This window comes from Dufourea novaeangliae, unplaced genomic scaffold, assembly GCF_001272555.1.
Source record: "Dufourea novaeangliae isolate 0120121106 unplaced genomic scaffold, ASM127255v1 scaffold48, whole genome shotgun sequence".
NCBI lineage: Eukaryota > Metazoa > Arthropoda > Insecta > Hymenoptera > Halictidae > Dufourea > Dufourea novaeangliae.
This window is the reverse complement of record NW_015373938.1, coordinates 2,100,706-2,172,794: the sequence shown is the minus strand read 5'-3', so window position 1 is coordinate 2,172,794 and position 72,089 is coordinate 2,100,706. Positions and strand designations below refer to the sequence as shown.

The window sequence follows — 72,089 nt, the reverse complement described above, 5'->3', positions numbered from 1 at the left end:
GACATTTGGCAAACAATTATTTAATCTCATTAACTGTTTAAAGCTGAGAATGATGCCCTTAGATTCTGTTGCTTTTCAACATGTATTATTCGAATAGAATTGTGCCCAACTTTGATTAACACTTCGACTGTATTGTAAAAGTTCATTTCTAATGATTCTTTTCTATTTTATTCTTTTATTTCTTATATATTTTTAAACAGATGTTTTAAGGTAAATTATAGAAGTTAAAACTATTTTCTGAATTAATACTATTTAATTAGCATTACTCAAGGAACTGAAAGCAGGATAAACATGAAAGAAAAAGTAATATATTAACTCTTTGCAGTCCAAGCTTTTTTCCCACGGGGAACCAGCAACTCTGCAATATTTTTAAAGAAACAATATGGAAAGATAATGTATACTCAAATTAAAAATAACTTTTTTATTTCAACCTTTCGTTAGTTTAACACTTTAGAAATATGATATTTAAACCTTAAGTTCCATAATAAAGAATAGCGTGATAAATGAGACTCACGTCATGTACCCAATAATGTAAAATCTATTTGCCAGAACTTGAACTTTTTCAAAGCAGAATAAATGTTCCGGTTTAACTGAAACTTCCTTTTATTTCGAAGAAAATAAAAGTTCATTATACAGGCAAAAATGTATGCGATAAAAGTTCTAGTAAGTATACCATATTTTATAAATATTTTTTGGAACAAAAAGGGTGCCTAATAGTACAAAAATTACGAATTGAAAATGTCAACAGTTTCATTTGAATTCTATTAGAAATGAACTTTTACAAGAGAGTCGAAGTATTAATGCGCAAAGCTTACTTAAAACAGAAACGAAATATTTAACAGATAAAAGGTCCGACAAAAACTTTCATATCAATGTTTACGGTTTCATTCGAGCCCTGCTTCCGTCATCAGACGATATTACAATGTACAACATTTTTATTTAAATAAAAATCGTGATTAAAAAAATTAAGGTCAAAAAATTTTTATCGTTACTCAAAGCTTGAAGAAAAAAGTAACTTTATCGACGAGCGTCGATTAAATAACTTTATTCAACGAGAATTATCCGATGAGTAAAAGTTACTTTTTGTAATCATGGCGTTTCACTCATAGCGCTGCCGTTACTTTCATCTTACACTTTTAACTTTATCCGAAAACTTAGTTACTTTTTGTAATCATGGCGTTTCACTCATAGCGCTGCCGTTACTTTCATCTTACACTTTTAACTTTATCCGAAAACTTCGAGTAAATCTATAAATAGCTTTGGGCCAAGGGTATTCTACACAAGCATATTCTGGCCTGTCCGTGTGATCTCTGCCCCCACTACGTCCTACTCGGCGACACCCCACCAAGCGTTTTCTACCTCTGTCCGTGTGCGCTGGCCGTCGAGAGACGGTGAGCTATATTTAGAAAAGAGTGGGGGTAAACCGTACCACGATTCTGACATTACTGCTGCTTGGAAATCCTGTTCGAATACCCCTGCGGCGAAAATTCACGTTCTCGACGCGATGCCCCGCAACCTAAGCGCGTGAGCAGTCAAGAGACCCTGTTCGAATCCCAATGCGACGGTTTTACTTTTTATTTTTAATTATTTTATAATTTCACGTTGTAACATCTAAGTAAAATAAAAAAAATAAAAAATATTGATTCAGGAAGCATTTAAAAAGAAGAAAATAAATGATTTCCACTTCAATGTCTAAATTTTTTATTATATACATACATATTATGTTGTATACACATAAATTATTTTTACAATTAGATGTTATCCTTACAACCCTACTCATTACTACTCTGAACATTCGTACAAAAATCTATTAGATTAAAATATTACGTCATAAGTGTATCTTCAGTCTTTTAAAATTTGTTGGCTTTACTTGCCACCTCTAAGTTAAGTTTGAATGAAAAGTTAAAAAATATTAATTCGGGAAGCATTTTTAAAATTCATTTTTTTTGTTAATGATACATTTCGCCGCTAACGAAGACCGCTGCAGCTGGTCCACGTATATACGATGCCGAATGGTCTTTTGCTTTTCTTCATATGAAAAGAAAAAACACAATTGAAATAGTAATTTTCATAACATAAGATAAAATATTAAGATTGCTATGAACTTATCTTTTTTTTGTTCAATTATTCTGTAATTTCGCTACCTCACTTTTGAGTAGAAGGGACTCCCTTTTTTTCAACAAAAAAAAGATAAGTTCATAGCAATCTTAATATTTTATCTTATGTTATGAAAATTACTATTACAATTGTGTTTTTTTCTTTTCAGAAAAGCAAAAGACCATTCGGCATCGTATATACGTGGACCAGCTGCAGCGGTTCTCGTTAGCGGCGAAATGTATCATTAACAAAAAAAAAATGAATTTTAAAAATGCTTCCCGAATTAATATTTTTTAACTTTTCATTCAAACTTAACTTAGAGGTGGCAAGTAAAGCCAACAAATTTTAAAAGACTGAAGATACACTTATGACGTAAGATTTCCAAAAAGATTCAATAATATAACATTTTTATTCGCAACATTACGTATGAGTAAAAATTGTTATTTCATCGCGAGAATCTCTTCAATTCATTTATGACACTTTCATTAATATATATTGAAAAGTGTAAAAGTTTAAATTTTCACTCGTGGGTGATTCCTTATCTCATCTACGTCTGTTTAATAAGTGTTTACAATGTATGCCGACTGTCGGTCGCTAGCTTTCGAATCGAAGGCTTCGACGTTCGACCCTTGACGCCGTCAGCACGTTTTTTCTACCTGGCTTTGGCTCAAAGCTATTTATAGATTTACTCGAAGTTTTCGGATAAAGTTAAAAGTGAAAGATGAAAGTAACGGCAACGCTATGAGTGAAACGCCATGATTACAAAAAGTAACTTTTACTCATCGGATAATTCTCGTTGAATAAAGTTATTTAATTGACGCTCGTCGATAAAGTTACTTTTTTCTTCAAGCTTTGAGTAACGATAAAAATTTTTTGACCTTAATTTTTTTAATCACGATTTTTATTTAAATAAAAATTTTGCCCATCACTGCTACATTGTAACCAATTGTAACGCACGTGCCAGTCTAAAGACTTCTCGGTCCTCGACGGCGCGGCTAGAACGCGCTCAAAAAATTATTTGGCGTCAAAAATAAAAATATAAATGAACCGATTTTTTAACGTGGTATAAGTCCATTATTGGAGGAAAAATGAGTTAATTATTGTACAGTGGGTAAGAAAAGTATTCGTACACCCTTTAAAACAGAATAACTTTTTCAAAATTGGCCCAAGTCACTTGAGTTTCCTTGTGAAGTTAGAAGGATTAGTTTACTAAATGACGTGTTAAAAAACTGTTGAAAAATTTGTGACTTTTCAGAATGTCGAAGAAAATAGTAAATGTCGTTTTTTACAATTTTTTTTTGTTTGAAACTGTAATGAAAATTTAACAAATACATTTCGAAGATTTACGTCATTTATATACATGCTGCAACTTCGATTAAAATCGGTTAATACAGAAACGAATAACAGGCATCGAAAGATGTAAGAATCTTTAGATATACTATACTACAGTTGTAAGTCAAACGTCGCAAAAAACTGCAATTTTCAACGTTTTTAACCGCTTCTATCTCATAACAACGTTAACCGATTTCGATGAACTTTTCAGCATGCATAATAACTAACATAAATCTAAGTAATGTATTTGTTAAATTTTCATTACAATCTCAGATAAAAAAAGTCGCAAAAAGCGACCTTTACTACTTTCGTCGCGATTCCGAACACTTGCAACTTTTTCAGCATTTTGTTAACACGTCATTTAGTACACTAATCCTTTTAAGTTCACAAAGAAACTCAAGTCACTTGGTCCAATTTTGAAGGAGTTGTTTTTAAAGGGTGTACAAATATTTTTTTTACCCATTGTATATTTTCTAAGTCGCCTCGAACAGTGTGTGCCAATCGATCCTAGAAACAAGAAAATAATCCTCCTCGATTCGAGAAATCCTTTCGTCGTTGTCAACGAGAAATTCTTTAAGGGTCCGTGGCTAATTTACGACGTCCGTGGCGTCGCGCTATCGGGCCCCGTTATTGCGCTCGCCTTACTATAAACATTGTAACAGCCATCTGGGCGTTCGGTCGTCTCTATTTGGTATACATTGTGGTCTAAAAATCAGTTCCCAGGACTTTTTAGACATTTCCGATAGTCGGACAAAGAAAGGTTTCGAACGAAAGTTAATCAGCTTCGTCTCAACTATAAATTGCAATATTACAAATTGAAAGAAAACATTAATTTTAATGAAATGTCATGGTCATTTTGACTTTTTCTAAATAGCACTATGTATTTTTTACTGCGTAGCATTAGAGACTCTCTAATCAGAGTTACGAAATTCCGTCCCTGATTTTATTTATTTAGTTATTAAACGGGTATAAACCCAGTATACATATGTAAGAATTTAATGAAAATAAATTTAGAAACAGTTACAGGAACATAGTATACAGTATGGAATTAATCGTAACGGAGAATTTTTAATTAATCGTTAACTTAAATTAAACAGTTCTTAGTGTCTTATGCAAGGATTTGTTAAAGTAATCGATAGAGCCACTGAAAAAATCAATCATATCCATAAATTTATAGGCTAATTTCAGCATTCGATAAATCGTTATTTTATTTTATTTTATTGTAATTTAATTTTATTAATATCGACAATGTAGACGGTAAGACAAAGGTAAGACACACGTGAAGTTTGCAATCAGAAAAAATTATTATCATCGATGAATATGATATTATTCATAAATTCGTGACGTCTGAACAGAAATAATCTTATGTGTTATATTTTTTCAGAGTTCAAACATATATAAAAAATAGAACATGTAACTACTTCATCTAATATTGCTTACTATACGAAAGAAAAAAATAACGGCGATCAATTACTGCGACTTATTAAAAAAAATCTAATTCAGAAATAAAATGAGATACACTAGCTGAATCATGCTGTATACTTGAACTATACAATTCAAACTTTTCAGCTAATTCAATTGCTAATTACTGTAATCATCAGTGTAATTGAATTAGAATGTAATTGTATAACGTAATTTTCAATTTTTCATAATATAGTCTTTCTGTGATGAATTGCTACAATTTCGTGCATTCATTTTTCTAAAATACTACTTGTATAATGCTTCAAAGCAACGTTGTCATGATGAAAACGTAATTTTTCTTAACTAAACAAGAAGTGATCAACTTCTCAGCAACAACTACAGTTCCATAAGGCTCGTGTTCATGGGCGTAGCCAGAGGGGCAGGGGGGGGGGGGCACTTGCCCCCCCTGGACGAAAAAAAGTGGCTTTTGTTCCACCCTACAAGAACAAAAATTGGATGTTGCTCCCCCTCCTTTCCCAGAGTTACAAAATTTTTGCATAATATTTAATATTGCAGTATAATTTGAAACTTGAAACATGACCAACAACCTCTTTTAACAAAACGGGTACATTTTCAACGATTTATGACTTTAACACTAGAACTACCGACGATAAATGCATATTTGCTTCAATCGGTGGATAAACGTGAAAAACTTTTGAAAATTTAGAAATTTAGAAATTGACTAATTTTTTCACTTTCATATTGTAATAAAAGGTGCAAAAGATCTGAGAGAATGTATTTAATCGTCGTTGTAAAAGTGTACGGACAAGTCATTTTGACTTGTTTGGTAGTTTTAGTGTTAAAAAACAAAATAAAATGTGTGTGGCTACACGTACAGCTTTTTTCACTGTAGCAGTCGATGTATTAATACTTTTGCCCACTCCTGACTGATAACACTGTTCAATACATAAAAAGTTTTGCACTTTTTAATCAGCGTTTCTAATAGATCTTTATGAGCTGAATACGAATCTGCAAACCGTTTCTTACCAGCACGTCCAGTTTTTAAAAATATCAATTTTTTAAAAAATTGCAAATTTTCAACTTTCGAACTGTGTTGTGCTTTTACAGTAATAGTTATGCAATTTCTTTTAACACGAAATAATTCTCTGGGCTCTTTCCGAACAAAATGATATAAATTATTATTATATTATAGACACCTAAATATATTCCCTATTTACAACAAAACAGATTTTGGAACTTTCCTTGACACTTTCCTGAGCAGAAAGGTCTGATCTATCGTGTGCTATGGTTAGATTCTCTCCTAGACTTTTAGTTTTTGAAATAAATTAAAGAATATCTGCGAAAAGTGGTATGTTTTCAGTGTCCTTTTTACTTTATACATTATTTAAACATATTTATACGTCTATAATATAATATAAACAATCGAAAGTCGAAGCTTTCAAGAATCTTCCGTTAAATTTCCAAGTAAATTTATAATTATTCCAAATTTTCGGTATCCACCGTTAAGCGTTCATTTAATCGGCGCGTTTACCCTGCCAGAAATCTCACCGGCCCTAGATAAAGTGCAAAGACTCTTGCTTATCCAGACACTTCCTTGTCTCTCGCGACCGGTTCTAGAGCAGTGGTGCAGTCACGATAAGCAGTGCAAATTTGCGATTGTCTTAGAATGTGCGGTGAAAAATTTGCACGTTCAAATATTAGTCCAGAGTGCGATGTCCCCCCGCTATCTTGGAGCAACGTTCTGCAAGCACCACCTTCCCGGATCTCCGGGGAGTTTTTTATTTTTTTTATTTTTTGTATTTACGGTAATTGTTTACCCAATGGATAGATAATACAGAGTATAAAGGGCGGCTCGTGTCGGGGACGGAACGATTGTTTCGCGAAAAATCTCACGATGGAACCTCGGGTATTCTACGTGATTTACGTTCTTGTCGGTTTCGGCGTGTTCGTGAACTTCGCCCCGGCGAATCCGATCGCGGAACCAAACCAACTGTCGTTCGACCCTGCGAAGATCTTCCGGGAGTGCCAGCACTCGGATTACAGGACTTACATACAGTGCCTGAAGAGGCAAAAGAGGCATCACATTGATGGCCACGAGATAGGTTCGACAATGTATATACTTACCCTAGTAATATTTATGGTTGGCCAACGGTATCGAACAGATGGGAGTTAGTTGGGATTAGGGATGAATCGATACAAGTAAATACGAGTACATTACTCGATACTTTTGTTTCAATACCGAGTACTTTTGGTATCGATACGTACGGTTGCGATACCAAGTAGGTATCGAAGAAAAGTAGTCGTATCGAATGGAGTGAGTATCGACCCATCAACATTTGATATTGTAATTACTTTCTACATAAAACAATGTTGTTTATATTAATAATTAAGGAATGTGTATTTAAATATTTTCAATATTAAAATAATATGGATATATGTGGCTATATATTTAAATAAATATATAGAGTATAGTATTGTATTTTATTTTCTCTCAAGGTATAAACAACTTTTGTGTTGCGTATCAAGGTTAGGGAAATATAGTTCGATACAAGTAGGTATCGATACTTTTGTTTCGATACCGAGTACAATTGTATGTACATAATAAATTATAAAGGTAACTTTGCTGGTAAAACACTTGTTTATCTGTTTAATATACATATATACAATTTATACATGTATATAATTATTATAACAAGTAATTATTATAAATATTATTTCCAGTGTTATACTCCTTCAATTATTTGTAAAGGATTTTACAGAAGTGTAGTACAGTATATCCTCGATGAGTGTTCGAAGGCTCATCGGCACTGCTAAGAAAAGGTCCCCAAGTATAACACTGACTTTTTAATGAGGTTTAGCACAGTGATAAAGCTTGGAATTCTGAAGCCAATGATATTTGTTGCAATCGCATACGACCATTAGTTTATGAAATATTTAACGTTTAGTGCTGAGGAGCCTTCGAACACTCATCGAGAATTTTCTGTATAGCCAACTGTCTTCCTATTGTTGGTACATTGTAGATACTCAACGATTGGCCCAACAGAAAGAAACCTCCAGTTGGCCCTTCGCAGTATAATGACGTGGGCCCTACGTTGAGTATGATTGTTGGCCCAATTGCAAAAAAGTGTGCCAATTCTAACTGTTGGCCAACCAATAGTGCATCAAAGGCCCATCAAAATGCCAATAGTTATTGCTACTAGGGTATCGTCGCTCTACTTCTTAAGTGTTCTGTCCTCCACTAGCTTCTAATTAAAGGGAACTGTGTTTAAAGATTACGAAGAACTGGGTTTAAATGGACATACCTATTTTTATTATTGCCGTGTGGTTATGAAACATTTCAAGGACCTCTTACTAATTGTAAATGATGGGCGATACAACTGAATTGTATCGATATTTCGTATCGATACGTATTGCTGGTCAAAATATCGATACACCTAAGATATCAGAAGCGAAGTATCGATATCGTCAGTATCGATTATCGATACTTTTGACTGATTATTTGTAATGTCTACTAAAATAAAAGGAAAGAAAGAGCTTAAATAAATGGCTGTCGATGGCATCAATGTGGCGTCAATTGTTATTTGCCATTATCACTACCTGATATTTTAGCCCAGTTTTCATGGAAACAGTATATACAAATTAATTTTTATTTAAGAAACTCACATCTCTCATTTGAGAAGGGAAGGTAAGAAGAAATAAATAATTTTAATCTGACTGTTTCGGATGTGGTGTAGAATATTCGGCAGGAATTAGTTGAAAACTAACGGTTCTTAATTGTCAATTCTACTTGTTAAATATGACGCTAAAGAAACTATTATTTCGCTCATATGACACAATGTTATGCTGTTTTTTTTTATATCGTGCTTAAAATTTATTAAACATTATACGCAGTCTGTAACAAAAAGGTATGTTCAAGTTTTCATATTATTTCATATCACGATTTAAGGAAGGACGAATTTTATTTTATGAAACGCAATGTAAACAAAAACAAAGTGAACCTATCTTTGTGTCGCGAACTGCGCACCAGATATGGAACGTTGCGAATTCTAAAATGTACGAATAATTTTATTAAGATGAACATTGCATGGAGGCGTGCTTACAACGTTGTGAAATGGAAGGAAGGACGCGCAATTGTCATCACACTTGCAGCCACTGTATAATAAAAACGAAGCAAAGACATCATGTGATTAATATCACAGAGACCGAATATGAAACGGAATGCAGTTCTGGGAACTGCACCAAAGTTAAGGGCGGTGAGGTACCGACGAACATCAATGTCACCACGCATATCGACATTCATAATTATATGCCAAACATCACGACAAATGGTAAATTATTTTCCCTTATGTGTAAAACTTTAAGAACCACTACTGTGCAGAACTGGAAAAATGGCATAGGAGACGGCACGGGTGTAGCGTAACTGCCATGGGATAAGAATAATTTCTTCTTTACCGACGACGAACTTTGAGAAGGGAGGCTCTTCTTAAGAATATGTATGTACATAATATATTACGCACAATCAAAATTTCTTGCATAACTATTTTCACAAACGTGATTCATGAAATTAACAAAAAACGTTTTTCATTATTATTCAAAAAAATTGTTCCCAATTTGCTCCCTTGGAATCTAAAATTGCTCCCATCGCAACTATTATATTTACGTAATGAGATATTCGCAAATGAAAAAGCAAAAATTTGTTGTTTGCAAGAGAGATAGTAAAAGGTCTTTTTACACAAATATTACGGTGCCCAAAAATTGTTCCTGATCTGGGCTGTACTTCCGAAAAACTCCATGCTTTACATAGGTTGATTTTTGAATCTGCCGTGTACAGCGTGTAGCATGGACTTTAGAGCCGCGAAGTTTGAACCCAACTGAATGTAACAGGGAACGCCACAGCACGTGCCTATCTATGGACTCACTATGTACCCGCCAGGAGTTCCATCTTTCATTAAAAATACTATAACCACCGTGTTATACAGGGTATCTCACTTAACGCGAGCATCTTTAGTATCTAGTTTGCTTTTAATTTGCAGAAAATGAATTTTAATAAATGTTCAATGTGATATCCATTAACTTCGATACATTTTTGCACTAATCCCTCTATCGTAGTTATTTTATTATTTAAATTTACATACACTTTATGAATTTTCGTACTCAAGGTCACATGAAGGTCGCACTATTAAAGGTCATTGAATTGGTCTTGATCTCAACTATTACGACACTCTGATAAAAATATGTACTCCCAGTTTAAAAAATATCGATGACCTTGACATTTCGAAAAATATGACCTTGAAAAAAATGTCTGTTTATCACATTATTTACGCCTCCTAACCAAACAATACTACCGCTTCACATTTCTTTGTATCTTCCAAAATAAATGAGATATTGAAGGTGATCACGTTAGGTGGGATACCCTGTAGATACATGCATGCTTACTTTCCAGTTCTCCAGAGTATGTTACGAGGCAAATATGTTCAATGTTATTAAAGCAGCCGTTTTTTCCTAATTAGGTACTGTTTGCTGTCCACCGCCTACGCCACCTACGCCACATCCGCCACCTCCGCCACATCCGCCACATCCGCCACATCCGCCACATCCGCCACATCCGCCACCTCCGCCACCTTCGCCACCTCTACCACCTCCGCCACCTACGCCATATCCGCCACCTCTACCACCTCCGCCACCTACGCCATATCCGCCATATCCGCCATATCCGCCACCTCCACCTCTGCCACCTCTGCCACCTCTGCCACCTCTGCCACCTGCGCCACCTCCGCCATATCCGCCATATCCGCCATATCCGCCACCTCCGCAATGTTGTCCATGTTGGCCCTGTTATCCACATCAACCTTGTTATTCACTTCAACCTTGTTATACACAGCAACCTTGTTATCCACTTCAATCTTGCTTTGCACCTCAGCAGCCATACCTTCAACCTCAGCCGGCATACCTTTCAGCTTCGACGTACACTGGAGTCCAGCCGTACATTCAACCTCAGCCAAATTACTCGTACAGATTCGGCGGTGGCCACCAGTGCAGCTATGGTTCACTTTTTACAATGTGCAATAATAATCAATACAGATGGCCTTGCGTAAGTCCGTTTCCATACGTCACTATAATTTCACCGTGCGCTGTCTGCCCAAGTCAGGGCTCAATTAATCATTAAGCAAAATAAGCACGTACTTAGGGCATCACAAAACTTTTCCATTGCTAGATTTAATTTTTTAGTTTGGAAGGGGGGAGATACAATTTATCTTAATGTAAATTTCATAATATTATTTTTCTCGTTTAGGAATATGAGGGAATATAGGGAATGATTCAATAGAATGAACGTTCGAACCGAATTTCAAACGGGTCTTTGTGATACGCGAACGGTCCGTCAATAATATACATACATACTGACCTATGTATACATATATGTATGCTTATAAAGACGCGTGAACTGCTGCGGGACAGACCAGTTATTGTTATTGGTAGCTAAAAGACACAGAGCACGCGACAACAACACGTTCCTAACGGTATTCACTTTCCCAAGAAACTTTTATCGCTTTTGTAAAGCAAAGAAATAAAGATTAACTATTTTACCTGTGAACAGTGCTTTTACAGATTGAAATTATATCCAGACACATCCTCTACACTAGGGGAGGGAAAATCCAATTTTTACTCCTTTAGGAAGAGAGGGTCTTGCCCAGAGGAAAAAAGTGTCTTTTGCTCTAAAAAATTGGATTTTACACCCCCCGCCCTACCGTCTCCTAGGGGAAAATATATTATATTAACTAATAATTTGTATGTAAAAATAAACCTAAATTCCAGTTAAAGTAATATTATGAAATTTACCTTAAGATAAATTTCGCCCCAATCCCCTCCCACCTGATAATCTGGCTGCAGCAGGTAGCATAAGAAAATCAGTCGAAAATATATTGGTTTAAGTTTTATTAACGATATATCACTAATGTGTTTTAGTATAACTTCTGCTGAGGTCAAGTGGACTGAACGAGATGTTAACCGTCGGCAACATCACAACATAGTGTATGGTAAGTTCAATACGTGTATCCTCTCTTTCCTGTTAAGGACAATTCCAGAAAAGTCACGAAATTGACCAATTGAATCTAGAGGTACAGACGTAACGAAACTCTTAGCCATTCTTATTTTAACGTACTCCAACCTTAATTGGAACAAACGTACATATAATTCAGTTTAAGGAACCAATTCATTCATCATCATACACAGAGTGTCCCGTTTAAATCGATCGACTCGAATATCTCCGAAACTGTTGACGATATTACAAAATGTTTCGGACAAAAGTTAAATGGTATTAGGGGCCACACTTTCTTATGTTACCGACTTTTTTCTATGTGGACGCGTAGAGGTGACATGAAGGTCAGTTTTGTTCTTTAAATGAATTCATATATTTTTTAATGCACTAATTCGCAATACGTCACTTATACTTTATGTAAAGAATAACAAGCAGCATTAAGTAGTGCATTAAAAAATACGTAACCCCATTTAAAAAAAATAAAGTTAACCTTCATATGACCTCTACGCGTCCACATAGAAAGGTTACTTACATTAGAAAATGTGTCTCCTGAGACCATTCAACTTTTAACTGAAACATTTTTTAATTCGAGTGGGTCGATTTAAATGGGACACCCTGTATGTACAACAAGTGGTGGGCACGCAGAACGTTCACACATGTTTGGACCTCACACGGGGAGTTTGAACAGTCCAAACAGAGTTTGAACGCCTCAAGCACGACCAAATCCTGTTTGGGTTGTCCAAATTTCTCAAGCGCATAGAAACCCAAACTTGTTTGGACCTGTTTTTTCATGTACCCATCACTACATACAAGCCACGTACGTTTCTTTACGAAGCAAAAGCACATTTTCTTGTTTTGTGTTTACTAATGCTATCAATTTAATTGCAGGACAATAAAATATTCGCCCATTGATGTGTAATTTTACTGTGGAATGTACATCTAAAAGGACGCATAATTTTGTGCTGTTGCAAAAGTATGACTATTATATGCAACTATATCGCTGCGTGCAACTTTGAGGATTAACACACTGGATATGTTTGGTTGGTGGCGGGAAATGCGGGGATGCGTTCAGAGAATTTACAAATGAAATATTACTGTTCACTGAAATCCAAAATGTATTTTCTATGAAATAAAATCTGAAATTCCTAAGAAGACTCTTTATAGAAAAATGAAATAATAATAAGACTCGATTGTAACGTCTAGTTACTTTGACGTTCGTAACGGGAATAAGAAAAAAAAAAAAGAAAAAAGGATAATGCTAAAAAATTTTCATCTCTGCAGTGATTAAACAAATTGAGTTAAAAAAATGTTTGCGACATACATAACGGCTTTTAATTATTACTTTTAGGCAATGGCAAACATGTAAAGTAATGAATAAATAATAATAACAATAGAAATACATGTTCACAAACATGGTGAACATGTATCCGAATACACGAGCGCTATCACTGATCTACTCTTTTGAATTGCCACCATTGCCACTACCCAATGTTACTTTGGCGGCGAATTAGTGAAAGTTATATGCCATATGAGTACCAGGAAGGTCGAGTCTGGGCTTCAAAAGTTTTGAATCAATATCATCAATATCATCAATAATTATAATAATATGTTTATTAATACGCCCAGTAGTATATATTGTTCAATTTATAACAAAAAATAGTCATTAGCTACAAAGGTACAAATGTATTAAAAAAACGAGTCATTAGGCTGCACTAGCACCACCGGAAGTTTTACTCTGGCGACAGACGAGATACTCAGTAAATTACAAACAACTTTTACCGCAGAATAGTTGGCGCCGAATGTTAACGTATCCTAACGATTTGTATCTCAAAAATTGCTCCCAATTTGCTCCTTCCGAATCTGAAATTGCTCTCATACATAATTAGACCTAATGCCAACTATTCTGCGGTAAAAATGCAAATATCTCATTAATGAAGTGCTCAAAATGAACGTCATTAGTCTCAAATTACTCCTGATAATCCCGTGCATCGAACCAATATCCCAGAAACCCATAATCAGGAGAATTATTTCTGTCAACGCTACAAATGTACATATCAACACTGGTAGAAATAATTTGTCTAATTATAGGGTTCCGCTGTATTCAATCGACGCATTAAATTATGTGGAATAATTAAAGACTAGCAACCATGACTTTGAGCGCTTAATTACTGAGATATTCGCATTTTTCCATCTCTAGGAATTTTCTCTCACCTGTTGGTATGATTTGGCTAGCAGTTTGAGCGAATTGCCACGGGTGGCGCCAGTGGTCGAACAAATAGTGGTATTCCGCGATTAAATGCGATTCTAACAGTGTTCTGGTCGTTTATTGTTATTGTCAATGGCAGGGCATTAATCTACGTTCTTTCAGCTACAAATCGTGTGCTTTATCTAGACGAAAGCTATCTGTATAACGGTGTAAGAGCTGACCAAAGTAAACTAAACGGGGTACGCATAACACAAAAAAAAAATGTGTTGCAAATAAATGTGATTTTAACAATGTTCTTGTAATTACTGGTTCCCAGCCGCTAGAAAGACCTAATCTATGTTCTTCAAACTTCGAATTTAATGCGTGACTAGGAAAAATGATGCCCGTCCTCACAAGTACTAGTTTCTAACTTCGTTCATGAAAATACAAATTCCAAAATCTTCTCGCGCCACACGTCTAGGGCAGTTCTGTCCTGAATTTACGCACAAGACGAAATTCAAGTCATTTAAATAAAATAATTAATATTTCATATTTCTCATAAATACTAAGATGAGGTTGTTGTTTAATAATTTATAATAAAATACAAATTAATCATTTATAAAGCTTCATTGCAAGATCCACATCTTAAATGTTACTCTGTATCTCGATTTCTGGTAATTATAGTTATTAACAATTTGCATTATAAAACAACTGGCGAAATATTTAACAACATATGTACCCTAGAGGTATGTAATTGTTATGAATATGACATTGTTGAAAATATTTAATTTTAATATTTAATGAGTAATGAACAAACTCGCAGCCAATTAGCTCATACTATTTGTTATATAACTCGTCAACTCATACGTGATTATGACTGTCAATTATATACCAAATAATAATGATTGCCCAGGTCTCACCACGTGGAGGTTGCTGCGAATGGAGACCCACCACCCATCGCGCCTACACCGCCCAACCCTTTGTGCTTTTTGCAACATTTTCCCCAACGAATCTAGTTGTTGATTTAATCGAAGCAGCCCCCAAGATCTTTATATGAAAAGAACTCGTCACGTGAACTACATATTAGATAAGAGAAATCTTCGTATGAAGTTCATGTGAAGCGTGAACTCATCATATGTGATCATCGGATGAAGGGATGTTTTCATATGATGCTTTCTGAAACAGACCCTGAAAGATTAGAACGAGACATTATTATTAGATGTGGGTACTTCAGTTTGAAGTTTGAATCCACGATGATTCCTGAAACAGAAAGTCAAAGAAATTTGATAATACGGCGATCCCTGAAACAGAAGTTCAAAGGATCACAACAAAACATGTTAATGGACATTTCATTATGCATAAATTTAAATAATAATTGCAATAACAATTTCAATAACAACATGTAATAAGCATAAAAGTATATCGATATATTTTTATACATATTTTGGTTCTACAATAGATATTCAAAGTATATATCACAATAAAACATGGTTACGGACATTTCATTCTGCATAAATTTCAATAAGAATTTCAATAGCAACATATATATAATAAGAATACATAATATAATAACATGGTTTTGTAGACATTTTATTTCGGTCGAGTAGAAATTTAATCCCACGACGATATCTAATTTGAAACAGAAAATTCAATGTATTATCTTCTCCTGTTGACAAACTTGTGTTCATTGTAGGAATTTATGTAGATAATCTGAAACAGACTAATTCATTGAGTGAGAAGCTGAAAAGGAAACGGGTTAGTACACACAAAATATTAAAAATATCAGTCTTTATTATCGAAAAAAATGAATTTACTAGAACGGTAGAATCTACTATTAATCAATTGAATTTAAGCAAGAAATGAATTTCAGCAAAGAATAAATTGTCTCTGTGCAAAGATGAAACAAGAATAGATTTTATCGCGACTCTATTAGTTCATTTCTGATTAGCAATAATCAATATTTAACATAATAAAAACATTTAAATCGAAATAATCGCATTTTACTGTATCGAAATTGAAATTATACTCGTATAGAGATCGCAATAACGAATTAACGGCGACTCTACTTGAGAAGTTGCTATCAATATGAAGTATCGAATTTGCATTTGCATATTTTTTCAACTGCAAGCTTTTCATTAATTGTCAAGCTTAGCAACAATCGCGAAGAAACTTTGATTTTTGCAGAGAGATTCCAAAAATTTACAAAAATGTACACTATTTTGATATCAATATTGTATACAAGCAACGTATTACGATTGAACAATTAATCTATTAACAGCTCTAACAACAAATAGTCATGCCTACTTCAAAAGACTCTAAACTTTAATCTCAAATTGACTTTAATTTTCATTATTCTTGTGTCAAATCTCAGTAATTAATCAAATCTTCCATCCAAATATATAATCATCAATGTGTATGTAGCTGATATTAATGGTTCAAGAAATTACAAAAGAATGATTATGTTATTATAAAAAAAAATTGAACACTTCTTTTTGAAAGATAAATATTTTTTTCAGCAATATTCCCAACGCAAACACTTGGCAAATAATACAGAAATAGAAAAATAGCAGCCACAACAGGGCGCTGAATCTGTCCACTCTTTAAATTTCATTTTATTAAAAGAAGAACCCGTTAGTGGACCATTATATTTCTTTACGCAACACTAAATAATTGAATATAATATGAAAAAACTCGCTTATCACTCGCAACACTAATCATATAATGTCAATTGATGTTCAGAAGATTCTCAAAAAACGCGAGTGGTACTTTCTTTGCTCGCCACGCTAATTTAATAAATATAAAAATGAAAAAACTCCCGTGCACCTTCGTCTCATAATACGCAACGCTAACTTTAGGTTGAAGAAATCGGTGCAACCATTTTGGGCTGCGGTGAACCACTCTTTACAGCAATATAAGCTGCTGCTTTGTGGTTCTGATAGTGGTTCCAGCATAGTTTTGGGCGTTTCATGGATCGCAACACTAAGCCAAATCCGATCAATTCATCTCGCAACACTAATTCAACAAAAGACAACGACTATATGAATCGATTAAAGTTGTGATCTTTAATCCAACAAGACTTTCATTCAAATAACAAGTATAAGCAATCGCGCTCAGTCATTATCGCAACACTACCCTGATAATATAAAAATGATTTTAATACAAACACGATTTCATCATTCGCAACACTACCCTGAAAATATAAAAATGATTTTAATACAAACACGATTTCATCATTCGCAACACTACCCTGAAAATATAAAAATGATTTTAATACAAACACGATTTCATCATTCGCAACACTACCCTGAAAATATAAAAATGATTTTAATACAAACACGATTTCATCATTCGCAACACTACCCTGAAAATATAAAAATGATTTTAATACAAACACGATTTCATCATTCGCAACACTACCCTGAAAATATAAAAATGATTTTAATACAAACACGATTTCATCATTCGCAACACTACCCTGAAAATATAAAAATGATTTTAATACAAACACGACTTCATCATTCGTAACACTATTCTCCAAGCAATTAGGAAGATCAATATTAACAGTTTACAAGGCTAATGCAACCCGTGATCTAGTCTCATCCGCAACACTAATTTAAACCGCGATTTTGCCCAAGATTGCTGGTCGTTGGGCCGGTACATTGGCCAGAAATACTAACTACTACAACTACAAGCGAGTACAGTGACAAAGTAGTAATGACTCCGCGTCCGAAGATGCAGAGCCATTCGTTGCTGCCCTCTTCGATACACAGTTTGTGTCGGGCCACTTCTTTTCTTCGGCGGTCCGCCCGAATCTGAAATCCTGAAACTGCTCGGTTGTGGACGATCAACCGAACTCGTAAGAGTCTTGTACGATCGTACCACGAGTGCAATCGAGCAGGTCGTTCGTTTCGTCGTTCCTATCCTTCCGACCGCGACCGCGACGCAACTATATGACCAATTTGAAGAATCGAAATCGAAACCAGAAGGAGACAGCATGCTCCGTCTGGACTAGTTTCGAATCGACGCTACAATTGATCCCGGTAGCAGGACTATCACGCGAAATGGGGGAGCCTACCCGATCAAAGAATGTGATATAGCCTGCCCCGGCCCCTACCTACTTACAATTTAATCATACATTCACACACAAGAAAGTATGCTACCTGCCTACCTAACCCTATATTTAAAAAGAAATTGCAAAAGACAGATTCTCACCAACACACAACGCTCCACGGTTCTCAAGCATACGCCCGGGTGCAAGTTAACCTAACACCTAGGGAGGACGTCCCGGGACGCCTCCGACACCCGAGCGCAATACACAACTTGCACACTCTACATAGGTACGTACCATTTTCCTGAAATCGACTGGCAAAGACTAGCATCCATTGCGAAAATAAAAAAATTCTCTAAGTATTATAAGTACGTATATTTGGTATACTTTAAATCGATTACGTGTTAAATTTCTCGCATGATAACGAGAGACTCGAAATCCGTACATATTCCATGGACATTTTATTATAGACATTGTATAAAGCAAAGGAATATTTACGACCGATACCGGAAATTGTAAAAAATTCTTCCAAGGTACAATTACAGATGAAATGTTAATTGATAGAAATAGAAACCGACGCAATTCCACTGCCTAACCACACACACAAAAGTGGAAAATACGTCGTGCACGGTAAGCTGACTTTGCCAGTCGCATACACATGTTATTTATATGAAATCAAGTCATCGTTCCCCGTTGCTCTCACCCAATCAAGTAGCACCTGGACACGTGAAAGGGTTTGAGCAACGAACACGGAATCAATATCCTGAAAATCCTAACTAAAAAACATATTATATAATTCATTCTCTTCTAACGGGCTAATATTCTCTTGGAATAAAAGTGACTCGACTTTGTATTAATAAAAATTGAAAAGCAAATATTAATTATTTGTTAATATTGTATAATTTAATTGTCAAGACTCTAAGCAAGATTCTGCAGTAAGATAAATGACTCTAGATATATTGAACAATCCTCGGGCGATCCCGTCGTCAAAGCCAATGCAAGGCATATATCATAATATAAGTGTCACAGACACGTCACTTTGACTCAGAGGTCTATCCGTCGCGAAATGCATTCTTGTACATGGTCTCTAATATCACATATGTCTAGAACGTTACGTTCTAGCTCAATCTATGTGTACCAAAATGCCCTACTTAATTTTTATATCTGTCTTCGAGTAACGTGGTAGTACGTATATGATATAATTCTTCACAGTTTCATTAGTAAAATATACAAACAAGCATTATATATTGGTCAGTGATGCTTCTTGAATATTCCTATTTATATTAAAGATATAAATGAAGACAAATATATCTTCGATACAAATAAGAATATTCATGAAGCATCACTGACCAATATGCAATGCTTGTTTATACCTTTTACTAATACTGCATTTAAATGATAAATAAATTTACCTCATATTAATTTTCTTATTTCATTACAAATGACGGTAAAACTTTTGAGAATAATAAAGAACACACTAACGGGTGAAATCAAAAGTGATTAACATGCTAACAATCATAAAAATTGACTCTATTACAAGAGGTGTCCAAATGCCACCCACGAGCTACAAGCAATTACAAGCCTCCCCTCGTGGGTTTCCCCGACTACCGACCTCAGATTGACTCGAGCGAGTCAACCAGAGTCCCGTAGTGGGGGTACCTCCGGAAGGGAAGAATGCTGCTCGTAAATGGTAGATGGACACTTCTGGCCCTGTCCTTTTTAAGGGACAGACTTTACAAATACTCATTTCTTCAGAGTACATACATGTACGTCTACCATACCGATATGTTTAAGGAACATTGTATACATACTGGCCAAACACAGTAGTGCCTTCCCTGCATTTAACGCTCACACTCCATTAAAGTGGTCGTGAGTACACGCCAGCACGTTTCAATATACATATTACTACCCGTGTGTACGTAAACTTGGATACAATTCTTTGCTATTAGCATCAAAACAACCGGTCACGACAATGATCGTGCAACAATTTAACACATGTGCACCTATGTTAAATTATTCACCAACGATTGAAACGATCACAAACGATGCAACTCAACACGTCTTTGTTTTATGGATCGATACTTTATTGGGATTCGTAAATACGAATGAAACTTGCAACAATGGTTCCAATTTGTGAAACGTACTGCCGCGTCTCGTGGTATTGCGCTAACTGCTGTATGTAACATGCACATCTAAGAAGGCACCACAATGTTTTCCTCTCTACTTTAAACACATCGGCGTGGTTTCCGTTCTTTCAATTCTATATTCGTCGACATATATTTCTTACATTAATGTGTTCAGTATTATTTTTCAATCAATTGACCGTACTTGTAAACAACACTAGAATAATTTTTATGTAATCTTCTTGATTGATGAAGACATTAATAGAATAATTTTAGTGCAATGGTTTCGATATGACAATATTAATGTATGACTAATTGCCATCAAGTTACTGCATTCTCTAGTTAACTGAATAATATAGTACCACGTTCTCGATTAATAGAAAAATATCAATTGTTGTAAACAATAGGACTTCTGGTCCCCAAATATCAAAGATCAATATTAATCAATAATTTCACGTTAAGTTAATATTCGTTTATAAATATACTTTCAATAAAAAATATTTCTGCATTATATTATTAATAATAAACGCGGCGTACAAGAAGACCCTAGCCTATCTCAGAAACACAACAGATCGATGTCACTACTCGCGGATATGATTGCATATCCGCGTTCACTGTACTCGCCAAATTAAGCACGTATACAACCAGTCACCCGTGCCGTTTCGGACCAATCGTCCTACGACATGATTGGGGACCGGAGGAACAAAAGCATGCAGACTCACCAGATGACAGAAGGGCTCCGTCTAAGACTCTAGGAATCTGGAAAAAAAAGGAACAAAATGCGTTACAATCTCTTCTCAACATTATACTTATTTCGATTGAATAACGTAAGTAAGAATATTTAAAGATGCTTACAGTCTTGGCTGGTGGAGCTTCGCCCGAGGACATCCTCTGCAATGGTCGTTGATACAGCGCCTGATGAATCTGATAAAAAAGGAACAGAAATCGTTACAACCTGCTCTCAAAATTCTAGCTGTTTCAATTGAATAGTGTAAGTAATAGAATATAAAGATACTTACATCCTCTGTAAACAGAGCTGCGCAAAAATATTTTCTTCGGTGATGCAGTGACTCTACTTTCACGACTCAAAAAGCAAAAAGTGTCCCGACACTCTGACAGTAATTGATAACACGCAATAAACACTGACTCTAATTTCGCGAAAACCTAACATCTCCGGTGAGATTCTACACGGAGCCAGTTCGCTCCGCATAAACCAAAAATCTTGTACGATATAAACACTGACTCTATTCGACCGCATTGCGCGCGGCCACAAAATTCTCTGAAAGAAAAGTACATGGGAAATACAAGGCACACTTGTGCCTGCCTACTGTTTTAGTTTCTGTATCCTACCAAGTGTTTGTCGAGAAAATATTGCCTTTCAATAATTCACATGAGTTTAAACATTATTAAATATTACAGAATAATTATTCAATTCAATATAAATATATTAAATCTGTTATACGTATATATTTAATATTTATCATATTAAAGACATTTCTTGTTAGAGCTGTAAACACGTTCATTTTCTGTATCTAAACCACGTCCCGATTTTTGTAAATATTCAGAAAATCATTACAAATATCAAAGTTTCGTTATTTACCCCTGTGCTTCGATGAGCACGATGAATTACGCAGTATCTATATAATCAAACTTACAACCGAAACCGTATGCAAATGCAAACACCATGGTTCCATAAAGATAGACAAGTGAAATAATTAATATTAAAACAATTTCGCGACCGTGACACAGGAAATTACGAATATTTCGAATTTAAATGTTTAAAAGTAATATTCAAATTTTCTAATGGCCACGGTAGCCATTTTGAATTCTTCAATTGCGCAGTTTAATTCACTGTACATACTTCCCGGAAAAATTCTCGTTCGATCTTTGCACAATAAATAAAAAAATCGCGATCATGCTTACAGCGTGATATAATAGAAACACGATAAAATCAAAATATATAGTAGATCATTACCTATTTGTTACAACATATTACCGTGTTTCACCACTTTTCCGGAGTGTTGCTGCTGCCATGGTGTCAGGGGGCACGTCCTTTCCACCCGGTGCTCTGAAACAGAAAATAAACGCGTTTAAACCAAGCAATTACATTATTAAATTACCAATGGTTTCGTTACAAATAAATAATTGTTGTACTCGAGGTGTGCCGTAAAAGATTGTAAGTGGAATCAGAAATGCGTAAATACTACAACGTAGACAAAGAAAGTCGTGAAAACCGATCACTTTGTTCCGTAATATCGAATTAATTTACGATAATTTACTCGAAATTGAATAAATATTAAACGAAAGTAATGATAAAGAAATAACGAAGGCACTAATAGTTGGTATAAATGATTAGATGTGAAAGTAAAAATCACGTACACTTCGATGGGAGCGAATTCACTTCCCGTCTTATCACTTCAACTTGTGCGAGACGAATGACCCTTAGGCCGTCTTTGACTGTTCGCGATGGGTTGATTCGGCTATCTTAGGGGCATCGTTATTGGAGGTTCGGTGGGTGGGGGTAGCTGTCCTCCCCGCCCCACTTCAATTTCTAGTTTAACGAAATAGAATATTCAGTACCATATTACACGCCGTACGACCTTTTTTTTTGCGTATACCTTCGGTTAGTTCAACGAGCACTGACCCACCTTAAACGGAATAACAGACGCACAAGGACGATTTCTCAGAAATTTCATTTCGCAGCACTCCAATGGTTATAAACAATGTCAGAGCCATATGTTTCGTGCCTTTGTTTAACCACTTTTCGAAAACTTACAATCCAATGTACGTTACGACTGATGAATGAATTCAACCGCGTACATATCCCAGGCTATCTTCGAAAATTTGGTATTTCAATTCGTTTTGGATGGAAAGCATTGATGTACAATGCCTAGTGGTATTTTTATTGCCTCTTTGTCAAAGTTTCGAATACGATGTTTTTCTGAGCACCATCTGTGATAAATACGTCCCGTCAATTATTTGACAATTACGCCAAAGTTTATGAAATACAATCCGACAGATACTACCAACGAAATAATAGATAAAGGCTTTCCTTTATGGGGAAAATGAAGAAAATGCAAACCTGGATATATTGTGGAAGTTTGGTTAACTGACCTCTAGTTGGGTTGAAGTTCATTATATAATTTCTCGCAATAAATAAAATTATTGTAAATAAATGATGTTTAAATAAAGTTATGTGTAAAAATTCACCAATCGCCAGTAGGTAATTTATTTTTTGTATTAAGATTCTTATATCACGTTATTAGATAAAAAATATATAAAAACGAAAAAAAGGAACGTATAAAATGTAACATTAGTAATGTTACATTACCAAAATGCCCATTTATCATGCATTTCGAACAATTTATCTTATAGATAAGTCGGAAAATCTATACTTTGACGCGTCATATATTATTAGTGTATTAAGAATATTCAAGAATTTCAGCCACCTCGAACAAATGAAACTTAGAAAATTGTCAAAGTTCCATTTATACCAGTATCCTGTCAAAATGTTCATTGCTCCAGCAACTATTCTTTTCTAATTCAAGGATATACAGAATAAGGAAAGGGATTTAAAGTAATTTTCAATAGTCTCATGTATCTTTATCTACAGTACTTTATTAAAAGATTGAAAATACTAGACATTCTTACAAAACTTTCAATCTCATATCGTTTCTCAGAATAATCCAAGTTCGATGTAACACTGAACGGGGTTTTATCAGATAGATTTAAAGTTCGCAGCCATTAGCTCGATATTATCTTCGGTTTACAATACTTTACCGATGATAATACCGATTGCCCAGGCCTCACCACGAGGAGGTTGCTGCGAGTGGAGGCCCAAGGCAGGTAGATGGAATCACAAGTTCTACATCTTCCTACCTTTCACAATAAACCTTATAAATAACTTAAATCTTAACTATCTAAAACTATCGGTACTAACATCCCTCGGCGGATGACTTCTTTCTTGAGCCTAAACCTATAAAAAACTAAGTTCCCTCGTCGGTTGTCTTCGTTCTTCAGCTTAGAACTAATATTATCTTAATATTGTAATTAATACGAATTAATGCTATTAATACAAAATAACTTAAACTAAACGCAATGTAGTCGCTAATACTCAAACGAAAGAGATAGACGGAATGAAAAAAGTTCCATCGATCATTTCGTTTACGCACCTAATATTCTATATACCAAGCAGTTATTAAGTCTACGATGAACTACGCGTTAAACTACAGTATGAACAAGTATCGCGATGAAAGTGTTGTCGCCAGAACCTGGTTTAAGAAAATAGGAAAGACGGGCGACACCTCGCTAACCCGGATCCATCTTTTACTGCCATGGAGCTTTGGGCTGGTCACCTGCGTACCAGACCCGAACCAAAGGAGTACACAAGCATGGTAGTGCAAGCGAGATTCTCTGTTTATGGAGCAGCCTCCCGACTACTCCGTACCCTTGCACGCACGAGTCTTTCTCCAAATCCTACTTACCAGGCAAAGACTAAACACGTCCGATATCTGGCTTCTCAATAGAAACCAGAGGGATCGGCAAACAGTCTTAGTGTACAGACCCACTGCCCGTACCATAGGTACAGACCCACTGCCCGTACCCCAAGTCTGTGTAGAGAATCAACGAGCAAAATGAATTAATAATAACTTGGTATGCACAATGGATGGTCATAATTTAAGTCTATTAATAGATAGACTAAAATTAATAATAAACGATGCGATGATGAATATGAATATGTGGCGAAAAAGAATGTTTGAATGCGGAAGGAATGCGCGCCGAATAAATAAGAACGAATGAGATCGAGTAATAGGTAAGGTGTGAGTGATTGGACGAATGATGTATGAAAGGGAAGTGGAAGGAGTGCGAACAGAACATAAATACGGGCAAAAGAGACAAAGCAGATAGAGTTGGAAAATAAAGCAAACTGAAAGCACGTGTCTCGTTCAAATTATTTCTAACAAATATAACAATGAATATCGAATTATGATTTAAGTTTAACTTACAGTAACTTAACGCAGTGGTAGACGCACGCTTTGAAGATGTAGACGTTGATCGATGTCTTCTTTCGATGAAATAACTGATTGGAAAAATATTTTTCATTATACAATACACATAAAATATATAATATGCACAGTAAATAAATCACAGTAAATGAATCACAGTACATAAGAAAATAAATATCAAAGTCAATGGTTCTCGAACATCTGTAACATACAAAGGATTAGTAACAAGAGAGGGGACACAACAATATGCACAATAAATAAATTAATAATATGCACAGTAAATAAATCACAGTAAATGAATCACAGTACATAAGAAGATAAATATCGAAGCCAATGGTTCTCGAACATCTGTAACATACAAGGGATTAGTAACAAGAGAGGGGACACAACAATATGCACAGTAAATAAATTGATGGTTGTCGAATGCCTGCAACAAACAATGGGTTAGTAACAAGAGAAAGGACGAGTATGAGACGCACGCCCACCCTCCGCGACGGCTCACGAGAAAGTGAGGAAGCTAACGCCGTTATGTATTGGGCGTACGCAGGTTTGTTCGTGTTGAATTGTTTTTGCCGACCTGAACGACCTTCCTCCTTGAACGACCCAATTACGGTACCCCATTACGGTAAGGCATTCAAAAGGTAGATTTAATAAATTATTTATGAAACTACATCTATTCTGAATTTATCTGTTACAAATATACAAATGTAAAGCAAGATATAAAAACGAATAAAACAAGAACATGTAAAAAGTAACATTAGTAAAATGTCCATTAACGATGCATTTAGAATAAATTGTCTTGTAGTTAAGTGAAAAAATATATACTTTTCCGTTTCATGTTTCATGACTGTCATATTTATCCCTTAACCTTAAACTGAAGCATCGGATATTTTTATTCTCGTGAAATCATATAGATACACGTAATATGAATGGAATATATAACATTTCATTTGTGCTAATAATACTCAAAATTCATGCTTTATCGGTAACGTCAGGTATTGACACTAAAATGGTAACAGGGCTACGTAGCCCTATGAACGTGGGACAGAAAAAAGCATTGGATGACGGGTCTATTCTATACCTAGTCGGTAATAATACCTAAGTTCTATGCAACAACAATATTTCGTTTGCTTCTCGTTAATAAGTTGTGAATGAGATATCTGACTATTGATTATTATAAAACAAATCAGGAGCAATTTTTTGGTGTCATAATATTTGTGTAAAAAGGCCATTTACTACGTATTTTGTAAACAACAAATTTTTGCGAATATCTCATTAACTATAAACGGTGCTGTGGGAACAATTTCAGATTCGAAAAAAAATTGGGAGCAATTTTTTGAGATATAAATTGTTAAGATACGTTAACATTCGGCGCCAACTATTTTCTGGTACAACTTTTCGATTTCCTATGTTTTCTATCTCCGTTAGATTTCAAGATATTGAAAAAAAATAATTTATCCAGCCCCCATTTTCTGGGCTTTTTTCACCTCTTAAACGTGAACAGGAGTAGCTACAATATTTATATGTTTAATATTTCTTGCTTTCCTACCTGTCTGCCAATTTTCATTAGAATCGCGCGTATCAATTGGGTGATGTCACTTGTAAGAGACATAAGGATATAAACATGAATGTATCTGTTTTTTTATAATTACTTAAAAAGGTATTTTATTTATGGTTTAGTATGCAAACGTACGTAATAAATATAATCACAATTAATTTATGGTAATTATTGTACAGTAACATAACTAATGACCAGATGTGTAAATTTTTACTTGTCGATCTGACAACTTATACAGGTATTTTGATATCTCTGACCAATTGTGTGTTCTTCGGATGCAATCTATTCTCCAATTAATTGTTATTTTTCCAGACATATCGCTAGAATATCCTGTTTCAAGGGAATCAATTATAACAAATAAATGAGCCATATGTTTTAAAGTATCTGCAGCTACATTCGCAATGCAACTCTGCAGTTCACGTTCATACGTATGTATTACAATACACAATTGGGATGTATTGTCGTGTTCAATGAGCGATCTTATGTATCTTAGGCAATACATAGAGTCTCTTAAAGTGAATCCTAAATTGTAAAGGTGACTCAAATCATCAATTACAATAACCACATGGTTATTTTTTGTCATTTCATAGTATCCATTTCTTATAGTCCTACACAAGCTATCATTTATGATGCTACTGATATTAGGTGTTACTTTAGTATCAGCTTCTTGTAGTTTGTGTGTTTCTTCATCGACTGTGCATTGAATATTCGATGCAATAATTTTCATTGGTTCTATAAGATTAACCTTACCTTCTGCTCTTAACATTGTAAGATTATAACCAAATTTCATACCCACGTTATGATAATGATTAAAGGTACTATGAAAAAGTACAAAACAAATTCCGTAATTTTTATTTAACGCATTGATAATAATTGAATTTAACACAAAATGTGCGTTGCTGTTAGGTCGTTCCTCGATTAAAATGAATTTTCCGCCCATATCTACTTTATCAATACCAAGCACATTAGTTACTGGGTCCATTTTATTACCAACAATTTGCACTAGAAAGGAGAAAATAAATATTCACATTTTATAACCCCAAAAAAATATCATAACATATATGTGATTTTATTACGAAAACAACTTATTTTCATAATACGATACACAAATTTCAATATCTTTATAAACTGGAATACCTTTGTTTACAGTTCAAATGGAATTCTTTACAATTAAATATTTTCAAATTCGATAAAATTTATACACTGAATTTGTACAATGTATAATTAATAGATGAGAAATATTGGAATACCTAATTCTCGTATACCTAACAATTTACCGCGTCATTTAAAAATGCCATATAATAATCGAAATGAACACTAAAAATTAATTCATCATACATAAAGTACGAGCTTATTGTTAAAGTTTTAATACATACACTGTTCATTCGAAGTAACAATATTGTCTCGTATCAATTCGTGTCAAAATAATAATGGCAGCTTGGTTTATCGTGTGATTTCATCCTATTGGTCCATTTTGCTTCCAGTAGGAGCGTCAGAGCTCATTTAAAATGGTTATCCCTGGAAAGGACACTATTATTCATTCCAGTTAAAAATGGAGCAAAACACAACAAAAACACGTGACTTTTGCAGAAACGTATCATGTCATTAAAATATTCATTGCAAAAGACAACCTACTCAGTCTTACTCAACATCAGCCTTTTACAAACTTCACTTGATAATTATGCTAGTAATTAATAGAAGAGAGTAATACAGTAAAATGTTTTGTCCTTTTAAGGTACAGGGCTTTAGTAAGTGCGGTGTTTTTCTTAGAATAATAGAGTAGGCAAGCTTCATACTTGGACTTATTGCAAGCAAATACGCTCCTATCTGACACACGTAACGGAACACGCCGCCATTGTGTTTGATTTCGTCACATCCTTAACTGGAGTGAATATGCATTTAAAAAAAAAAAAGTAGTAGATTATAAATGAAAAGTTGAAATGAATTGGCCACTCACCACTTTTTTGATACTTCATTATAATTAAATTATTACTTTTCAAAAGAATAACTATAATTATTTATGAAAGACCTGGATTTGTAGTAACGATAATCACGAAATACGTATGTTTTGAAAAAGGTACTTCACAAAACTATTTATTTGTATCTTATAGACATTTCTTTTATATTATTTTCACGTTTCCGTGACCATAATTGTATTCCCTCCATCTATTGTTATCATCAAAGACTTTTTGTTGTTTGAATTATAATGGAGCGATCAAATTATGTTGAATTATAAACGTACAAGGAATTTTTCTAGATTGAAATTTTTTAATTCAGGTGAGTTTATTACTGACAAATCACACATCTGACACTACGATCCGCTCCACAGATCACTGTAGCAGAGCTGGGAATGCTGTTTCACGAAATGTCTTCTGGGACGTAAAAGTGGAGTATATAGACGAATGTCTAAGTCTAAGGAGTTAGTTTCGTATGTCGGAACTAGTAACAATAAGACTGATTTCGGTGAATTTGTAAATAATATTGACAGATATTGCAAATGTAACTTCTGTATATGATAATTATTAAAATAGTGTATTTGTACTTAGTTAAAATTTTGTGCATAAATGTATAACTTCATTTATCATTCGTAATGAATCTGAATAAATATAATTTATTTATGATTTATACAGTTAGTATACTATCCTTCATTATTTATTTAAAAAGTTACACCAGAAATGGAAATAGATTTTACAAGGACAGATAATTAGAAGTTTACTTTGAATAAATATGTGTTTATCAGTATTACTGATTGTAAGGCATATCACATTTGTCCCAGTATCTGAGTTTCACATTTTACATGGTGTTCACTATAATTAATGACCATTTATGTCAGAATACTGACAATACACGGTTTCATATATTTTATCTCTCTGTATAAAGATGAATATTTAATGTAATATGAGATATACTCCAGCTCAATATTACAGATCTAGGAAAACCTTGTAAGTATAAACACAATTGATATATACTACCGCTCAAAAGTATTTAATTACTGTCTATATGTACGATTAATGAGAAACAATATATGTGGTTTCTTCAATAAAAAGACAAATACTATTGATTCATTTTTACTTTTATCATATACATTTCTTTCTTGTTGTATATAAAGTTTCCCAACTTGAGTCTATAAATTCATACATTCTTGTAATAAATAACTATATTCTTTTTACCGTTACAAACATACAATTTGATACTTTTGAGTAATAATGTGTGTACAAAAATATATTATATATATGTACATGTATGTACAAACATATAAATAACTAAATATTGTCATGTGTACACATGTAAATAGAAGGAAAGGAAGAACAAAGTAAACAGATCACAAATTCCTATTCTAATCTCACAAGGTGACCATGTAATATTTGGTTCACTAATATAAATCAAATTTCATATGCAAATGATGTGTACATTGTATAATAATGTTATATAAACATGAGGATGTTTACTAGGCTGAAACTGCAGTAGAAACTCATACATATTTGTCCCCGTTGTCTTTCCTGTGTCATGACATCATTATCATCAAATATCCATGTGTATTTAAAAGTGGAATGTTTCAATGTCTAATTTTATTGTTCGGTTATCATATACTTTTCTTATTACTTACAGTGTCTAAAAAAATTTTATGACATTATAACCTCACTAAGGTTATTCTCGTTTCTATATACATATGTATTCATACAGTGTTCAAACAAAAAAATTTAGGATTTTTGTGGTAGGTAGTGTTTACTAAGCTAAGCTATGTAAGTGGCTTACTTATTTCTGAATCTAATCATTGTTGTATGCTATGTGAAAGCAAAGGATTATCTACGAAGATAAGATTATCTTTGACTCTTGTAATAAGATAATCTATGAACATGAATACTGCAAATCTTTGTTTTACGTTGCCACTAGCATTTTTTAAACGTTCTGCTCATTACTGAATTATTTGAAAAATATTTTGGATTTGCTTATATGTATAAAATATTCATATAGTATAAAGCATGTATGCAAACAAAAAAAAGTACACCTTTATTCAAACCAGGAAAAGGAATTTAAAGATAATTCCTTGTTTTCATATTGTACACAACATTTAAAAACAAACTAGTTACTTACATTTTACAATCATTTCCACTTCAAGAGTGACAAAGTTCTTGGCTTGCTTCCCGAGGGCTTTATATTCAACATAGTGAATTGCTGTATATCATATGCGATATTCACCTTTTTTTGTACACCTTATATACAAGGGCTATAAATTTTATAATTTCTAAAAATCACTCTCAATCATCCTCTGAACTTTCATCGAACGATGCGCTGTCTTCTACTTGTGCAATAAGAATATCCATTCTACCTTCCATCAGTTCATTGTGATGTAAATATTCATCTTCTATTTTCTGTACATGCGTACAATAAGATTTCCACTTTTCAACAGCAATTTGATAAAAACTATTCAAAAGAAAGTCTTTGTTCTCTTTTAACTTGGTAGATAAACATTCTTTGTCAACCTTATTTTTAATATCCCACCAGACCAATTCTATTGGATTAAGGTCCACATGATATGGTGGAAGCCTTAATACTTCATGACCATGGCTTTGTAGAAGTTTATCAAAAGCAGATTCCTTTGATGCTGGGTACACTTTAATGTTCTGCATAACTGTTGATTTAATGTTTTCATTGAAACAATGATATGGTGTGTTATCTACAATGACCACAGAAGTCTGTGGCAAATTGGGTATTACAAGCTCTCTAACCCACTTCATAAAAGTAGTGCCGTTTATATTGCTGTGTTCATCCTGTTTTGGTGTTTTTGACTTAAACAATAATAAGCTATTAAGAATAAATCCCATTTCTCCTCCACCACGAACAATAATAACCTTCTTGCCTCTGGAGATCTCTTCAGGCGATTGCCAGCATTTAGTTGTAATACTCAATGTATGCCAGTCAGTTGTACCAAGATACACAATAATTTGATTGCTTTGTCTGAATTTCTTTATGGCTTGCAAATATTTTAGTCTCCAAGACACTATATCTGGCTTTTCAGTTAACAGTTTCCTATTGGACTGATCGTTTGCATTCCATTCAAATCCAAGATCTCTTATTTTTAAGCGAAGAGATTCTCTACTGCAAGTTAGTGTACCATCTTCACGTAGAGCGTTCAATAGATTTGTTAAAGATGGATACTCTTTTCTAACAAGATAAAATTCGTGTATTTTTCTCCGTATAGCTCCTTCAGCAAAGGGACTAAATTCAATTTTATTTTGACCACCTCGCTTTTTCGGAGCAAATGGAAAAGTGGAATCTTCGTCAGTAATAGATTTTTTCCTTTCTCGTACAATTCTATTTATAGTCGAGCGCGAAACACCAGTGGCGTCTGATGTGGATTCGAGAACATTGTACTCTAAAAGGAACTTTTTCTTGTTTTCTGCCAAATATGCGTATACATTGTATACAATTTCTCTCGCTTGACTTCCAAGAGGACGATGTCTGCCACATATCGACGAAGTGGAAAGCGACTGTTCACTGGTGGTTGCCATGTTTATTTTATCACTTTCTGATAGATTATAATAATCACAAATTATGTTTTCAATGAAACTTGTTGACTCAACCGTACGCATATTAAATGGTGCTAAACATTTGCACGTCTCTTCTTATTGAATGTTTAACGTTGAATCTATGAAAGACCTGATTAAAACCACAGAAGAGGTGTAATACATATTTAACACTTAACAACCCAATACTTTTGATTCCGTATGTAAATTAATGTGAAAATGTGTCCGTCGGACACTACTATGTCCATATACATGTATGTATGCAGAGTTGGGCAGAATTTTATTCGAATAATACACAGTGAAAAGCAGCAGGTGTCGTTCTGAGATTTAAACAGTAAATGAGATTAACCCTCTATGGGTCCGTGTAACTTTCAAATCACATACTAATGTATCGATATTTTATTAAATAATTTAACTCTTGTCATAAGGTGGCGTATACATCTTGTTATATAATATCTTCTTACTAACCAATAACATTATAAAACAAACAATTGCTGAAAAAGACATGTTGGGTTCATTATTAATCTGTATTTTAAATGTATAGTCCTGAAAAAAATTCGGCTCATATAGGGTTAAATAATTGTTCGACAAATGTCGATTCATTCATAAAGAAGTATTATTTTATTATAAAAATTCCAATTTCCATGTTTAAACAATTATAAAGGACGAAATACTTTTTTTATCTTTTATTCGTTATTCGAAACTTTTTGTGTAGAGTCTAGATAATTAGTTTGCCCATCTCTGTATGTATGTATGCCCATACCGTATCCAGTATGTACAGATCAGTGATCACGTGACAGCTCTCCGCCATAGTTGTTTTGACGGATTTTATTACATAGTATAGTAAAATGTGGTAAAGTGTATTGAAGTCAATTGAAGTGAATGAACTGTATACAGAAATGGCCCTTGTAAAACCATTTAACGTATTACTTTTGCACAATGTGAAAAGGTAATCTTGGTAATTTTATAAAATATACGTACCTTTTAACATTGTAAGCCTATACCAGTTTATCTCATAAATTCTTTTGTACACTCTTTAATATAAGTTTCTCCATATAACCTTAAATTGCGATATCTGATTATTATAGTACGAATGTTTATGCAAATTCACAAGTTGTGGTCTCAGTATGTAAAAACTAGAATTATGCAGAATTTAATTTGCCGTGTTAGGGGTCTGAATGTGGTAATGACAGTACGTAGATATTATTATATTTTGTTAAAACTTTACTGCACTACCTGTTGCAGGTTAGCAGATGTTATAAATGCATAAATCTTCGTAGCTAGTGATTTCTTTTAATGATTTATGTATTGCTAATGCTTGTAAGTGTTCCGTGAATAATTTTATTAAATAGTATTAAAGAATCAATGAGTGTAATAAATGTTGAACCTTAAAATTTAAAGAGAAACGCTACAACTATCAAATATTTTAATTCAATTGAATAAACGGGTTTCATAGCAATTAAAAATAGGGAATAAAGAAGGGAATTTAATAACTACAAGGACATTTTTGAACAAGAGTGGTATTCACTGATTCATTGAGTAAAAGCTAAATTATAAATATTTATAAATCTTTGGTAGAAAAACAATAGTTTACTGGCATAATAAAAATATCTGGAAGTATATAGTCATTTACACTAAAAAAATTCTTTGAGTATGAAAGATTAACTAATAATGAATAATATAATATTATACATTTTTTAGATGTATACCAATAAACATCATCCAGCAGTACAGTATGTTTCCAAGTTCTTATAGAAATCCAATTTTTAAAAAAGATGAACAAGAAAAAGTACTTCAAAGTGAAGAAGGAATTACATTAGCTCATATGCCTATTAAATCAGCCTTTACCTCTGATACATCGTCTGAATTTCATGATGTACTTGCTAGGTATACAATTTAACTTTTAATTAAACGAAAAACCTCAATAGTTCAGTATTTATTATTCGTATTTATCAGGAAATTCATGAACTATATAATGCGTGATGGTAGAAAAGTATTAGCTAGATCATTACTGGAAAAAACATTTGAAAATATTAAAGTAATGCAATTAGAACATTATAATAAGTCATCACCTGAACAAAAACAATATATTGAATTGAATCCAAAAGTAATTTTGGAACGCGCCATACAGAATTGTACTCCAATTTTGCAATTGAAAAAGATTAAAAAGGGTGGAATTACTTATCAGGTAAGAACATACTTTCATTTAAATTCATACAAATAAAAAAAAATTCTTAACGACATAAGGAATTTTTTTTATCGTTTATAGGTTCCAGTACCAGTGACTGATACAAGAGCTAGTTTTTTGTCAATGAATTGGTTAATTCGAAGTGCAAAAGGAGAAGCAACTAAAACACCATTACCTACAGTGTTAGCACGTGAACTTCTTGATGCTGCTAGTAATAAGGTATGTATATAAATATTCTATTTAAATACTACCCTGCTCATAACTAAATGGAAAGGCCTTAGTCCTACATTAGACCAGTGTGAAATTACAACTACCTAAGTGTTTTTCATATGTTTATGTACATACATACATACATAGGAAATTCATTGTTTTTGAAGAAAAGACACAATAAAGTCATATATTCTGCTAGGTACTAATGTTTATTAAGAGACATTTGAGAAGAAAAAGATCTGAGGAAATTTTCAAATCTGCGTCACTTCTTGTTAGTCTATTCCCGGGTTTCCCAAACTTTTTCTGCAATGGAACACTTCGCAAACCCGGAAATTTTAACGGAACACAGCTTATTTTTTAGGTTGGGTAATTCCTACTAGTAAATTAAAAAAAAATGTTATTAAAACACATTATTTATTTAGTAATTATTTTTAAATATAAAACTATAATATAATATAAACATAAAAATATGAATAAATAAAGCGCTTAATGACTTTGATGATAAAACCTTTCCAAATTGTCGCGGAACACCTATTCAGGTTCAGCGGAACACAGTTTGGGAAACCCTGGTCTATACTTAATGCTTAAATGTATCTCATTTTTAGATACACATTTTCAGAGTCCTTTTATTAACAGCTACTTTAATCAAAATCAACCAGAAGCCTATAAAATTTTTATTGAAATATTTATTTTATTTTGCTTTATATATTTACGTCTAATATAAATGCATGACATTCATTTTCTAGATAATATTATATTAGTAATTATTTAATAATTTACAATGGTTTATATTTCAGGGACGAGTCGTCAAAAAAAAGCAAGAATTACATAGACAGTGTGAAGCAAATCGGGCTTATGCGCATTTTAGATGGACATAAATATAAAAACTAGTCTTATAAATAATATATTCATATTAAGAACTAAGGCATTGTTCATACGAGCATTTATTTATATAAAGTGAGAACATAACTGTGTATTCAATACAAAATATGACCCTTAAATACCCAGTATATAAGCCATATATTCTTTTTGAACGGTTTGTCCGTATGGTATGGTTAGTTTCAAATTGTGTTTACAATTTTTAATCATCAATACTCTATATACCATATAAAACACGTTCTTACGACATTCTGAAATTGGTATAATATTCTCGATGTCAGTTTTTAGATCTATCCTTTTACCCCAATAACTTAAATATGATACTATTACTTGTTGGTTCTTTTCATTGAAATATATATATCCAACAGCATTGGTCAACAGTATAGTAGCAATATGAATTGAAATGGTAAACCAACAACCTAAAACACATGATAAAAAAAATTACATAAGTTTAAGATATTTTAATGAAAAACTGCCTTTCATGCAATCCTTAATGTACCTCTCTTAAATACAATGGATGGTAATACTATAGCGAGACAGTCAATCCAGTAGTGCTATAGATCAGTGTTTTCCAAATTATGTAAGGAAAGTGAATAAGTGTTCCGTAAAAGATTATTTTTACGTGTTTTGTTTTAAACAATTAACTTCCGAGAATAAATGTTTGTTTTTTCTTAACGCTTAGATTTACTCATTTATTTTATTTATTATTTATATCTAGCTACTCCGCAAAATAACCAAGGTGTTGCATTAAAATTTCAGGATTTGTGAAGTGTTCCATTGTTGAAAAAGTTTGGGAAACACTGCTATAAAGTACTTTTTGCAGGTCTGATCAAACAAAAATCTTAAAACTTCATCAGAAAACTTAAGGATATTCATGCCAAAAACTTTAGAAAGCAATATAAACAAAAATTAATTTGTAAGGAAAATATGTTAGACAGTACAAGACAAGGTGTCGATTCTTTACTATTGTAGATTACTGACTGATATCTCGAATGAAACTTTATTTACAATATTATTGGGTCAACCATTTCACTATATTGTTACCATTTACTGTAAATATTTACTGAATTGATTTAATATTGTATCGATATTAATTTTCAAAGGTTTATTCATGAACAGAATAAAATATATTTATTTACAATTGGAATAAAGGAGATTTTATAAATCTACTGTAGGTTTTGATCCACCTGGAAATCATATATCCCTTTTCATTATGGAAATGATTATGGAATTTATCTATATTCTACAGAGTATAGATTATAGAGTAATTTGTAAACTATAGAATACTTTGTTTTCTAGATAAAGCTTGAATGGTATAATGCAATATTAGAGGAAACTGCTTTATGTTGTTCTATTTCATTTCTTATTTAGTAGAGTTGCGTACAGTATTTTAACTTACTAAGGAGTAGGATTGTTTCACAACCAGATGGTGAAATAAAACCTATCCATTGTAAACCTACGCATGGTAATATACATGCCCCACACATAATAGTTTGATTACGCTTTGCTAGATTTAACATGGCCAAATATTTTATTTTTGGAAAACTATAGATTATTTCATAATCGGGAAATATTTGTGATTTCTTTTTCGGAATAATGTCTTGTTGATCTGTTATTTGACTGCAATGTCGAAATATATTACTATTAAAAGATAACCGATGTATTAACCGTTCATAAAGTTTAACTTTTTGTAAATGCATAGAAGTTCGTATCATTTTGTCTACACAAAACAAGTTTCTTTCTTCACGTTAAAGACTAACTGTTAAAGTACACCAACGAGTAAACTCGGCTTTCGCTAGGGGAAAAAGTGAGGTAGGCGAAGGGCCTCCTACCATTTAGTTTTGACAATTACTGAAATTTATGCCAAATTAACATTCGGTTTAACATTTATTTCAGTACCTGAAATAAATTTTGCTAAATGGTAGGAACCTTTTTTCTTACGCCACTTTTTTCCCTAACGGAAGCGAGTTTGTTCGCGGGTGTACAACAGCATCCTTGACCATGTGGTTTCTTCCCTAGGCTTCCCTATTGTGCCCTATAGTCGATTTTACTTTGGACAAGAGATTACCTAACCTAGAAATTTAACCTTATACAAGTCTGCAATGGCGGATTAAACAGAGTATAAGGGTGTCTCAAAAAGATGGGGCAATCCGCAACATGGACATTCCTTATGCAGATACAAATCGAAAAGTCTTCACCGTTTTGCAATCTGAAGCTCCATTTCCGAGATATTAGCAGTTAAACGAAATCGACTTGCCCGCATTGGGGCTTACCCGGTTCAACCCGCCTATTACAGAATTCTGTTAAAATTTAAAACCCAAAGAAAGTCTAAAACCTAAACTGATTCTGCAGCAGAATTTCTGCTGTGCATAAAATATTAAGAAATAAATGTCCATAAAATACAAACAGCGATAGAGCGTGCATTTTTGGAATAACAGTAAAGAAATTTCAAGATTTTTCTCGCTGCGATTTATATCATAGAACATCGTGACATAGATGAGAGTATAGTTTCGCATAGTGTCTTCTGGGGGGCAGAAGGCAAACTCTGCTTCTGCTAGGGCAGAAAGACTTCCTATTGTTGCGTATTCGCCTGTATCGTTCATTTGATTTAGAATGCCATCTATATTATATATGTATACTGTATGTTCTTTTAAAGGCGCTAATTCAACTCTTAAAATTAATTGATTAAGTATCAAAATATAATGTTTATTAGTTAGTTGTTAAGGAATTGTTCATAGAATAGGTGAAACGCTCGTGTGAAAGATAAAATTGTCCAATCACATTAGTTATTAAAGATTTTATTCATAAAAATTTGTTAAAGAAAACAGAAAAACCATCATGTATAAAAACTAATAGGAAATTAAAACGTTATTCAATTAAGAACCTGATTCTGGCATATAATTGTAAACCTGTATTTAAAAGCTTCAAATATTTGCATTGTTCATTTTGTGTTAAATGAAATTGTATTTCATTTAAATTGAGTTATTTGTTATCGTTTAAATTTATATTAATAAAAACAATAAGTTGAAGTTTATAAGAAAAAGTTATCCTTTACAAATTGGAAATAATAACGAGCAGAGCGGATTATCGCTTCACGGGCACCAACCCAGCTCTTTGATTTATATTTTCCCCAAATTTGGATGTAACACTACCACTTGGTAAATTTACTTTAAGTACTGAAACAAATGTTAAATCGAACGTTAATTTGGCATAAATTTCAGTAATTTCCGAATACCAAGTGGTAGGAGGCCCTTATTCTTACGCCGATTTTTCCCCTAGCTGAAGCAGAGTTTGTTCGTGGGTGAACACTATTTTGTTCGGCGATTACGCTTCGTTGTACGCGCACACGCCGATGCAGCTGTCAACTATATTACTGATTGTTACTGATCACGACAAGTTTGTGGTGACGTGCACTTTGATTTTTATGGTAGAAAATTGAGTGACCATTAAATACAAGTGTTTAGAAGTAACAATAAAATAGGATATTCGTGTGTCTTGTTCATCAAAAAATAAAATTGCACAAATGGTGCGCTTGCAGCAAAACACGTATACTACATTGTTAATATCTTGCAGAAAGGTCTCCTAAGAGAGGAGTGCCTTTAATAAGTGGTTCTTCGTTTATTAGTTAGCTATTGAGAATCTTGAAAATGACTGATAACCGTGGAAATTTTTCAATTCCAACTAATCAAAGTAAGTCACAAAACTATAAATGTTTACAGTAAATATAATGGTGCATCTAGCTACATAACCTAAATATTATTTTATTGATAGGAAATCATATAATTGCATTGTGTATATACACACAAACACACACACACACACACACACACACACACACACACACACACACACACACACACACACACACACACACACACACACACACACACACACACACACACACACACACACACACACACACACACACACACACACACACACACACACACACACACACACACACACACACACACACACACACACACACACACACACACACACACACACACACACACACACACACACACACACACACACACACACACACACACACACACACACACATGTATATATATATATCTATATATGTACATATATGGCTTATAATTTGTACAAAGCAATGTTTCTAATAACCTTGTAATTTTCAGAATCTTATTTTTCATTTTCAGGTTCCAGCAGATCATTTAGTTCTCTACGTATGGAGTTTGGACCTATCAATGACGTTCAAAACGATATGTCAGGTATAATATATGCATGCATGTAATTAGACTATGTACTCATAGACAGTTGTATATATATGCATATATGTGTGTCATGATATCATTTAGCTTTCTTAATTGTTCCCTCAAGAATACAGAAAATGGTCTTTTATTATTTTTCAGTTTATAATTTAATTTTACTAAATACATCCACCTGAGGTTTAGTTTAATATGTATGTTTATGTACAGTCATATAAGAAGTATATATATTTACAGATACATTCTAATATTTAAAATTTTTAACAGGAAATCCTAGTTGAACTTTGGAAAATTTACCTTTTCTCAGATCAGAATGATATATTTTATATACTTTTATAATTTTGAACAAAGCTAATATACAGTAACATAGAGTACTTGATTATTTGATTATGTTAAGAAAAATGTTTTGTATTGTGAAATAATATTTTAGAAAGTATACTTTCTCATATTTCTTTTCTATATTTATAGGATTACAGTTATATTAGAACATAATAGCAGCTTCATTTAATATGTTTTAATGCTAGTTTTTAAATTCTCAATAAGCAAAGAAATTTAATGTATATAAATGTACATACTTGGTTCTCAGTATATCAGAAATAAGTAATAGAAATATTCTAACCACTGTTGCTTTGAATGTCATATACAGGGTGATTCTAATAACTGGGCTGGGCTATAGCTCTGTTCCAAGGGAAGTTAGAAAAAAATCGTAGAGGAAAATTTTGCATTGTTTAACAAGCTCTATCATACAACTATTATTCTTTTCACGCATACATGGGTGCACTTGCAAACTGCAATTGCATTTTTCTTTAAATGGAACGCTACGATTTTTTTTGCATAAATTGATCCCTCGTGTCATTCTGCATGTAAAAGGTATCAGGTAAGGTCATTTATGCATTGACAGAACATTTTGCATTATGCATACATGGAACATTTTACGAGATATTTCACTTTTTACACAATTACTATGTTAGCATTAAATCATTACCACTACTGTATTTACTAACATTGTACTTACACACACACACACACACACACACATAGTGTCCCATACCTTGTATTCTGGTAATAAGGTGTATTCACAACCTGTTGTTTCGGTAACTGATTTAAAAGAAACAATTAAAAGTAATTGTTTAAATGTGAATACTGAACAACTAACCAATGTAATGAAAAATGTAAAAAATTGTTTGGTCAAAAATAAAACACCAATTCTAGAGAAGTTTATTCTGATGCTGATAATATTTTGTTATCTGGATGATGTAAGGCACATCTTGTAACTTTCTGGTCAAAAAGTGGTTCATTTTTTCTTTGTGCCTCGATAACATGATCATGAAAAAACAATGAACAAACGTGAATTTTCACAATGAATAGGAATTGTTAATCGTCATTATGGAAAAATTAGAGTGTGTAATTATTCACAGTTTGTTAGTCTAGTTGTACATTCACGAATAGTTAACTGTTGAATTAATGAGGTACAATGTTATACTGACAATGTTATACTATATAATATTGGCTTGAATATTGTCGTTTTCTGTTCAATGTTTAAGTGTAAACTTTCCCTCAGCCACTGATACATAATTGATAAAGAAACAATGAGGAATAAAATTTGTATATTGTATCAGTGGCTAACGCAAATGTTGACACAGTTTTTTAACAGATCGTTGGTCGAGTGATTCCTAGGAAGCTTTAAAAGCTAATATAGCTATAATTGTAAATTTACATTTATTTTCACCATCGACATTTTAATCTTTTCGAGGTTAAGATGTAAATGGTGAAGATAAATGTAAATATATACAGGGTATACCTCAAGTACATGTTTCAGTACTTTAAGTGGTGGTAGAAGGGGAGCTGAAATGGTAGAGAAATGTTCCACGAGACCTATGTCTGATTTGCTTTCAGTGTACAGTAATACAGCCTTAAAGTTTTAACATGTCTTCAGCTGTTAAAGCTATGCTAAGAGTCATAGAGTTTTGAAATTTCATAGGTTCATTAATGAGTAGAAATAGAACTTATAAGTGCGTAATATATTTTGTTGTATCTCCTATACTTTAGTTGTTAAATTCGTTATGTTCATAGAAAAGAACTCAGTTCGACAGATAATCTTGAGAAATTACTGTAAAATGAAAAAAGTCTGGACATGCTATTATAGAACATATTTTGTTCGATTTCAACTTGCTCATCACCTATTAATGTATTAAAACACATACTTAGAACAGTCTGTATATATCATACATAATTTAATAATGTTTTGCTTGTTTTATAACAGAAAAACGAAGACAGTTGAAATGTAGTTTTCAAACACAAGGAAGTGAGATGACACTAATCAATTCAACAAATTCTTCCCTTTCCAATTCAACTGGAGCTACAGCAGCTTGTCCACCCATGTGAGATATCCATTCAAGAACGATACAAGAAAATTCACACTTATATTTTGAAATAATGTCTTCTGATAAAATTATTATTACATTTAACAATAGATCTTTTCGTCCGAGTTTGCCTTTAGCTTTACCCAAACTGCCACTGAGACCACGTACTACAATGCCAGCAGATCTTCCTGATAAAGCAAGGTATTTAAATTACGCGATTAACAATCAAGTATGTATGTAATTTATTTATACAATAACGAGAAAGATTGCAATATAATCGTAGGGATAAGTTACGAATGTGTCAGTCCATGCAAAGTACTGGAAAATTGCAGCTAAAACCAAATGTGATATATGATTTCACGAGTGAAGATCTTCAAGATTTAGGAGAAATAGGACGTGGTGGTTTTGGCACTGTAAATAAAATGATTCATAGGATAAGTAACACTGTTATGGCTGTGAAGGTATATAATTTAATTTCATTATTATAAAAAAGTCACCATAACGTTCACAATTTGAAATTCCTTTTTATAGAGAATTCGTTCTACGGTGGATGAAAGGGAACAGAAGCAACTACTAATGGATTTAGAAGTTGTAATGAAATCTAATGAATGTCCATGCATCGTGCAGTTTTACGGAGCCTTATTTAAAGAAGTAAGTCCATAAGTACTCATATAATAATAATTATTGGTACTCCATTGTCGACCCTGAACGTTTATTGAAATTTTACATAAATAATAGTTCTTAATACAGGATTTTATGTTTCCTCTGTTTAATAAAATTTTGTTTCATTTCGTTTAGGGTGATTGTTGGATTTGCATGGAACTGATGGACACTTCGTTGGATATACTTTATAAGTTTATCCATGAGGTATTGAAGGATAGAATACCAGAACGTATTTTAGGAAAAATTACTGTCGCTACAGTGAAAGCGTTGAATTACCTCAAGGAAAAGTTGAGAATAATTCATAGGGATGTGAAACCTAGCAATATCTTATTAGACCGACATGGTAATATAAAACTGTGCGACTTTGGTATATCAGGACAGTTAGTAGATTCTATTGCACGCACTCGAGACGCTGGATGCAGACCGTACATGGCTGTATGTAAAGTAACAAATTAAATGGAAGGCATTAAGAATATTTCATGGATACGTTGACGAAGTTAATGTTATGGTGATATTTTAGCCGGAAAGGATAGATCCTCAGCGTGCCAGGGGCTATGATGTGAGAAGCGACGTATGGTCATTGGGAATAACATTAATGGAAGTTGCTACAGGTTATTTCCCATATCCCAAGTGGAATTCAGTGTTCGAGCAGCTTTATCAAGTGGTTCAAGGTGATCCACCGCGGTTATCGCCCAATGAAAATGGAAATCATTTTACTATGGATTTTGTGAACTTTGTGAATACATGGTAAATTAATTTGATATCCAACACTTACGAATTCTTATAAATCGTTGCGTTCAACTAGATAATGCCCACTTATCCGATTTTTTCCTTAAAGTTTAATTAAAGAAGAGACACAACGGCCGAAGTATAACAAATTGTTGGAACATCCCTTTATCAGAAAAGCAGAAGACGATACAGTGGATGTGGATGCTTACATAAGCGGTGTTCTTGACAACATGGTTCTCAGGGGTTTAACGCCTTTTACCACTAATCGACATTAAATTGAAAGCATAAGAATATACACACATTTGTACCTTAATTTCTATTACTTTTGAAATTTAAAATCCGATTATTGTAAATGAGCTGGTCATTTGCACTTTGGTCTAGCATAGATAGTAAAATTAATCGACATCGATCATTGTTGATAATAAATAATTTTGTGTAGAATCATGTACCGTGGTGTTGCAGAGTCCTTATATACATAAATATTAGAAGTGTTCTAACGACGAGTTGACATTTACTAAGTAACGTATAGGGTGAAAATTCTAAATTGACCTTTTAATTGAAATCACGACAAGAAGATCGTAAATCTATTTACCCGCTTTGTATTTGAAACCCAGAGAATAAAAATGATGTAACTTTACAGGTCTGATATTCAGTCTATGAAATACGAAATTCTCTCAGTTATTTCGGCTTACATTCGTTCTCATTCTCAAGGTTTCATATTATAATTTATGACGCGTGTTAGAATCTGAATTTTACAATCCTTCCAATATAGATTTCAATAGGATTAATCTAATTCATTGCAATATATTGTGACATTATTTCTTTATTTTTCACACGTTTATGGTATTGTACATATTATGTATCGCTTCAAGTCATTGGTATAAATGAACATGAAGGCAACGAAATATGATTGTTCTTGTTGTAGTATATCAAAGAGAAATGTAAATTTAAAATTTATTATCTTGTTACTATCGCAAAATTAATCCACATTATATTATACTACAATATGAATATCATATTTTTCAGTAGCTTCGTTCCTTTTTGTTCTTTTTTTTCTGTCAAAATATATTTAAACATATTTTGAACACGTGTAAAACTGATTCTACTTTGTTTTATTTTTTACTTTATTTTCATGTTGAAATTACGAAATAAAATATCTAGTTAACAATTTTTTTATTCCGCAAAATAGCACAGCTCCTTCGTAAAATTGTATATGCGTGTGAATATACACATACTGATAAATAACATGTATAAATAAGTATTACTATCCGTCTGATATATATATATATATATATATATATTATATATATATACTACATACAGGGTGTCCCACGCAACTGGAACAGGCTGTACCTCCTAAACGGTTGAGAATAGAATAGGATGTTATAAATAAAAGTTAAATGGTATCAGACGGTGCATAATATGCAACTAATTTTATGCACATTTGTGCATCGGTGCATCAGAAAAATACAACTGCACTTTTTTTAAAAATGGAAACCTATGTTTTTGACTGCACCAGTCGATGCAGTTTCTTGTGCTCTACATAAAAATACTTATGCCCTAAATTTATTCGTTAAGAAGTTATCGAAGCTAAAAGCTCTCTGAATTATTTCGGTCTCTCGGCAAGTGTTCCGGAGTACCTACGTTATGTTCCATTACAATGTTTGTAAACATGAAACTTCCCAACGAATAAGTTTAGGGCATAAGTATGTTCGTACTTTTATGTAGAGCACAAGAAACTGCATCGATTGGTGTAGTCAAAAACATAGGTTTCCAATTTTAAAAAAATGCAGTTGCATTTTTCTGATGCATCGATGTACAAAAGTGCATAAAATTAGTGGCATATTATGCACTGTCTGATATCATATAACTTTTACTCATAACTGTGTATACACAGTGTGTCTTAGAGGTTTCCATACAAATTTGATTTGTGTGTTGTTTGCTTAAGAATAAGAGAAATATGTCGTGGAAACATAGGTCCATATATGTTTTATTAGAAAATTAGTGTTGCAAAGATTGGCTGGTTGGATTGGCTGGTACTCGAGAGTTAGAGATTATTTTCACTTCATTGAAAAACTCATCTCTTTTCAGAATTGGTAATTGACACTTTAAATCTGCCCTAAAATAAAGCCATCATTGTTTCTTCCATATATTATATTTTTATTACGACAAGTAAACAAAGCATCTATGGACCTATATTTCTATGACATAATTCTCGCAGTTTTTGGTGTTGAACACACTTTAAATGTTTGCATGGAAACCAGTGGGACATTCTACGTACATGTTGCTGGTATGATTTACACTAGTGATTACATAAAGTGTATATATACGCATAAATTATTAAAATTGAAGTTTGCTTACATAAACTCTTTTTTATATTACAAAGAAAAAAGCATAATTGAATAGTTGCGGAACGGACAAAAAAGCAATCGACATGTGCAATGAAGTGTTAATTTTTTCATTGTTAAAAAGCAAACAATCAATAGATTACATCTACCAGGCAATATAGTGTTTATCCGTTAGGTGTATTTTTACGAATAATTGGCAATACGCATATATGAATTGGCAAAACTTTTGATAACGAACGACAGTTTAATGTTTTGTATTATTTTTCCTACACGTGTACACAATAAAAAAGTTTCGTATGCTTCTAAAATCTCCTAATTCATTTATTGCCGGAAATATTGTGAAATTAACGGGCAAGTGTCATGGTGCGGCCCGGGAACGTCATTACATAATAAGATATTTAGAATAAGTCTAAATAGCTAATTATCTAAATAGATAATTATAGAACTTATGGTCTGTTTATCTTAAGTAAAAACTGCAAATAGTAACTGATTATTAAGATGTTTTATTTGTATAATGAGCAAATCAGATGCATAAAAAGAAACAATATAAAAAGTATATATATACTTTTTGCAAACTTTACATAATTTTTCACCTTCTAAATCATATGAATCCTATAAAATTTGGTTTCTTAAATCGATCGATTCGTAGGACATTAAATAATAATATTTTAAAAAATCTTATTGCACAATACATAATTAACATAACAGTTAATTTTCAATTGCGCCAAAAAACCGTTTACATATGTTCCCAGATAGTACATGACGCCTTAAAGATGCCCATTTTATGGCTATTTTAGGTCTAAAGCGCCGTTAAGTCGTCTTCGAGGCGTCATTAGGCGCAATGTGCTATCTGGGTTCATTTGGGAGTATTTAGGACGATTTTACCAAGTTTCACGAAAATTTGAGGGTGAATCTTTTCGGAACTACGTCCTGTTTTCATTTTATTATTATTATCATTGTTATTATTCAATATTAATATTATTATATACATACTCCTTGAATTTTGAAGGAGTAGTACAATAATAAGATGCTACGCCACCTTGTGGCGCGAAATGGAACCAGATTTGAAAAGTACAGACACATGAGTATCGGACTTCAAAGTTACATGGCGTTGCAGGAATTTAAGAATGATTTCTAATTAATCTTGGTAAACGACATAATTGCAATAAATATTCCAATAAGCCGTTCAGAAGGTTTTTTTCTAGTAATCACCGATTGATTTGACTACAATATTCTCGCCGTCCTGTTGCTGCTGCTGCGCTGCTGTCGTCGCCGTAATCAATTTTCCTGAATATTTTATGGGAGCACCATCGCTCTCCTGAAATCTATACTGCTCACTTTCGTGGCTATATCTGTAGCTCGCCTGGGGCTGTAGCCTGGGCTTTTTAAGTTCCATCCATTGATATGCGTCCACATCATGTCTCATACGATGACCTATAAACATTCTCTAAAGAGCGTGTGCATCGAGACTTAAACGACCTCGTGTCGGTCTATACTTCTCAAGGGAATATCGAAGTGTTCGAGTATACTTTCCTGACTCTTAATTTACGTATGATGCTTTCAGATGTTGCGAAGTCGTCACACAGTTTCAACAATGCGTTTTATCATATACATTTCATCGGTGATACAGTGGAGTCTCCTGTATCCGAACTAAAAGAGATATCAGTGTTCGGATAATAGAACAATCACTATTTCGACATTAAACTACATTTATTTAGATAGAGATTAAGAAAGTCGTCAGTTTGTTTAAATATTCGTGAATTCTTTATTTTTTTGGTTGCTAAATTACAGACATTTTTCAACATAAGTGACTGTAGAATACGTTTAACATAACAGACTGTGGTAGAACGGTCGGATTGTAGAACGTTCCAATGTTGGGCCTACAATTATTATAGTTGGTTAATTAACAAGAAATTTACAATGATAACACCACATTGGCGCACCCAAAGTTTGCAAACATTTAAATATCGTCTTAAAGACGTCAGAAACGCTGCTACAACTAAAAACTTGTTACTATATATTGCAAATTAATTTTTTTGTTTTCTTATTTATGAATATACAATTTGTTACTGTTGCGCAACACGTTTGATATTTGACGTTTCGTGAAAATAGAGTCAGGGGACAGAAAATTGGAAATAACTTATAATAATAATTATTTGCAATAATTAGCTACATGTATAAATTGTACATAATAAATTGTAAAGGTAACTTTCCTGGTAAAACACTTGTTTACCTGTTTAATATACATGTACAATGTTACATGTATATAATTATAACAAGTAATTATTATAAATATTATTTCCAGTGTTATACTCTACCTATTGTTGGTTTATTGTAGATACTCAATAATTGGCCAAACAAAAAGAAACCTCCAGTTGGCCCTTCGCAGTATAGTGACGTAGCCCTACGTTGAGTATGATTGTTGGCCCAATTGCAAAAAAGGGTGACAATTCTAACTGTTGGACAACCAATAGTGCATCAAAGGCCCATCAAAATGCCACCAGTGATTGCTACTATGTAGGGTGTGGTCTTTTTTTAAAACAAATTTTCGCATTATTTGCTGGCAATCTGCTCGAAACTTGCGCACAACTGATTATTATCAGGGTTTTATTCCATCGTTGTTACCAATCGGTACAGATCATCGCTAGTATTGGAAAACACGGCTGGAAAATCAGTTTGTCGAATCTAAAACGAGGGGTGGACGCCTAACCTAGTCGGTTCTGCTGAAGGTGTACATTCATTGATCGAATCAGGAAGGCAGTGACCGTCACTTACGGCTATCCCGACGGCGAAAGAGTGGGGAAAGAAGCACGGCGATTCGAGAACGCCGGGAATGGCGTGTTAAATTTCAGATGCCCGTTTATCATTGGTCGACCCGTACGAAAGGATCGTTAAGGGGAAAAAATTCCCCCTGACAGAGAGTCGCAGGCACCAGAAACGCAAACGCAATTTCACCTTGTGGTGTCGCAACCTTCGCAGCGAAAGGGGAAGGGAAGGGGGGGGGGGTGGCGTTATCCAAATACCCTCCCTTTCGTGGAATCATTGGGTGGATGGGGGTGGATTTAAATATTAAAACGACGATATACGCCCGCTACGTAATCAATTTAATCCATTAGCTCGTACGAAATCTAAATAGAACGACGAAGACGTCAATGTTTTTTTTGGTGGCTCGTTCACCCGTTCGTTCCCACTGTTACCATATGGCTAGGTATTTTCAATTATAGAATACAATATTGGTATAATGCAGGGATCGAAATAAACAGTTATGTTTCGTTTTTGAAGAAAATTTCTCCTCGAAATCAGATAGCACGTGACGCCTTGAAGACGGCTTGAAGACGCCTCACAAGGAAAGGTACGGAAGTGCCTCCCTCCGATTTTGATGAAACTTCGTATGTCTCTTAAACAGTAAAAAATATGGGATACGTATTTTTTTTTATCGACTGAGACGCGACTTTAAGGGGTGAAACTACCCCCCGATGTTTCGATCAAAAATGTTTTTGTTGTAAGCAAATTATATTTTGGACGATTTCTTTAGCACCATATTATTCGACATAAAAAACCGCAAACCTCGCCCATTAGAAGTTTTCATGTATCTCCTCTGGTTTTCGAGATAGTACTTTCGGGTCGAAACTTCGAGGGGTGGTTTCACCCTTTAAAGTCGCGTTTCAGCCGATAAAAAAAAATACGTATCACATATTTTTGACTGCTTAACAGACATACGAAGTTTTATCAAAATCGGAGGGGGACACTTCCGTGCCTTCCCTTGTCAGACATAAAATGGCCGTAAAATGGGCGTCTTCAAGGCGTCATGTGCTATTTGGAAATGCAGTATAACTTAGTATATTATACATAATATAAAGTGTATAAAAAATTGTAGAGGTTAACATAAATTCTGATGAAACTATCTCTAGGATTTCAGTAATTGTAAAATAAAAAATTTGTAATCAGAGTTCGGTAGTTCTAGTGTTAATACTAATAATTGTTAATAATTATTTAATATTGTTGTAGTACTATTACTTGAATTGTATTCAGTATTTGTTACAATGATTGAGAACTTTTTTTAATATTGATGAACAAAATATCTGTTCTTGTTATATAAAAATTGTTATTTTTATATTCTACAAGTTCCATTCAGATTAAAACTTTTATTTTCATGAACTTTTGTTTATCTGTTCTTATAGGAATTTATAATTTCAGAACGTTTTTCTAAAAAGTTCCACGATCCATGTTTTAAAGAGAACCTATTAAAAAGTTCCATAACTTTTTTCATCCCTGGTATGCATACTGTATTTTCTCATATTTGTGAGTATGTATGTATATGCTTGTATAGATGGTATAGCACAGAGTTGAATGTACATTCAAAAGTTTATTGGTAAAGTACGACATTATTCCTCCTCTATCCCCTTCATTCGATGGAATTCAGGTGTTCAGCATTGTTGCAAGTACAATAGAAGCTTACAAACCTCAAATTTATTTCAAAGATTTCAGGAGCATTTATTTATCAAAGGTGAGTAAGAATTGGGCTTTATTATAATACATAATAACATTATAATAGGAATTATTATATGTAGAGAACTGTAATAAAAGTAAAAAGTTTCCAAATGGCAAACGAATGAAAAACGGTATTAAACGTTTGCGAAATGTTAAAATGCAAATACACACAAAAATACCACCAATATTTCTTTGGTATGTTTTAAATAATTTGAGAGTGAAAGGGTTAACATCAACATAATGGCCTAAAGAAAGTACATTTTCTGCTAAATTGTAATTTTCTTTCAAATTAAGGTTTACAAAAATTATACGTTTTGGGAAGAAAACGGTTTGCAGATTTGTATTCAGTTTATAAAGATCTATAAGACATGCGTATTGAAGGTTATACATTTTTTATGTCTTGAACAGTGTAATGAGATTTATCAAGTGGTGTTATCATTTGTTGGGAAATGGTTTTGTTTTGTTTTCTTATTTTGTATTGAAGAAACGCGTTCTTTTCACCTTATTACGTGGAAATATGTAATGAATAAATATTCGAATAACGTGATATTGGAGTGTTTTTCCAGCATTTGCCATACTTTTGGAACTGCCATTTTCTAGGGTGGATCTATCATTCTGGGAGGGATTGTATGTCCGATTCAAATGTGTATACGCTATTATTTCTCAAACTATTGAAAATGTAAAATAATGTTTCATACAAAAGTTGTTTCATTTTATGGAGCAGATTTAATAGAATTTTGTAATTTCTTTTTTTAATTATTATTTACAGAGATCTTAATAACAACGTAACTTCTTTTAACGGAAGTACATATTTTTATTATTCCCATGTTATTAAGCATTTCAAGACGAATTCAACGACACTATTCAAAATTTCTTAAGTAATAATTTGTCAATGTTGGTTAGCGTCTTTTGCCCGTAACGTGTGATTTGTCAGACAAGAAACAATAAAACTGTTTTGATATTATTGCTCAAGTAGTTGAATTAGCCTTGAAATGTTTAATAACGTGAGAATAACAAAAATATATAGATCCATTGAAAGAGAATTATATTGCTATTAACATCTCTCTAAATAATAATTTTAAAAAATATTCAAAAATTCTATTAAGTCTGCTCCATAAAATCAAACAACTTTTATATGAAACATTTTTTCGCATTTTCAATAGTTCGAGAAATAATAGCGTGTACACACTTATATCGAACATACTGTATGTACTATATGAATAAAACTTTCACATTCGTTTAGAAGAATTTGTAAAAAATATAAATTTGCGTTTTTATAAAAATTAGGGTTAAGGGGCCTTTAACCCAGCCGAGTCGAGTCACTTTTGACCCATGTTTCTGGTCTAATCAAACATATTTCTTGAAAATTAAGTAAATGATTCGTATATAATGAAAATATTGAACAACCTAACCGCTAATTTCGAAGAATGGATACGTATGTAACTTTATTAAGATGCCAACTAAATACAAGGTGTCCCATCTAAATCGATCTCCTCGAAAGTCTCTGAAATTATTTGTGATACTGAAAAGTGTTTCAAATAAAAATTCAATGGTATCGAGGGGAACATAATTTGATATCAATAGTTTTTTTGTAGGTGGAGGCGTAGAGGACATATGAAGGTCAACTTAATTTTTTTAAAGAGAATCATACATTTTTAATGCATTGATCGATGCAGCTCGTCATTCCCCGTGAAAAATTGTTAACCCATTTACGTTGAGAAACCATTGGTTTAGGAGATATTTTAATTTTAAAATTATATGCGACGTCTATGGACGTACTTGTGAACATAGTACCACTGTGCTAATTTTTTAATGAAAATATCCCCTAAACTAATGCATTCTCGGTCTAAATAGGTCAATAGTTTTTTTACAGGAAACGACGAGCTGCATTGATCAATGCATTAAAAAATATATGGTTCCATATAAAAAAATTAAGTTGATCTTCATATGTCCTCCACGCCCCTACCTACAAAGAAACTATTGACATCAAGTTATGCCTCCCTCGATACCATTCAACTTTTGTTTGAAACACTTTTTGGTATCACAAATAATTTCAAAGATATTAGAGGGGATCGATTTAAATGGGACACCCTGTATATGGAGAACAATTTTTCAAAATTTATGGAAACAAAATTTTCGAATGTTTGTCGCTAAAACGCAGAAATATCTACCCTTCAGACCTAATTTTATTCAAATATTGGAGAATAAAGGGGCATAGTGTACACACGTAATTGGCAAAGAAAAAAGAAATCGAAATTCAAGTGGTTCTGGCGAAGTTTTGCCGGTCATTTATGTAGTCCAAGTGGAAGTATCTACCTGCACGATCAATAATCTCCTGGGAACATCCGTTCCCCTACTAGCTTACCCAGCTGGCTTTACCCCTGCAGTAAATGGTAACACCAGCAGCAGCAGCACCGCCAGTACCACCAGCACTAACAATAGTTGCACCTGCTAAGCCAACCCTCCCCTGACCGTGCAACCACGCGTCAGGTTGTGACTCATAATCACTTTCCGTTTGTATCACTATCCACCACCACCCGCCATCATCGACTGGCCAGTCAGAAAAAAAGAATACTTCACCACCCCCACAGGTTTCGTGTTTATCTATCGTATCCTTCGTTGATTCTCCAACAGTCTTTTTTTGGTTGTCGGTTTTTTTTGTTTGTATAAGAAATAATTTATTTTAGAAACTCTATTTTCAATACTGTTATTTGGAAATGAAACTATTATCGATTCGTTTGAACTAATAGCAATTTCGAATAATGAATTATTTTGTTATTTTTGTATTTCAAATTTGGAAAAAAAATAGTAATCCAAATAATGTGCAACAAAACGATTTTATTTTAAGAAATATTTACAGCAATATAGTCTTTATAACTGTTATATTTGTTTTGTTTCAGTTTATTTTAATTTTATTTTTATTTTAGTGTGCACGTCTTTTTTTCTTTTCTTTCTATGTACAGGTAATTTGTTTGTTACCTTTGTAGTACTGTAAATTTATTGGTCAATAAATAAATAAATAAATATGCTTTAAGCAGAAACCGCTTATCAAAAAGTTCATCCGTGAGAGATTTTCACTTGGGTCCATCTAATATTGTCGCGAAAGGAAATAGCCGTTCCACTGGTATGGAAAATGGAAGAGGGGGTAACACCCTTCAGAAAGAAGTCAATAAATCAAATTCAGATACAATTTGGAAGAACATTTCACAATTATTTCTAAGAATTATTTCAAACGATTGGGAAATAAAATAACATGTTATTTGAAATAATATTTCAAATCATATCACATGAGAAGTGCCCAGATCTGATATGCAAATATTCAATAAAGTATTTTTCTTTTGACTTTGCATCGGTTAACGTCCTCGCGTTCGTTTATACTAATTTAAAGTTCACCCGTATGTATGTAAACACGCGACAAGGAATTCATTATCGAATTTCAATCCAATTAAATATCTATAAAAATAGTGATGAAATAAAAAAACATTTCAGACAAAAATTGTTTATTTCTTTGCGTGGATTAATAATTCGTTAAAAAAATATAGGTATCCATTTAAAAAAACGAAGTTGACCTTCAAATGACCTTCAAAACGTTCACCAGATTAAAAATAAATAATGTCATTCTCTTTCACCCTTAAAACAAAACAATGTTTGTCTGAAATATTTTCTCATTACATGCTTTATTTTTACGATATTTCCATCTGTCAACTTAAATGCCACACCCTGTATACTAGTTCTAACTGTAGTTTCGTGTAACTCGGTAATTTTTTAAAATCTAACCAATGTGTTGTACGGTGGCTACCTCCCAGATAGCACATGACGCCTTGAAGACGGCTTAAAGACGCCTTAGACCTAAAACAGCCGTAAAATAGGCGTCTTTAAGGCGTCATGTGCTATCTGGGTTGTATAACAAGATATTTTGAAAAAATAAATTAGACTCGCGGAAAATAGACAAGGAGGTCCTCTTGAATACACTGAAGTGGAGAAAACAATAGTACAGTACAACTCGGTAGTGCAAGCTGCCACATGTGTTCTTCGCTGTTAATTGCAGGGTCACACATGACTGCAACGACTACCACCATAACATAGGTAGTACACGTGCCCTCATCGCGCTAAAAACCGTGCAGAATCGTCCCCGACCTCTTCACTTCCGGTGCTAAAGTACTCCAACATTGTGTACCATGCAAACATTTTATCGGTGTACAGAGTGGGTAGGGGATGAGCGATACAGCAGGAAAAGAATGTGAACGTACATGTAAAAATCAACCGAAAATAAAATTTGTTCGTAAAAAGTTTACTGTTTATGGAAATTCATTTAATTTTTAACCGTTTAAGGTAGTTTAGATAATTAATTTCTAGATAATTAAATAAAATTCGTACAGATTGTTTATTAGAACGAAATACACACACTCGAAAAATTCGAGACTAGATCGCCGATGAAATAAATAAGAAGCTTGTCAAAAGTTCAGCTTTCAACACAGCTCTTATGACAGTATTACGTTTTCTTATAGGAAGTATAATATTTTCCTCTCCGTGACTTTTTTTAACGGAATGACCTATTTTTTGTACCATAGATCGATAGAGTATCGAATTCTGAGTAAAAATGTGTTGACCTTCATACGTCTTAACCCTGATAGTTAACGAGATATTTAGTATCAGTTCGAGCACCTATAAGCTTTCAGATAGTAAGTACGTATTAAAAATTATTTTGTAAATATCTCGTTAACTACTAAGGTTTAGGACGTATGAAAGTCAACACATTTTTACTCAGAATTTGAAACTCTATCGATCTGTGGTACAAAAAATAGGTCATACCGTTAAAAAACATCAAGGTGACCTTGAAATCTCTAAAATGCTTTCACCCACGAAAAAGCACGTACCTTATAAGATGTGTCCCTTGATGCCACTTAAGTTCCACCTCAAAATTTTCATAAAGTGTACCGTTGTCATTATTCGAGGTGATCAAGTTACATGAGACTCCCTGTACATAGCATTTCGTTTAAAAAATTAATCTGAGCCTGAAATCTCCCCCACTGCTCTACTTAACAAAAAAATCATTTACACCACATTATGTTATCCTTTATACCAAACAACTTTCATATGAACATTTTTTTAATACCTGAAGTTCCTTAAGAGATATTTTATAGAGTTAGGTTAAACCTGACACCCTGTACAATGGTGTTCCAAGAACATGGGACATCAAATCAAAATAGACATATTCCTCGTCCAAATACAAGTCGAAAAGTCATTGACCATTTTGCAAGTTAAGGCTTCATTGTCGAGATATTGGGAACCAAAGAATGGGAGGTCTGACTTCCGGGGCGCGAAATTTAAAACCCATTCAGCTTGGTTTCGCCTCGGCCTCGGTGTCAACAGAGGATAATACTCCCAGTCTGCGCGCTTTGCACCCTGTCACCGATTATTCCAAGGCATTTAACGTATTTTTTTCTTTTTGTAAGACTGATTGTACTATTAGAAATTACAATGTTGGAAATTAATTTAAATAACGATTATACCAACGACCATTATTATTAAATTTATTAATAATTAAGATCGTTGGTATAATTGTTATGTAAATATAACTTAAATCTTAATTATTAAATAACAAACAATTAATTATTATTACAATTAATTCTATCAATCAGTTATAGTCTGCTCCTGTCCAACTCTCATTTTACTGATCGTTCAATAGATATTAAGCAAAATTGGGCAAAATTTTTATCTAAATAAATATTCCGAATAACGAATAAAAGATAAACTAATTTTATTCGTTATTCGAAGGTTCAAATAACAAAAGTATCTTTATTCGTCAGATAATATTATTATAATTCATAAATTTATTTAAATATTTTAGTATTAAAATTTATTTATTCGCTCGTCGAATATAGATATTTTTTTTATTGGAATTTCGAATAACGAATAACGATAAAATATCTTGTATTGGAATCGTTATTTGAATAATTTTTTTCTACTGAGATAAGTTAGTATTCCAGTTTAATTTCATTTCGTCAATTGGGAATTCAACTTTCAGCAGAAAATGACAAGAAGTTACAAAAAGTGGCAAAAATTAATATAATACCAGTATTCTTACATTAATAATAATTTTCAACAGAGGAACAAGCATTACACTAGGACCAAGGAGCGATAATTTATTCGTTCAGTCAGCAAATTAACAATTTCCAGTAATGACGAAATTGTTATTTTACGGAAAAAAATTCGTTGTTTTTTTATAACATAAAATTAAAGAGTTAACAAGAATACCGTTGTTCAACGGTCAAGTTAGGCCGTACCCGCATCACACAGAGTGTCAACAAACTCATGGTACAAACCAAAAGGCAATTCTATTGGATCAAGTTGGTGCAACAGGTCTGTCGTATAATGTAAAACACAATTTGGAGTAGAATTATCTAATTGCCACGTGATTTACATTAATAAAAACAACCACCAATGGATTCTATAAAATTCTTATTAGATTTAGTCGAATTCCTTAGGCATTTCAGTATAGATACACTTTAGGTTTAATTAGTGCCTTGATTAGATTAAATTAGTTCTTTAATTAGGTTAATATTTGGAAGTTAAAATTAATATGTGGTTCGTTGTTAGTGGCAAAATTTGGAACATTTCTGGACGATCGATAGTCAATACACTTTTACAAAAACAATTAAAATGTTATGATAATACATTCTCTCAGATCTTTTGCACTTTTTATTACGATATGAAAGTGAAGAAATTAGTCAATTTCTAAATTTCTAAATTTTTAAAAGTTTTCACGTTTATCCACCGATCGAAGCAAATATGCGTTTATCGCCGGTAATTCTAGTGTTAAATGACATCCAAGCATTAGAAAAATGGTGTTACTGTGACTACATAATTTGTTATTAATCATAATCAAACACTTTGTTTATAGAAAATATTTTTAAAAATGTTTTAAATAGTTTTAACACGACTTGATTTTATGAAAAAGTAATTTTTGTACAAAATACCAAAAAAATGCACTGAGCGGCTTAAATTAGTATTTCACAGTTAAAGTTACTGTATGTATTTATACAGAATCTATAGAAAAAATTATTAGACTCTTTTTTCCTAATTTATGCATTTTTTCATCTTGTATTGTTAGAAAGAAAATTTTATTTTGTTAGATGCAATATTTTTTCATTCGGAACATTCAATTTCGGTGGAGTTGATATAGGGTATTCACGAAACGCGCTGTATAATCATTATTCGTCGAATTTCCGCCATCTGCGGCGGAAGTTCCGACTCGACCTAATACATTCGGTAGAAAATTTGTGTGTAGGATATGTTAGTTTAAAAAATTAGTCGACCTTGACCATTGGATCGTACAGAAAGTTCGTAGCGTTACAAGCATCGTGTCTTCGCGACACCTTTTTTACTGGACGAAGGACAAATCGTTTTATGTTATGAACAGGTGCGCAATTTTCCAGGTGTGGATTGAATATCTTTGCTGTGTACAAGCTATTCGTTTGTTTTTTGTTTTCTGTGTCCTATTGGATTTGTGAAAAAATTATACTACTTCGACGAAGAAATTTTATAGCGTCCACCTAATTTATTTAGATTTTTCTTATCAGATGATTGTCCACTTAGATCGCAAGAATATTCTGTATATTAAGGAAAAACTTCGAAAATGAAATTGATCTATATGTAGAAGCAAGGTAACTAAAGTTTTCTTGAATTTAGTACAATGGAATTAATTGGAAAATACAAGGAAATTGTAACAAATCTAGTAAAGAAAAAAATTATGCAAATTGGAGAATATAGATTGTAACTTTGCCCTTAAAAACTCTGTGAACTTTCCGAACGACCCAATAGGTACTTTGCAACCCTCTGTGATTCGACAGGTCTGTAGTCCCAGTTGCAACTAACAAAATGAATTATACACTGCAAAGTAACTTTAAAAATGGATTTTTATTATTCTTTTCCCCTTACCCTTCGTATCATCTCCGTCAAACTCTACTGAAACTGCAGAGGGCCAACAATTTACAAATATTTGAGTCAAATTTTAATTTGGGATGAAATTGATTCCAATGCACGAGTAATTCTTTAAATGCAATTACAGACAACCCTCGTATAACACGGTATTCTTATAACAAGGTATTCCTAGATGAAGGTATTCCTACAACAAGGTGCTCCTATAAGAAGATAATACTACAACAAGGTATTCCTACAAGAAAGTATTCCTACAAAAAGGTATACATACAAGAAGGTATTCCTATAAAAAGGTATTCCTTCAACAAGGTATTCCTATAAGAAGATAATTCTACAACAAGGTATTTCTACGAGAAGGTATTCCTACAAGAAGGTAATCCTACCAGAAGGTAATTCTACAAAAAGGTAATCCTACCAGAAGGTAATCCTACAAGAAGGTAATCCCACAACAAGGTATTCCTTCAACAAGGTATTTCTATGATTAGATATTTCTGCAACAAAGTATTTTTTCAGCATGGTATTTCTCCAGCAATGAGGTATTCCTATAAGGTATATCTACTACAAGATATTCCTACGGTGAAGTAATTCTACGACAATGTATTCCTACAACAAGGTATTTCTACATCGAGGTATATTTGCAACAGGGTATTCCTCCAGCAAGGTAATTCTACAACAAGGTAATTCTATTACAAAATACTCTTACCGCGAAGTAATCCTATGACAAGGTATTCCTACAACAAGATATCCCTACAACAAGGTATTTCTACATCAAGGTATTTCTATAACAAGGTATTCCTCCATGAAGGTATTTCTACAACAAGGTATTCCTCCATGAAGGTATTTCTACAATAAGGTATTCCTACAAGCTATTCGTACGACAAGGTATTTCTCCAATGAGGTGTTCCTAGAACAACGTATTCCTAACCCTCTTTTTCGTATCTACCTACATTCCTGTTCTCAGTTTCGTCCAACAATACCTTCCATAACCCGTAAAATTATCCGAAACCCAAACCATCGTATTATCCAATTGATTACTTGTAATTCTCCATATCCCGATCAGCACAACTCCGTTTCGCGTCGACAAACAATCAGTAAAAAAATTAAACGAAAAAAAAAAAAAGAAAAAGACAAACTCGATTGTCGAGTGTCACGAGTGTATAAAGCATGTGGCGGCGGCCTCGAAAGGGTGAGTTCCCCGCGGTTTGCCGACCGAGAAATTAAGGGAGGGTGGATGGCAGAACGCATACCGTGTGGGGGGGGGGGTTCCAGCGACGTGAGTACACGCATATGGTCCACCTGCAAAAGGTAGCCAACACCTGCCCCGACCACGTTCCATGCGCTTTTCCACGGGCGAAGAAACTAGATTCAAAGTGGGGGGATTATCTGGGCTCCCCCGTTGACCCGTAGGTGGTGGTAGTTCCATTCGAACGATCATGAGGCTCGGACATTTCACCGTCTACGTCAGTGGTAACGCGTGTATATACGACACGACAACAAACGGCAGTGCTATTTGCAAATATATATCATAATATTCCTGTTTTTAAACAACCCAAGTGATAATACTTCGAGTGTTTTGACATTTTCATCCAGTTGCAGAGCTTCTAAGACAATGGTCCGTCGAGAAAAGCTGCAGAACTGCTGCGTACTGGTGTGACCATTCTGGTTTTCGTGTTTAGTGCGGTTGTTTGGTGTTCGTTTTTGATCTTGTGCAGGAAGAATTATAGTTGCTGGAACTTTCTCCTTGGTTTTCGAAGTATTTCATTGAAAATTGCTTCTTGGGAGTGTCTTTCGAAGCGATATCGTCGGATACGGCGCAGTATCGTGTGCCGGTGAGTTGAGATACGTGGTGCATTGAAACTGGTCGGGGCAATTTCTTGGTCGATCGATTAAATCAATTCGGGAACAAAAATTGTTCCACCTACTGTTCCTGGAAATCTGTATAGTTGTGAGCGTGGCCATATAATGGTGTGCGAGTTTTGGAATGTGTACTGTCTTCATGGTTTATGCGTTGGACCTTTTATATTACCGAATTATTTAAGGATTCGTTGCTAATTGTTCATTGTTTTGACTCCATTTTTCAAAGAAATTTAGTTAATCGATTTACGTCTGATTGGTCCAGAGAATACAAATTCACCGTAATGTAAGGAAAATTCAACCTAGGAAACAAGAAATATTCTTTTAAGTTCTAACTCCGAAATTTTGAAAGTTTTTCTTTCTTAATTGTTCTATCTGTAAATACTAATAACTAATAAGATAAAATTTTGTTAAATATTGTAATAAATAGTTAATATTAGAGTGTGATTGATTATTTCTCTACTTTCTTGCTTCTATAATATTAAACTTCGTGAACTTTAAACTCACTTTTCTCAGTTTAGAAACTAGTGGAGATAGAACAATTAAGAACTAGAGCGACGAATTACAAAAAAAGGTATCCTTTGTATTTTTTTCTATATTACACGACCTATGAATGATTTGCAAGAACATCTGAATATTTTGAAGTGTATAACCTATTAAGTCCCAAGCAAAAATTTTTACACATATAATTAATTGTTACTTGTAAAAGTATATAAGAAAGAACCTAAAAGTTATCGAACAAATTTTTGGATCGGTACTTTTTGCGTAACAAAATGTTGCATTTACGCAACTTTAGGCAATTTTTTTTATTGAAAAAACGTGAATAAAATAACTTGTATACTTTTGTCGAAATACACTGCGTGGCATAATTATAAAACCACCCTAAAATTTTCAATTCTTATGTATTGTGGTTAAAATAAAACCGAACCAAGTATGCCATGTCTGAAATCGTGTTGAGAAATAATGTTTCTGTAAAAAAGAATAGATTATACACCCTAGAAAAAAGTGGTTTGTTTTTGTTTAAAACACAAATACATAAGGATTGAATATTTTAGGGTGGTTTTATAGTTATTGAACGCAGTGTGTACAAAATGCATTGTAATACTAGACACTATGTTATAGAAGCCCAATCATGAGAAAGATACAGCAAACCACGATTTAAGGAAAAATTAATTTATAACACTGCTATAAATACATAGATTTCTTCGAATTTCAAAACGTCGTAGGTTCTAAGTTGAAGAAGAAATAGTGATGAAAAAAGTATTAAGCAAAACTTTGAAATTCTGTTTTAAGACTGCAACACGAGAAATAGAAAATTCAGTAATTTAAATTGTCAGGAAAAAAATTGCAAGTGAAATGTTGCGTTACCGAAACGTTGGGTTCTAATGGGGTAGTGATCTACAATCTACGCGTTAACCCGTTTATTTCCAAATTATTTAACAACCATAAAAAAAAGTACAAAAATAAAAAATTATTATTAATATATTAAAGCCCATAGTACAGAAAAGATATTTCTATACAATTTAGTTTTTTCAATATTAGTGTCCAAAATTGTAAATTTGCAGGAACACAATTCAGTGATGTACATTCATAGGAAAAAAATTGAGAATAAAATGTTGCGTTAACGAAACGTTGGGTTCTAATGGGATAATGATAAAATACACGTTAACCTGATTCCCAAATTATTTAACAAACACAAAAAAAAAATACATTTGTCTATATTACACTACGTATAAATGATTCACAGAAACAATTGAACATTTTGAAAGTGTCTAATGCCATTTTTCGTTCGTTGATATTCCGCAACTTTTTTCGACAACGATTTGAATGTAACATGAATTATTGTTTACAACAAAAATTGACGCAATTGAGTGTGTTCTGTTGTTTAAAATGAAATTGAAATTTTGCACCTGCAAGAAAAGTTTTGAAAAATGAAAGGAATAAATTTTAATTTACAAAATAATTGTAGTCTGTAAAAACTGTTAATCCCACTTCACAATAATCTGTAAATTTATTAATATCTATGATTTAATTGTATAATTTCACCCAGTAATAGTATTCTAAAAATTTATTTACTAGATTAAAAAATGTTGTTTACAAAATTATCTTTATGTATTTTATTCAACTATTATTGAACTATGTAGTTTTGCATAGATTTTAAGCACAAATTTCAATATACATTTGAAAGCTTATCTTTAAACCTTGTAAAACCCTCATTTCTTCCAAGAACTTGAAGAGGGTTTACTAATATCAAAGGTAGGAAAAAAGGGCTTGATTATGTATAATAACATTCTAATATAAATTATTATATATAACTGTAACAAACGTAAAAAAGCTATCAAATGGCAAGGAAGGAAAAATAGTGTTAAACACTTTAAAAATAATAAAACGTTCTTCTGAATCATTTACATATATGTCATGTAATATAGACAAAAATGCAGAAAAAAAGAATTTATTTTTATAATTGTTATACAGAGTGGTTCACCTAACGTGATTATCTTAATTACTCGTAAATCATTGGTTGAATGAAGAAATATTTTAAACAAAATTGTACTTCCTCCTGAAACAATAATATGTTTTTTGCTATGTTACATTATTAATTAATTCAAATATTTTTTTATACAGTATAATATTTACTATAAGAATATAAAATACTAATAACAATAATTTCCAAGTAATTGAGGTGATCATGTTAGGTGACTCACCCTGTATAAATTAAAAACGAAACGGTTAAACAAAGGAGAAACACAATATACGTTAGTTGTTCCTATATAACAGTGTAAAAACGAAGCGAATACGTTGTTACACGGTTTCACGATTTTTCAACGCAGAATTCCCCGTCACTTGTCCTGTACTGGTGCAATGAGGGATAACCAAAATGAAGGCAGAGGTGGCCACCGTTGAGACACCGATGGATCGCAGTTCGTCAGTTATGAAGGAGGACGTGCACAATGACGAATATGGTGTCGAGGCTGAGCTGACGAGTCTCTCGTGGTTACAATCGCTCGATATTACAAGTGCTTCGAATTTACCAACGCCACCCTGTTCACCGTCCCCGCCGCCTGTAAATAGACAAGCAAGAAAAAAGCTCTCGCCCCTAATTAAGGCTGAATTAGGTAAGTAGAATTCTTGTCGTCGCGAGTGGTTCGAAAGTCTGTGGAAATAGCCATGCTCTAGAATTCCTAATTTTACTGTATAATTCCTAAGTTTGCTGTAGAATTGTTCATTCTGCAGTAGAATTCTTAATTTGCTATTTAATTTTTAATTTTCCTCTAAAATTTTTATATTTTGCTGTAGAATTGTTCATTGTCCTGTAGAATTTTTCATTATGCTGCAGAATTGTTCATTTCCTTATATAATTCTGCATTTTGCTGTAGAATTCCTAATTCTGCTCTAGAATTTCTAATTTTGTTGTAGAATTTGTCATTATACGCTGTAGAATTCTTTATTCTGCTTTAGAATTCCTAATTCTGCTGTAGAGTTCGTAATTCTGCTCTAGAATTTCTAATCTTGCTGTAGAATTCTTCATTATATACTGTAGAATACTTCATTCTGCTCTAGAATTCCTAATTCTGCTGTAGAGTTCTTAATTCTGCTCTAGAATTTCTAATTTTGTTATAGAATTCTTCATTTTGTCGTAGAATTTGTAATTTTCTTGTAGAGTTCCTACTTCTGGTGTAAAATTCCTAATTCTGCTCTAAAATTTATAATTCTGTTTTAGAAATTCTCATTTTGCTCTATATTTTTCAATTCTGCTCTAGAAATCCTAATTCTGGACCATAATTTTTAATGCTGTTCTAAATATCCTAATTCTGCTCTAGAATTTCTAATTCACTCGGTAAAAATCGTTCAGAATCGTCCCAACTATAAAACAACGTGTAGTCCAGTTGAAACAAAATATAGGGGCACAATTTTTTTGCACTATTTTAGAAGCTTAATAGTTAGAAACGTATAAACCTGTTATAATAGTACGTAAGCTGTCAAAATCTAAGCTTGATCAACAAATTGTTTAAATAATCGATTACTGATTGTTACCGCTGATATTTCTGTATTTGTAAATGCTGTTAAATAGAACGAATTTTCTCTTTAGTCGAAATGAAGGAAAATGATGGGCACAAATAACGAATATTGTTAAAATAGGACAGGTATTTGCATTATTTCGAAATAAATACAGAATTCCATGAAAAATAGTGGATTACTTATTGGTACACCTAATACACTTCCTTAGTTCTTCTAATTCGGAAAAATGCAACGAACAACTTTATTTTTCAATTAAACAATATATTTTTCTCTTCTAATTGACACTTTAGTACAACTGCTACGGCTCATTATTCAAAGTTATTAAAGGTCAATGATGACGAAGGTTATAATCTTGACGATCAAGTGGAATGCTACAGTACTTTGTCAGGTTCGGGTACATACCGTTTGAATGAAATATTCAAAATGTTGTCTTTGAACTGGGATACTGTCTCGCGAGTATACTCGAACGCTTCCAGAAATAAATTTAAAAAAAATTAAAAAAAAAAACAAAAAAAATAGGTCGGTTAAATATCTATATTTACAGTTTCAAAATAATAAGATACAACATGTATATCAGTCTCATAATTTTTAAATAACGATCTAAGGGTCTGAGCGGTAAGGGGTCATTCTAATTTGACGGCTGAAAAAATCAATCTATCTTTAGGGATTTTTTCCTCGGTAAATGCAATATATAATGAAATCCATCTTGTTAGTATGTATTAAACCACTTATAAATAACATAAAAAAATTGCAGAAATAATTCTATTATATTTTGTTATTCTGTTAAATTTTTTCTTAGAAGGGAAGACACGGAAGTGTCCCCGTCCGATTTTGATGAAACTTCGTATGTCTGTTAAGCAGTCAAAAATAAGGGATACGTATTTTTTTAATCGGTTGAGATGCGACTTTAAGAGGTGAAACCACCCCTCGAAGTTTCGATCCGAAATTAAGATAAAAATCATGTTGACTAATGTAATTTATTTTAAAAAATAACAAAACGACGCAAAGATTTGTACATTACAATAATTATCGTTGAGATTAATTTTTCACACGTTTCGTTTTTACAGATTTATCTGAGAACGCTGAAAAGTATCGGACCGACCCTGATGCGAAACCGCCGTTTTCCTACGCTACGATAATATGCCTGGCGATGCGCGCTAATAACAATAAAGTATCTCTCTCAAATATATACGCATGGATTCGAGAGAACTTTTTATTTTACAAATATGCTGATCCAGCTTGGCAGGTACGGAATTCGTAAAAGAAAAGTACAGATATTCCTAATTATGTTTAATATGGTTCTTCGTACTATGCACAATTGGAAAGTTGGTGTTTAAAAAAATTTCGGTTGAATTAAAAAAAAATGTGAAAATTCTCATTCTTGATAGTGGACCATTATCGTGGATGACTCAGTGAACAGATGAGAGTCTATCCATCTGATCTGTCACGTATATCTGCTCATTTTTGTGTTTTCATCACATTTTTACAGGTTTTCAGATAATATTCGAGTTTTCAATCCATTTTCGAACACTTAGAATATTTTCGAATTCTCAAGTCATAATTCGAACACTTAGAATATTTTCGAATTCTCAAGTCATAATTCGAATTCTCATGTCATAATTCGAATTTTCAAGTCATAATTCGAATTTTCAAGTCATAATTCGAATTTTCAAGTCATAATTTGAATTTTCAACTCATCATTCGAATTTTTAACTCGCAATTAGAAGGTTCAACTAGTAATTCGTGTAATCAGTCCATTTTCATGGCTTTAGGAGAATTTTCTTTTTGCATTTTCGAGATTTCATTTACTTTTGTATGTACACGAATACATAGATATGTACTTCTTTTATCCTTCTCTCCATACATTTTTCCAGTTCTGCACAGTAGTTTCTATAGGGTGGCCCACAAGTCACAATTTCGTTAACAAATTTGAATCACCAACAAACACAACTAATCGACAAAATCAACAAACCACAATTTGTCTATATTAAGAATATATTAAATTTCTGAACGGTAAAGTGATATATACAGTTAATTTTCGATGAGTCTTCGAAGGCTCTCCGGCACTGACACAAATATGATTGACTTTGGAATTCCAAGCTCTATCACTGTGCTGGTACCTTCGTAAAAGTCTGCGTTGCACCCGCAGACCTCTCTTTGTCAGTGCGGAGGAGCCTTCGAACACTTATCGAGAATTTACTGTAGTCCACCATTGTACAAGTAAAAAATACTCGCAAGGAAGCATTCTAATCTTCAGTCATCTTTAAACAGAATTTAATCCGGCATAACTTGTCATTGAACACCATCTACAGGGTGGCCCATAAGTAAACATTCCACGAATAAATTTAATAACTCTAACAAATACAAATGGTCTATATTACATTTCAATTTTTAATTTCTGACCAGTAAATTATATGTAGTCCACCCTATACAGACTCAATGACGATAATCGAGAGAAGTCTGTACAATTAAAAAATACTTGCAAGGAAGCATTCTAATCTTCAGCCATCTTCAAACAGAATTCGATCCGGCATAACCTGTCCCTGAACAAGTGTTTCGTCAAGTTACCCCGGTCGAAGGGCGAGCCGGGAAAGGGCGGCTTCTGGAAGCTGGACTTGGAACGGTTGGAGGAGGGCAGGAAATCGAAACGGCGAGCGACCATGTCCCAACGAATCCGCGGGACGAAGAAACAGCCGCCCGCCGCGAAAACGGCGATGAACAACGCCCAGAGCAGTACTGTCCCATCGATCAGCTCCCTGTCCACCCTATACGAGACTCCTCCCAGCAGCGTGTCCCCGCCAATCCCGGACTGTCTCACAGAGATGCCCGATTCGACGCAAGTCAGCTTAAGCGAGGATGATCTCACTGGTCTGTTGATCGCCACCGCGGCCTGGGACGAGAATCAGTTGGATCTTTTGGATTCTTTCCTGGACACCCTATAGAAGTGTGCCCCGCCTTCGATTCTGTTTTCTTTTTTAGACTTGCTCAAAAAAAAAAAAAGAAGAATCAGTTTCTTTTCTGTTATCGAAACATTATATTAACCCGATCACTGCATCTTTTTGGTATCTTGTACAAAACTTTTGTTTTTCATAAAATCAAGAATCAATAGTCATTTTAAGACTATTGAAAACACTTTAAAACATTGAATAAAATTTTTTATAAATAATGATTGTTTAAAATTAATATTATATCGTTATTTATCCCGAGTTATTCTTGTAAAGAAATTTCCTTCACAAAATCAAGTACAACTGTATAGTTATTTTAAGAGTATTTAAAACATTTTCAAAATATTTTTTTAACAATCATTCTTCATATATTTCAAAAAGTGTGTTAAATAGTTATAAAATGAGTATTGATTCTTGATTTTATGTACAAAAATTTGTTTATAAGAAAAGCACAATAAATGACGAAATGATAATCACAGTAACACCGTTTTTCTAATGTTTGGATTTAAAGAAGTTTCGTACTGTCGATTGTCAAGAAATGTTCCAAATATTGTCGCTAAAGTGACAAAGTAGGCGTCCACTGTAGTGAATAAATGCAGTTAGTGGGTTAATATGTATCCCAGATAGCACATGACGCCTTAAACACGCCTATTTTACGGCTAATTTAGGTCTAAGGCGTCTTTAAGCCGTCTTCAAGGCGTCATGTGCTAGCTGGGATGTAATTTCTGTAATGTTTCATCGAGTTTAAGGTTATGTATCCGTCCATTCCAGTTAACGATGGAGCACGTAATTATTGCAGGGGCATACCACAAATTGGAAATTAAAATTTTATTTTTAAAGAGGACTCATTCATTTTGATTTAAAATTTGTCTTGTAAAAAACTTCATTTAATTATTGTACTAGTATGTACATGTGCCTTTCATGTGGAAAACAGAGGAAACGAACCTCTATCGTAAAATGGACCAATCAGAGATCCATCACGTGACGTAGTGTGCCGCCATTTTTGTTTCGACGTGCTCTAGCTTTAACTGAAACAAAGAGTACTTATTTGCGATCACTCAATTTAAAAGTATACCACCTATTTTGAGAGGTATATTATAATTTTTCATTAAATTAAAGACTCACAAAAAGATATTTCTATCTAAATATACCTATAGTTTGTGCGAAGTATCATTTTGCTAAAGGTCGAAATTTCGATTTCTTGAAAATACTGTAGGACTTCATTTATCTGAACAGACTGGAGGTCAAAACGGTTCATATAACTGGATCGTTCGTATTACATTGTACTTGCATTAATTCTTCTTTGTACCATTATTTAATCAATTACATAATAACAACTAATATTGACGTAACTGAATTTTAACTATAACCTGCTTGTATAAACACCTTATGTACATTACTTTAACCCATTATGGACCAAGCAATGAGGAATACAATTTTTAAATATAAGGTTTTTTATTCTTTGCAAAATTGCATATCTACCTACGTGTAAGAAAAAATAACGACAAAAAAATTATTCAGCAAATTCCCGCCTTTTCATAACATCACAATATTCGAAAATAATATTCGATAAGTGTAAATGAACTGACGAAAAATTGCAAGTGAAATGTTGCATTAACGCCACATTGGTCCTTAATGGGTTAATCCCAAAAATAATAGGTATAGTACACCGTACTCTACAATTTCTTTACAATATAATAATTTTCTGATATTTTGTGAAGTATTTATTTGTTTGTTACGTAGTTTAATAATATAAAAATTTTAAGATTTAATAGTCATCCGAATCGTTATGTTATCACGACGCTGTAAATTTGTATTACATATTCGATTGTGTCTTTGCTTCAAGCCTCTTTATTACATTATTTCCGACGCTAATTATATACTGTGACAAATTAGTTTCAGACGAATGTAAGTGTTAGTTCAGATAAAAGGAATCCTACCGTAATAAACACACCAAGTGATATGTACATTTATTAACGTCTATGTTCTTCTATGTTTCGAAATTCTATTCGATTTATACATTACATGTAATGTACATTTATTCTTGTAGAGTTAGAAAGGATCTGAATTACAATTTCTATTTCATACTGCGAACGAATATTACGGAGGCATTTGTATTTGTATGCACGAGCAATAATATGTAATAACGATAAAAAAAACAGTAATACAGAAATAGAATATACACGGTTTGTTTAAGATAATAACAATTTTTCGTGATGTATACTATTACGCTCTTTACTATAAATTATTTAAAATAGTTTCCTTATGAAGAAATTTCCCTGTGCGGAATAATCACACAAAGTCTGGCGATGGCACGGACACTCCCTTTTCAAGATGGCGTCCAAAATGGACGAAGCTTCAGATCGTCCAACATTATTTTTCAGTATTTTTCACTCTTATTTTCAATTTGAGAAAGCGAAAATATTATCCAAAGATTACAACTAGAGTGCAAATTTTTATGCAAATTCAGATTTTCATAGATTATTTTAATAAATTGAAATTATCTCAAAAATTTGTTTCTTTCATTCGAAGTTTCGTTAGTTCTAAACAAAGTAAAATTTATATTTACCTTTCCGAACATTTTTACGATGTTGTCTTTTACCTCTTCAAGTTTCCAGTCTATTAAGTTCAAAGAATCTTATTTTCCGCCATTTTGTAAATTTCTTCAAAAAGAAACTGTTTCGAGTAATTCATAATAAATGTTAATGTATCAAAGAAAAACTGCTATTTTAATGTATAATAATATTTACGTCCCTTGAAATTAATTTAAAAGGAAACATTCAATTATTTGGCGGTAACGATCATTATCGAGATAAGTTTTCCCACACACACACACACACACACGCACACACATATACACACTACTTGCACCTATTCTTTGACTGAATAAACAGACAGAAGTGTTGCTATAGACGAATAGTTGATAATAATTGTGTAAGGAAAGCGATTGAAAATGTTTGCGCGACGCAGTAACATGTATAGTGTCTTTCGAATAAGTAATAAATAATAACTTGCATTTTACGGTATATATATTAGATAGCGTAAATTTGCAAATTGGATTAATTCGTGTAAAGTGTACGTTTTATATTTCTGCTTGGAGGTCATTGTAGACACAAAGTGCCTTATTATAAATATTATTGGGAAATAAATTGTCGCATACTTATCTCATCATTCACAACACATCAATATTGACAATTTACAAGGCTAATATGTATTGAACAACCCTCGGGCGATTCCGTCATCAAAGCAGATATAAAACATATAAGTGTGACATTCATTTCACTTTGACTCGGAAATCTACCCGTCGCCAAATGCCTTCTTGTACATGGTCTCTAGTATCACATTTATCCAGAACGTAACGTTCTAGCTCAATACATGTGTATCAAAATACGCTGCTTAATTTTCACGTCTGTTTTCGAGTACTTATATCTATAATACAAATGAAAATATTCATTAAGCAACGTTGACAATAATCAAAGAAGCATTGCTCCAAGCAATTGATTAAACAATAGGACTGCTAGCCCCAAAATACCAAAAATCAATATTTCACGGTAAATTGATATACATTTATAAATATACTTCCAATATAAAATATTTTTGAATTGATTTACTAATAATAAACGCGGCGTACAAGAAGACCCTAGCCTAAGGTAAGAAACACAACAGATTGATGTCACCAGGGTCGGCCCAAGGCATAATGCACAGCCTTACAAGATTATTTTTTTAAATAATATGTATGCTGTTTTAAAAATTTTTAAATGTTCACCAAATTTAATAGGATATATTTTTATTATTTTTATTACCCGAAAATTAACCACTATTGTCTTTAAAAAAATATAGGGGGGGGTTGCTATAAAAGAACTTCGCAGCAGGGCGTCGACTACCCTAGGGCCGGCCCTGGATGTCACTACTCGCGAATATGATTGTATATCCACGTTCACTGTACTCGCCAAATTAAGCACGTATACAACCAGTCACCCTGTCCACCAAACCAATCGTCCTACGACATGATTGGAAACCGGAGGAATAAAAGCATGCGACTCACCCGATGACAGAAGGGCTCCGTCTAAGACTCTAGGAATCTGGAGAAAAAAAAGGAACAAAATGCGTTACAATCTCTTCTTAAAACTTTAGCTATTTCGATTAAATAATGTAAGCAATGAAATGTAAAAATACTTACAGTCTTGGCTGGTGGAGCTTCGCCCGAGGACATCATCTGCAACAGTCGTTGATACAGTGCCTGATGAAACTGAACAAAAAAGGAACAGAAATCGCTAGAATCTCCTTACAAATTCTAGCTGTTTCAGTTGAATAGTGTAAGTAATAAAATATAAAGATACTTACATCCTCTGTAAACAGAGCTGCGAAAAAATATCCTCTTCACTGACTATACTTTCGCGACTCAAAAAGCAAAAAGTGTCCAGACACTCTGACAGTAATTGATAACACGCAATAAACACTGACTCTACTTTCGCGAAAACCTAGCATCTCCGGTGAGATTCTACACGGACCTAGTTTGCTCCGCATAAACAAAAAATTGTCTACGATGTAAACACTGACTCTACTCGACTGCATTGCGCGCAGCCACCAAATAAAACTCTGAAAGAAAAGTACATAGGAAGAAATACAATACAGCACACTTGTGCCTGCCTGTCCTTTTTTTTTTTATATCCTACCAAGTGTTTATCGAGAAAATACTGCCTTCCAATAATTAACATGAACTCACATATTATTAAATATTACAGAATAAATATTCAATTTAGGAATATATTAAATTCGTCATACGTTTATATTTAATATTTATGTATTGTATTAACCCATTTGCTTCATAAGCTCATATATGCACGGAACTTTCCTGGCCATTATCACCGAAGCGCAGATGTGC

At 33.2% G+C, this 72,089-nt stretch overlaps 6 protein-coding genes across 6 annotated transcripts; 3 read left to right on the top strand and 3 right to left on the bottom strand.

Annotated features, from left to right (window-relative positions):
* Nucleotides 1-26,990: 26,990 nt before the first annotated feature.
* On the bottom strand, nucleotides 26,991-28,557 carry LOC107185598 (elongator complex protein 6). The gene is made up of 3 exons (XM_015573318.1): nucleotides 28,443-28,557; nucleotides 28,184-28,325; nucleotides 26,991-27,809 (listed from the first exon to the last, which is right to left on the bottom strand). Exon 3 carries the CDS (start codon nucleotides 27,787-27,789, stop codon nucleotides 26,995-26,997), a length of 795 nt encoding a protein of 264 aa, XP_015428804.1. The 5' UTR covers nucleotides 27,790-27,809; nucleotides 28,184-28,325; nucleotides 28,443-28,557; the 3' UTR covers nucleotides 26,991-26,994.
* A 2,509-nt stretch (nucleotides 28,558-31,066) lies between these two features.
* Nucleotides 31,067-32,320, bottom strand: LOC107185528. The gene has a single exon (XM_015573223.1). The coding sequence runs from the start codon at nucleotides 32,318-32,320 to the stop codon at nucleotides 31,067-31,069; it is 1,254 nt and encodes a 417-aa protein (XP_015428709.1).
* A 914-nt stretch (nucleotides 32,321-33,234) lies between these two features.
* Nucleotides 33,235-35,622, top strand: LOC107185527 (28S ribosomal protein S7, mitochondrial). Its single transcript, XM_015573222.1, has 5 exons — nucleotides 33,235-33,284; nucleotides 34,037-34,222; nucleotides 34,292-34,523; nucleotides 34,605-34,742; nucleotides 35,531-35,622. The coding sequence occupies exons 1-5, from the start codon at nucleotides 33,235-33,237 to the stop codon at nucleotides 35,609-35,611; spliced, it is 687 nt and encodes a 228-aa protein (XP_015428708.1). The 3' UTR covers nucleotides 35,612-35,622.
* An 84-nt stretch (nucleotides 35,623-35,706) lies between these two features.
* LOC107185526 (transmembrane protein 186) lies at nucleotides 35,707-37,875 on the bottom strand. The gene is made up of 3 exons (XM_015573221.1): nucleotides 37,811-37,875; nucleotides 37,012-37,232; nucleotides 35,707-36,031 (listed from the first exon to the last, which is right to left on the bottom strand). Exons 1-3 carry the CDS (start codon nucleotides 37,873-37,875, stop codon nucleotides 35,730-35,732), a joined length of 588 nt encoding a protein of 195 aa, XP_015428707.1. The 3' UTR covers nucleotides 35,707-35,729.
* A 1,384-nt stretch (nucleotides 37,876-39,259) lies between these two features.
* On the top strand, nucleotides 39,260-43,880 carry LOC107185525 (dual specificity mitogen-activated protein kinase kinase 4). The gene is made up of 9 exons (XM_015573220.1): nucleotides 39,260-39,302; nucleotides 39,782-39,853; nucleotides 42,114-42,231; nucleotides 42,325-42,414; nucleotides 42,497-42,674; nucleotides 42,745-42,864; nucleotides 43,012-43,311; nucleotides 43,397-43,623; nucleotides 43,715-43,880. Exons 1-9 carry the CDS (start codon nucleotides 39,260-39,262, stop codon nucleotides 43,878-43,880), a joined length of 1,314 nt encoding a protein of 437 aa, XP_015428706.1.
* A 19,237-nt stretch (nucleotides 43,881-63,117) lies between these two features.
* LOC107185524 (forkhead box protein J1-B-like) lies at nucleotides 63,118-67,201 on the top strand. The gene is made up of 3 exons (XM_015573219.1): nucleotides 63,118-63,355; nucleotides 65,327-65,505; nucleotides 66,779-67,201. Exons 1-3 carry the CDS (start codon nucleotides 63,118-63,120, stop codon nucleotides 67,199-67,201), a joined length of 840 nt encoding a protein of 279 aa, XP_015428705.1.
* The last annotated feature ends 4,888 nt before the right edge of the window (nucleotides 67,202-72,089 follow it).

What these genes read in the sequence shown, in the direction of transcription:
- LOC107185527 (XM_015573222.1), top strand. Translation starts at nt 33,235, where the DNA reads ATGGCCCTTGTAAAACCATTTAACGTATTACTTTTGCACAATGTGAAA. An exon ending in TTTCATGATGTACTTGCTAG is followed by an intron (nt 34,223 to 34,291) that starts GTATACAATTTA and finishes CGTATTTATCAG; the next exon opens with GAAATTCATGAACTATATAA. An exon ending in TTGATGCTGCTAGTAATAAG is followed by an intron (nt 34,743 to 35,530) that starts GTATGTATATAA and finishes TTTATATTTCAG; the next exon opens with GGACGAGTCGTCAAAAAAAA.
- LOC107185598 (XM_015573318.1), bottom strand. Translation starts at nt 27,789, where the DNA reads ATGGACCCAGTAACTAATGTGCTTGGTATTGATAAAGTAGATATGGGC.
- LOC107185525 (XM_015573220.1), top strand. Translation starts at nt 39,260, where the DNA reads ATGACTGATAACCGTGGAAATTTTTCAATTCCAACTAATCAAA. An exon ending in TTCAATTCCAACTAATCAAA is followed by an intron (nt 39,303 to 39,781) that starts GTAAGTCACAAA and finishes TTTCATTTTCAG; the next exon opens with GTTCCAGCAGATCATTTAGT. An exon ending in ACGGAGCCTTATTTAAAGAA is followed by an intron (nt 42,865 to 43,011) that starts GTAAGTCCATAA and finishes CATTTCGTTTAG; the next exon opens with GGTGATTGTTGGATTTGCAT.
- LOC107185528 (XM_015573223.1), bottom strand. Translation starts at nt 32,320, where the DNA reads ATGGCAACCACCAGTGAACAGTCGCTTTCCACTTCGTCGATATGTGGC.
- LOC107185524 (XM_015573219.1), top strand. Translation starts at nt 63,118, where the DNA reads ATGAAGGCAGAGGTGGCCACCGTTGAGACACCGATGGATCGCAGTTCG. An exon ending in CCTAATTAAGGCTGAATTAG is followed by an intron (nt 63,356 to 65,326) that starts GTAAGTAGAATT and finishes TCGTTTTTACAG; the next exon opens with ATTTATCTGAGAACGCTGAA. An exon ending in ATGCTGATCCAGCTTGGCAG is followed by an intron (nt 65,506 to 66,778) that starts GTACGGAATTCG and finishes ATCTTCAAACAG; the next exon opens with AATTCGATCCGGCATAACCT.
- LOC107185526 (XM_015573221.1), bottom strand. Translation starts at nt 37,875, where the DNA reads ATGCGGGCAAGTCGATTTCGTTTAACTGCTAATATCTCGGAAATGGAG. An exon ending in GAGCTTCAGATTGCAAAACG is followed by an intron (nt 37,233 to 37,810) that starts GTGAAGACTTTT and finishes TCGACATTGCAG; the next exon opens with TCAAATAACAGATCAACAAG. An exon ending in TGAAACAATCCTACTCCTTA is followed by an intron (nt 36,032 to 37,011) that starts GTAAGTTAAAAT and finishes CATGTGTTTTAG; the next exon opens with GTTGTTGGTTTACCATTTCA.